Source organism: Xyrauchen texanus, chromosome 29 (genome assembly GCF_025860055.1).
Source record: "Xyrauchen texanus isolate HMW12.3.18 chromosome 29, RBS_HiC_50CHRs, whole genome shotgun sequence".
Taxonomy (NCBI): Eukaryota; Metazoa; Chordata; class Actinopteri; order Cypriniformes; family Catostomidae; genus Xyrauchen; species Xyrauchen texanus.
In genome coordinates this window covers 28,196,502-28,268,590 of record NC_068304.1, presented here as the reverse complement: position 1 = coordinate 28,268,590, position 72,089 = coordinate 28,196,502, and the positions used below count along the sequence as shown (strand labels likewise).

Below are 72,089 nucleotides of genomic sequence, written 5' to 3'. Positions count from 1 at the left end.
TGAGGATATCTTTCTTGCATGATACGACATATCTCCTCATGAAAGGAGTTTTTTTCTGGAAAACATGATGTGCTGAAGGAGCAAAGACTTGCGAGCTCTGTGACCTGGCAGAGCATGGGGAGGATACATCTCTGTCGAGTGTCAGGTGTTGCTTATCACTACATACACCTTCCTTCTCTGTGATTCATTACATTACACACACTGACTCTCCATTGGCTCGGACTCCTTTTAAATTCATCACAAGTTGTGGGCAACTTCTGTATTTATTTTTTCACTCTTGTGAGCCTACATGAACCCTTTATTGCAGGGGTTGACAATTATAATTTTATTCTGCAGGTCCATTTGAGCCACTAGTATAGATTTTTGCTTTTCCTATGAACATTTTATATATTTTTTATACATAAAAAAAAATACATTATTTGAGTATTCTGGAAATTGCATTGCTTATATGAAAGATACATCACAATGTCTTAAACACACTTAAGATGAAAACCTAAATGTTTACATTTGCCAGGCAACAGATATAACATTTTGTGACAATGCAGAAATGGTTTGATTGGGACAGTGACAGTTCCATCAACTTGTCCAAATCATTCTCATACTGGCCCTGGTCTATCAATCCTTTCTTAATGTTGAGCCATTAATGTATATCAATTCTCTCTTTGTCTCTCAATGAGAGTTGTCAGGACTCTTTGTGGCATGGCAGGAGGGTGAATATGATGTGACAGCGGGAGAGCTGTGCTATCTGTCAGGAACACTCTGGCTCTGACAGATGTGTGTGTGATGGCTTGCCTGTGGACTCTTCCTGCCATTTGTGCTAATGTACTTTGGTAGGTTGATAAACCCACAGGTCTGTTCCTCTCTTGTCTGTAAAAACACAGTTAGATGGAAGTGTATGAAGTATTAATGGTAATGAATAATCAATGATCGATTGTTTGTTGTTAATAGTTTGATTGATTAAGCTTATCGATTGCTGATTAATCAATTTCAGCACAATTGTATTCCGTAATTTTGCCAGCAGATGGAGAGGAGACTGTCTACACAGTCATCCACCACTAGAAGGTACATAGCCATGTCAGCAACAAAATGAGAAACACAGTTTGTAAAGATGAAGCGGGTGACAATGTTATTATGGAACATATCTCTATAGATGCATTACATTTACTGCATAAAGCGTGATAGTGTGATAAAGTACAACATGACAACAAGCATTGTAGATTAGCAGGTCTCCCTGTATCATTCACACGACAATCATGTCAGTTCTCGTCGAGAGAGCATCTACATTCACCTGAAATCTCCAGCCTGATCTCATGAATTTTACGTGACTATGGCAACCTGTAGTTTCCCAGTGAACTGTCCAGCAGGGGGTGCCAAAAGCAATTGAAATGGTAATCAGATGAGGTTATAAGGTGAACTTTAGATGGATGTTTTAATTATTAAAACTCTTAAAAAATTATAAAACATTTATATAGTCACATTTTTACTATGAGACCAGGTTGCAGCTCTCACCGTCACCAGTGCAGAGGTATGTTTTTAACTATTTCACACAGCAGATTATTATTTGACTAAAATTTTAATAAAAAAAAGGTCTATTATATTATATATGTCGATCCACGATCGACAATGTGAAGTTTAATTAGCTTGAATCTATACAATTTATTATAAACAGTAATACATTAACAATAAATTAAACAATTTAAAAATGTATCCATTCATTTATTAAAAACGGGTGGAAAGAGTATTGAAAAATCATACTCAAGTAGAAGTACTGTTACTTCCCAAAAAATGTAGTGTGAGTAGAGTAAAAGTAGCTGTCCAAATAAACTACTCAAGTAAGAGTAAAAGAGTAGCTAATTTAAAAGTACTCATGAGTAGTGAGTATTGACCTTGAGTTGCAAAACCTATGCCCCATTATAATGAACACTGTATGCCAAATTTAAAAATACATCACCTATCTATGATAAATACTACATGAATCTGATTCCAAAAAATAAAATGGAGACATGATAACAGAAATGAAAAAATTAAAACGTTATTTTAAAAACACTGATCACCATTTTAAATCATAATGTATGAAACTATTACATTAAAATCAGTTTCTGTGTAGGGTCTAAATTTCCCTTAATGTTGACAGAGTGTTATTGTTGTGCATAACACATGTTAAAAACAATGCAAGGAATGCAAACAAATGCTAAATAAGCAGGATCACATGGTATGTCATGTCCTGCACAATAGAGGAGGTAGAGCAGCCATGGGAAAAGTTGTTTGGTACAGGGGCTACATTTTGCTTAAAATGGAATAATTCACCCACATATGAAAATGTTCTCATCATTTACTCCTCATGACATCCTGGATGTGTATGACTTTTTTCTTCTGCAGAACACAAATTAAGTTTTTAAAAGAATATAAAAGTAGTTTAATCCACGTGCCTCCAGTGGTTTAATCCATGTCTTCAGAAGCGATTTGAAAATGTGGTGAGAAACAAATCAAAATTTAATTAATTTTTACTATTAATTCTCCTCCCTGCTCAGTCAATCTCCACTTTAAATTTCATATTGTTCTTCTGGTGATTTTGGTGATTCACATTCTTCATGCATATTGCCACCTACTGGGCAGAGAGAGAAAATATTAAATAAATATTGATTGACTTAAATATTGATGTATTTCTTACACACACCTGTCATATCAATTCTGAAGTCATGGATTAAACCACTGGAGTTGTATGTATAACTTTTATGTGTTTTTTGGAGCGTCACAATTTTGGCACCCCTTCACTTACATTGTATGGACCTACAGAGCTGACATTTTCATCTAAAAACCTTAATTTGTGTTCTTCTGAAGAAAGAAAGTCATACACATCTGGGATGTATGAGGGTGAGTAAATGATGAGAGAATTTTCATTTTTGTATGAATTATTTCTTGAAGTAGCACATTGTACTCCTTTTGAGATACAATGTTCAACAATGATTTAGTTCTTGTATCTTTTAAGCCCTGAAATAGTTGTGTTCTCATTCTAATGCATGATGCACAATTTTCTGAAGTTTGTGACTGGTGGAATGTTGTGCTGAAGTATTGCTCTACAAATGTTGATACTTTTCTATCTTTATAAAGGCTAAGCTTAATTATGAATTATTTTATCATCTACTTTCCTGGTAATTTATTATACCAATTAACACACATCAGGGGTTGGTATTATTAAAAAAATTAACAATATTTAAAAGAAATATTATTATTAAAAATGTCACTGTTTTATTCTATTACATTAATAATTTTAAAGCTACTCAAGTTATCCGGCCAAAAGTAGTGAGTGGTTTTCTCATTTCCTTGTTAATGTTGTTTGATAATAGCCTTTATATGACATAGCATGCTAGACATTGCTCAAGTCCCACTGTTTAAATTCACTGCGTTTACATTAGCGCTCAAACTTTCAATTAGCACTTTCAACTGTCAATCAAACAGCGTGCACCTACAGATGTCAGAAAATAAAAAGTAAATCTTTTATATTTCATCTAAATCAATTAACCAGTGGTATCGAGATCATTGTAATTAACACCCCTGTTCTAGATGTAGAACATAGGCTAAATATAGAAAATTACTTTATCACTGTGAAAAATCCCTTTCATGTGCAGCTGTGATTTTTAGGTTTAAACTGTGCTTGAGGCATTCTCCACAGTTGGCACCAGATCTACAGCTGCCGTTCAAGATTTTACATGTGATTTGATTCGATGGGACTCATGAGAATCTCCCTAGCCAATCATATTGATGTATAAAAATAAAATCAGGACAGGGATGTAGCGAACACAGGCGGTGGGAAAATAGCGCAGTAAAAGTACAGTTACAGCACTTAAAATGTACTCAAGTAAAAGTATAAACATTTTTATAACACTGTTAAGGATGGGCAAGGAGGAGGCGAGAACCGGCTTGTCAACATAAATCATAATTTAATGAAAACTGAACTCAAACCAAAAGCACAAACATAAACACACATGACGGACATGTCCGTAAACGATCTCTCTCTCCCACACGATCCTCTGCAGTCGACCTTAAACCCTCACGGAGGCATAATTAGCCTAATACGGGACCGGCCCCGCCCTCCGCCTTGCCACAATTTTAAACTAATTAAAAAGTACCATTCCTGTTAAAAACTACTTAATTACAGTAACATGAGTATTTGTAATTCATTACTTTACACCCCTGATTGAAAATATACTGAACTGAAAATACTGTATATTAAGAGGTAAATACCAATACTTGCATTTTTTTAAGTGTATTTATTTTAATGGTATTTAAACTGTAGGCTACATGCACATACTTACTTTGATGGATGTTTCATGTTTCCACATTTCCATCTACAGTAAGGACATTTTCTCCAAAGTTTTCAATTTTGCATTGGAATGGTTGGTCAGACAAAAATTAAACTTTGTATAAATAAAGCTTTGATTGAAAAAACACAATTCTGCATCTTATTTATAAATTTTTTGACCACTAGTGGTTGGCATTTCGATGGGAGGGTTTCTGATTTCATGACAGCATACAGTATTTCAGTCATGGCATCAATGTATTACTGCATTATAATAAAGCGCAAAAAAGTAAAATTAGAAGGTTAAAAAAAACAGATGCGTGTTTGCACTACAATACCTTACAACAAGTCACATGCATTTTTGTCCACTTTTGGTTTCAAGTTGTTCACCACATACAGCTTATAATAGTTATTGTTAATAATTAATAGATTTGTATTCATTAACATTAACAATTCGAAAATTATGTATTTAAATTTCCGTCCCTAGGAGAGTACACTGATTAAAACAATTAATTACCTAAGCACCTCAATATGTGTGTGCTGCATTCAAGATCTAACAAGGGGTTGCACAGACTTGTTGTATATAAGTTGTATATTAGTTTTGCCACTAGTTGAAGTGGGTCGACCAGTCATAGATTACATGACTTAAAGTGATAGATGAAATCACCCCCATGTTGTTCCAAATCCAAATTACTTTCTTCTGTGAAACACAAAACTGGATCTAAGTGAGAATGAAAGTCTCAGTCACCATATACTGTTTTTTGATACAATTAATGTGAATACAGTGAATTTGATACAGTGAAAGTTGACTGAGGCTGTCAGTCCCTAACATTCTGCCTAATATATTTTGTGTTTCATGGTAGAAAGTAAGTCACACAGGTTTGAATCAAAATTAAAGTAAATGAATAATGATATAATTGTAACTTTTGTGGGAACTAACCCTTTAAGCTGTGCTGTAACTGTGTGTTACTACTTTTGTATGGAAGTATTAGAGTGAACACAGAACACTTTTGAGCCTTTTATGACAATCCAAGCACTATGAATCTGACAGTGGAGAATGAATGCTTAGGGTTAACCTAACCCTAACCAAAAAGAGCAAAGACAGCTGCATAGCTTATTATTGAGTAATTTACATAGAGTAAACATTGACCTGCTGACCAATCCACTTCTCAACTACTTTTCTGGAAAAGAGTACAAATGAGTATCTTGCAATCCCTAGATCTAGTCTTATTTGAATGCCCAAATGCCCCTTGAGGAATGCAGAAATAAAATTATACAAGCACACCAGCCAAGAATAAAGTATAAATTATTCAACATTCTTAGTAGAGATGCTCCTACAACTTTTTTTCCCCCCATGGGAGCACTTTAAACCTTTTGTATTTTATTGCACTCAGCTTCCCTGAAATCACATGTTGTGTGAGGGTGTGTATGCCAAAGCTTTGATATATAAATATCATGGAAGAGCAGTGTTTGTATGCAGAGGGTGTTCCCATAAAAACTACATGACCTCTAACCCTACATCAGAAACTTATCACACATCTGCTGCATTGCCGAGCGTCTTTGTTTCCATGGTTACGCTGATACAATTTAAAATACACATGGGGAGACAGACCACCAATGTGTTTAGCCTGTGGGGAGAGGGAGTGGGAAGAGCAAGAGTGAGAGATGTAGAGAGATAAAGAGCTAAAGAGAACAAAAACTTTTGTAAATGAGCTATATCTCAGCCCAATGATTAAATGATATGAGATACACAGTATTGAGCTTAGAGAGACGCAAAACACTATCCTTCCTAACTGCCTTTGTCTTGCATTATGCACAGTGGCCCAAAAAGTACTTGGACACATTTGGACACTGAAGCCACACTTAAAAAATGTGAATTTCATTGCATTAGATAACAAAATATCAAACCAAGTGGCATCTGCAAACAAATGATGCTAGAGCTTTTCACTTTTCCTTGCCACGTTGACTGTTACTTCTAACCTTTTTTTTACTTTTAACTTGCGTCAATGTGTTTCTATTAGATCCATGAAGTCATAACATTATCTATGGCCATATTTCACAAAGTCTGACAAGCAGAGAGTGTCCTAGTACTTTTATACATTTTGTACAGTAGATCCTTTGTTTAAGCATTTCAAACATAAACTTCTTTTTGTGCCACTTTGTTTAATATTTTGTAATCTAATGCAATGACATTTATGCATTAAGTGTGGCTTATGTGTCCAAATACTTTTTGGGGCCACTTTATGGCACCTCATGTCCACTCAGTTCCCTGAAGCTCAGATTTCCCACCCCATCAATTTGCATAGTGCTAAACACAGTAGAAAAATGTGACACCAGGGGACGGTTGCATAAACATGGCCATTAAGACTTTGTCTAGCAATTCGTCTGACTAGCTAAAGATGCAATAGAAATCCTGTTGCATAAAACAAGCTCACAGTTGTCTTTAGTAAGACGGTCTAATTCACATTGTATTGTGAGAAATGTAAGACACTGAACAGCTTAAAAACATGGCCGACTGTGAGCACACATTCGCTAAAAACGGTTGCTTATTAGAGAAATAAAATGCTTCAAAATTAGTTATAATTAACAAATTTAGTGATTTTAACCCAGATAATAAAAAACACATGACATTTTGTTACCATTGTAGAAGTCAAAGGTTTCTACAAAGTCTCAACTGAAGACCTTCAAGTGAAGCCCCCACTGCATCAGCTGACAGTCATTTTCCATGGCAACATTGAATTTAAACAGAAGTTAGTCTAGGGGTGTGCTGTCTTACATTATAGTCTTAAATTAGACTAATCTAAGTTTTTAATGCAACTGAATTAAAAAGTTAAGACCAAAATTTTAGGCGACTAAGTAGTAAGACTGGTCTAAAACGTTTTATGCAACTGGCCCCAGGTTTTATCTTATCTCCCTCCAATAGTAGGAACAAATGCCCTTCAGGCCTACAGTGCCCCTGTTGATGATCAGAGAAATAAACTCTCTATTTTTTTAAATGTTATGAGGAAAAGGTGAATGGTGCTTGCCCGTGCAAAAGTTGTCTTCATGATGTTTGAGTGTTGTGGGTGGTTGCTATGCTGTTGAAGGGTGTTGATAAGTGATTACTATGTTAAGGTGGTTGCTTGGTGGTTACTTATTGGCCCAAGTCAAAATTTCTTCTTCGTTCTTTGCTCAGAACCAAAAAGAAGTTGGAAAGAGTTGAGTAACTAAAGTATTCTGTACTATTTGCAAACATTCAGACGCCGGCCACGCTGTTGTCGGATGTGTAAAATATCAACTAATATGACATTAAAATGTGTTATCAGTGACTATATGCCTCATTCTATAGAAATAATTCACATGAGATCAGTAAAATATGCTGTTTAAACTACACAATGATAATTTAAGTAATATATAGATGCAATATATTATGTGTAATTTGTCATGTTTAAATCCTGCATTCATGGCACAAATGTGCTAAAATGATATGCGCGACCAGAATACGCGCCCCCTGTTATTGTATTTTATAATGACTTTGATACTACTGCAAAGAAAAGTGTATAACAGGGTGTCAGACAGGTGTAAATGAGCACAATACAGACAAAAGAATCATGATTATTTAGAGACACATTATTAATGTGAATGTGTGACTGGCTTTCAACTGCTGCAAATCAAACAATAAAGTGAAAGGGGCACTTAAGAGTATTTGAGTAGATTTGGTTACTTTTGTAGACTAATTAAAAGAAAACAATCACATGACATGGTCTTCGAAAATGCCTCTACAGAAATGATCGTACAGATGTAGGTATGTTTTCACCAGCTTCTGCACACCGGTATGGTGTGTTCATGTTGACTGATCTTAATGACAGAAAAACGGAAGTAGGTGGAGCTCCAGGTCACCAATTATATGGACTAATGGCACTAAGAATGTGTTTATCAGCCGGGACAAAGTTTTCCTGAAAGTTTGCGCTAACAAGCTGTTACAAACCCCGAAACAAACTCAAAAACACTTTAGTGTTGGCCAGTTTTTGTTCAAAATGACATAACACCCATTGGTTCTTTGATTTCTTATTAAGTATTCCAGGGCCTTTAGTCTCTATATTCTGGCCCCTAGAAATGGCTTGGATCCTTCCTTCAAAGTCTTTTTTTATATGTTTTATCAACTGCCTGATCACTTATGTATAAACTTAGGTATAAACATCCAAACTGTTTTGAGATTTGTCCACCATAAGTGGACAAAAACGCATGTGACCACACAGGAATTGTACCTGGTGTAAACAAGGAACAGTACAGATAATTCATTTATTTCCAGTCTGATTCATTCTTTGGCATAAGCTAGAGGTCTGGTGATAATTTTAGATTTACAGACTGAGCTCTTGTTTTCAGGTCTACCTGACCTGACAGCCATCAGGGTGCTGCATGTTTTCATCCCAGTGGAAACACCCATCTTTAACATGTAAATCCTGCAATCTCTCTCCCTTTTCCTCTCCTCCTCACTGTTATCTCTTGTGTCACAGGGATCCAGAGGAAATAAAAGGTTATCTTAACCAGCTGTCAGATAGTAATGTGTCACAGTGTACAGCAAAACAGCCAGGCAAGCATAATAAACAGAGAAAGAAAGTCAAACCTTCATCGGACTCATCAAACCTCTAAACCACCTTTGCGTTCGACAGATAACCATGGGCCATTTTGCTTAAGTTACAACTTATGCCTAGTTGTTGTGTTAATGTGCACTAAATTACACTACTAAATATTTGTGAGTTGCACCATTAAACATGATGAAACGTAACCCCCATATTTGAGCACATATTTTGCGTGACAGACCATAATCAAATATAATGATGTTGACATTTATACTTGTTTTTTACACATTTATTGTCATCATATATAATTATTTACATATTTAAGTACTATTCATCATATTTCAGTATAATTTATGTGTCTTGTTTCCAGTTCTCAATGGAATAACAACATAATAACATAACAAAATAAAACTGAAATCCACATATTGTCAACACTATTTCTTTTACCAAATTTGAAGGTAAACATTGTTTTACGCAATTACTAGGTCTGGATTAAAAAATTTTTTTTTCTAATTAATCACAATCTTAATGTGCTTTATTTTTTACTTTAAAGTTTGCTTCCATTTTGTTTGTGTTGAATATTATATCTGTTAAATTGAACAGCATAGTTTGGGCCCTGTTGTTCATTTTTAAAATTAACATTTTCATAATGTACCACGTTAGAAGGTTTCCTCTGTAATTTACAGCTGAGAAAAACATTATTTCATATAATGCAAGCAAAATGTACATTATTGCTGAAATATACCCAAATTAATATGAATCTAATCAAATTGTTCTTTAATCAGAATTGAGAGTTTGTGAATCGGAGTCGAATCTAATCGGGAGATATACAGAATACCAGTGGCGGTCCGTACATTTAAGTGTAGGCCTTCAGTGTGATTCATGCCATTAGAAAACACAGTTTCACAATGAATAAGACATTACGTGGCAGTCAACTAATAATACTAACTGACATTTTAAAAACACGTCCACGCACAAAGCCAGAACCAAGAAGGTCTAATACCAAGAAAAAGCTCTCTAATAATATTTGCGATTTAAATTTTGCTTGCAATAAATTTTGTTTCGTCAGGGCACACGGTTACTTTTCAAAACTTTCTCTGATGCTGAATGCTCAAGCAGCCTAATTTACACTTAGAAAACTCTTGATGTTGCTATAAAAATGCAAAAAGCAATGCAATTTCCTGTATAATTTATCAATCGCACGATCAAGCAGAACAGCTTAGGTTTTTAAATCCATTAGGATCTCTTTCTCAACTGTGATTACAGCCGACTCGTCAGAAAGATCTCGCACTCCTCACTTTCAAATTACATACATCACTTGAAGTGTGATTGTGTCTCTCAAGGTCAGCTAGATGTCCTGGACTGGGAGATCACACCCACCAAGAACACAATCTGATTGGCTGATGATTCTGACACTCAAAATTTAGGTGCCTGTTCACTGCAGTGTTGAGGGATTCTGCAGAAATTCTGAAGGCCTGACGGGGTGGAGCTCCGACTCATGCGCTGCTTTGGCTAAGGAACATGGCTTCGGGCATTCGATTTGTGAAAAGTTGTCACACTTTGCTTGTAAGCATCGAGGAATAAACTCTGATTGGATAAACTTTTGTTTTTTGATGTTCATTTGTAGATTAATTAGGAGTGGACAGCAATTGAAAATACATATGCAAAAATGGCAATGAGAATGAATGGATGAAACAATATTTATTTATTAGGCATGTTACACCAGCAGAGAAGGGTTTGCCCTGAGAAATCGCCACTGCAGAATACTCATTACTTTATGGAGAGCTGACAACCTACTAAGTCTTGCTTTAATCAAGAACAAATGGTCCAACCAAATTAAGTTCAGAGATTGTTACAAACTAACTAGTAGTTACTTGTAGATCCTGGTGCAGCTGGCCACAACTCAGCTGTGAGACAACTTTCCTTCACCTATGACTAGTGCAATGGAAGCTGATGGGGAGTGTTGGCGTGAGAGGGTGAAAAATATTTCTGGGTGTGTGGGGTTGGCGTACGGGGGGGATGTAGAGTGCTTTACAGTTGATAGCAATACCCGTAGGGAATCTATACTCAACTGACCTTGAGAGAGAATTAGAGAAACAAGAGAGTCAGGGAATGTGTGTGTGTGTGTGTGTGTGAGAGAGAGAGAGAGAGAGAGAGAGAGAGAGAGAGAGAGAGAGAGAGAGAGAGAGAGAGATTGTTATTCAGCTTAACAATGCAGGGATTTCACTGTTATGATTGTTAGGCCCCAAGAGCCTTGGCTGGTATTGATGTTTTGAGAAGGGCAAGAAAAGGAGTAGCGAGAGAAGAGGAGAGGAGACCCTACTGGAAAATATAGTTTAAAGGCATGGATCATGCAAAAATCTAAATTCTGTCATCATTTACTCTCCCTTGTGTTGTTCAAAACCTGCATGACTTTCATACTTCCGCAGAACAAACAATGAGACACTAGGCAGAATTTTAGCCTCAGTCAACATTCACTTTTACTGTATCATTTTTCCATACAATTAAAAAGAATGGTGACTGAGTTCCCAGAGAGGAATGAAAGTCATCCTTGTCTGAACAGTTCTGTGTGTGAAGGGAGCTTATCTGGGATTGGAATATGTGTGTGTGTGTGTGTGTACTCGTGCAGCAAATATTTAGATTGCATGTTGCATGACACAGTTGCTCATCTGATTTAAATTATCGCACAGAATTTGAGCTTTTCATGGTGAATTAATAAATGAAAACACTGTTGTGATGTTAACGGAGTGATTAAATCACTGCAAACACTCGCTGGCACACATTACATGAAAGCATGCTCATACACACACAAAGACACACATTAGCAGACATTGAATAGCCAGACTTTCGACTTATGGCATAAAGTCTGGTCCAGTTTTGAGCCAAGTCTGACCAAGACCTGCCCATTTAGACAGGAGGAGACATCTGACCAACATAGAAAACAACTGACCACAGATAATTCTGTTAAGCTTTCATGCTTACATTCATCCACTTGGCATCTTGTGTTTTATTAGACCCCCATATCCCTACTTGTCACGTTTGTGCTAACTGAGCTAACTGAGTTTCACATTATTAATAAAACTACAGATCAATGTCACAAAAAAACATAACACTTAACAGTTGAATGTCATATTGTGTTTCCATCTCTTTTCACCTGCTTTCTTTTTCATTCATGGAGATTTCAACACCCATTATACTGTTAATGGTACCTGCTCACATCACACATGGATGCCCTGGGCTCTACAGTTTTTTTTCAACGTATTGTTGAGCTGCTCATGCTGAGTTGTGGTGTTAGAAATAGATCCCAGAGGGACATGATTGGGAGACTTTTTGGGGAGGGGGATTTTTTTCAGTGTCTTTGCCGAGTTCACAGGCAATAGAGAAGGGATGGAATAGATGCGAGCCATCGCTGCGTTTAATAAAAACATATTGCTGTTGTCTTTCAGGACAATGTCTGCGGAGATGGAGGAACTGCGAGGGTCGTGGAGCCAACAGAGTGCCGAACAGAAGGCCACCATTCAGAGGTACACCTGTAGGAAAGAATATATAATAAAATAATATAATATTTGTTTCTCTTAAACAGTTATGAGATAAAATTTAGATTTTTTTTAGTTTTCAAGGTGACAGTAATTTTCATGCCATTGGCAGCACCAAAAAGCATTGCAAAATAATGTCTTTATAATGAGAAAATAATCAGTATTTTCCATCCTGCACCCTGTCTGCCAAGGTTTGGACAAATAGGCTGTCCCAAACTAAGAGAATTATTTGAGCCAGAAGTTAATTATGTTGGGCCACTCACAAAAAGAACAATTTCAGGAAATTATCCTAAGAACAGCTTTCTTACAGGAGAAAGTATTTAAACATCTAAACATTACACACAAATACAAAAAGTCAAGCATTCTCAAGCTCAAGCATTTCTCACAGTACCACCGCTCCCTATAAGCAGACTATGCAGTCTGTATAGGGCACCACCTCCCTAGGGCGCCACAATCTTACCATAGGAGGCCACCAGAAAGTCCACTGGCTGACCTTACTTGCACGTTATACGTTATTCAAGGACCTGAAAGCAGTGGAACACAGATGATCGCTTCACGCTCATATCATGCGAACACCCCCTCCCCAACCCCCCCCCACACACACACACGATCACGTAGTGCTTATATCAGGCGAACCCTGATTTCTCATTAAATTCCTCCACAACCAAATTATTTCAGCTATGATAGTTCTGAAATCCACATAAAGCTTTTAGCTCAATACACTTTCTGTATGTCAACAATTGTCTCACTTGTGTCTAATTTTATTTCTCCTAATTTCAATTTTAGAGGAAACATCTGAGACAAAGTTGATACATTAAATGAAACATAACTTAGTCCATTAAGTCTCCTGAACAATGAAAAAGCAACCTCTGAGCAATAAAAATCTTCCTTTGGGAAGACAGAAACAATTATTTTTTAGATAGACACACATACCGAACTCACGTGGACCTGGTTGCTATAAATAGAGGCATGGCAAGCCTCTTTGGTCACATTTAGTCTGTTTTGATTTATGTCATGATCAATTAAACTGTGCAGAGCCATGAACTATCGTGCACTTGTTTGACTACACTGTAAAAAACAAAAAAAAAACTAAAACAAACGTAAAATAATGGCAGCTCAGGGTGCCAAATGATTACCGTAAACTGAAATAACAGTTTTAGACCATGAAGTGAATTAACATGTTTAGAAATAACACGTTTAAATAGTAATTTCAAATATTGTGTTGACACTGTAAGTGTCGACTTATCATAATCCTTCTTTTTTTATATATATATATTCATCTGACCTTTTTCCCTAGGTCTGTTTCTCAGCCATATGTCCTCCTTGGAGTTTAGAAAGTTTGCATCAGCTAGATTTGTGCAAAAAGACTCCTTTCTGAATCCCCGACTTTGAAACACCCACAGAGATGTCCATGTGCTTCCCATATTGTTTCATTTCATTTTCAACTTTATATCAAACATATGTTAGGTTTCAACATTTCATTTATTGTTTAGGCAATCCAAAAGCAGCCAGTGTGTACTTTGGCAAAGTACTTATCTATGACATTTACACATTCATAAAACACTTCAAACATATCTTATGCAATATTGCTTCTCAAATAAATGTTTCTTGTTTTAAGGATGTTTAGATATTTTACTGGATAAAGTGACAAAATTACTTTTAAGAAAATTATTTTAGCAGTGCATACAACCCTCTTTAGATCAAGTGGTGTACATTTTGTTTTCTCACAGCTGGTTCCTCAAAGAGGGAGCTAAATATATCTTCTGCTGAGCTGCCTTATGGAGGAAACTGTCTGATCTTTAAATGATAATAACCAGTGTGACATTATAACACCTTTTCCTGAAATGTCTTCCTCAATAAGGGGAGGATTGAGGCTAATGGATAAGATCATCTGTGTTTGGGAATTTCCTACTTGTTTTTCCTGGAGGGAAAAGATAGAGAGAGGGAGGAGTGCGTGTGTGTGTGCGCACGTGCGTGCGTGTGTGCGTGCACGTGTGTGCGTGACGTGTCTCCAGGAAGTCCTTGTTCAGGGGATAGAGGAAGTTTTTGTGGACACCTGATGTAACTGTGATAAGTGTGAAGGAGAGAGCTTGCGTATTTGTGTAAGATGACGCTGTTTTCCTCTTCCTCATCTCATTTTCTACTATATGTAGCCATCCATGATGTGGTAAGTCCTACCTAAGGTGGTTAGCTGGTCTCTTAGCCTGGCAAAGCTGATTAGCAGGTCCGTTTTGCTGGATTTAAAGGTTGGGTAACCGGCTAAACCAGCTTAAACCACCTAAGATCAGAAAACCTTTAGACTGGCTAAAGCTCTTTTTTTCAGCATGAAAACCTAGTGAGTTGCCTACCTAGACAAAATGTTTAGGCATCATTAATGCAGCCCTGTTGTGGAGACTGTTCTAAAAAGTTAACTGCAAAATACCTTGGATACCTTGTTTTGGACAAATTCAAAAGCAGCTTTGCATATATACAGTGTAGCAGAGTAGAGCAAATAATCTGAAATGCTAAACAAATGTATAATTTCTTAAAAAAAGTGTCAATAAAAATAGTTTCACCTAATTAAAATGGACTGTTCCACACAATGTGTACATAATGGAATTGCTGTGAATTAATTGTGTTTCTGATCAGGTTACATTTGGGTAAGAATACTGCCTTCAAGGCTGTTTCTTAATTGTTGGTTTATGTACACATGTGCCAGATGATTCTCAGATCTTGCACCATGAGCAGTATAGTTTTTTTTTATTTTTAAGACCAGTTCTACTTTTCACATGCAACTCAACAGATCAATGTTACTTTTAAATCAGTGAACCAATCAGATGAATCAGGGGGTGGTATAAAAATCTTCTGAGGGCGTATGGAAATGAATGCACCAATAAATGTGACATCTGTTCAATCCTAATCCATTCCATCTAGTTGTTTTTAACACAAAAATGTGTCCTGTGTGAATACACCTTAGAAAGTTGTTGCCTGTATAGGCAGCACACAACAAGGCTGCTAGATTCTTGAACATAGCTGTTGTGTATGCATGCAGAGTGCAGATGTGTGCAGATATCCAGCTTTCATATAGGTGTTAATGGTTGCATGTGTCGTGAGTGTGTTTACGCTTTCCCCTGAAGGCTGTCCCAAGACCAGAGGGAGAAGGAGGAGAGTTGGTTGTCATGTCAACAGCGATGCGAGTCACTGCAGGAGCAGCTGTTGGCATGGCAACAGAAAGACGAGGAGGTGACCCGGAGAATGGAACGAGCAGAGGATGAGATGAAGGACCTGAGAGCAGCCCGAACCACTTTGCAGTAAGAGAGGTCTGACACACACAAACACACAGAAAACCAGTCACACTCCATTGCCTTTCACACTGTCACACAAATAAATTAGTATTCAGCCATGCTACTGTTGTCAAGCTTTCTCCCTCTCTTTTAAGTCTGTCCATCCCACCTGCTCATCTTAATAATTCGTCAGCAAGTCAGGACCTGTAGAATATAAGTCACTGTTTATGAACCTGTTTCCTCCCTAATCTGTCTTCATTTATAATAGTAAAAGAAACCACTGGAAGCTTTTACATAGAAGCTTTGCAGCATGTTATTGTTTGTCCTGTCAAAGAAGCATTGAGTTCTAGCTAAAGCAATTAGCCACTCAAGCCCATACCTTACAGTGATAGTAAAGTAGTAAAGGGTAATTGTTTTAAAAAGAAAATTTTACATTACGCTGGTCATTATGGCATTCGTCTTGGACTAATACTGACACCTACTGGCATAAATATAGGTTAATGCAAATGTTGTCTGCCAGAAATTGTACTACTTCCTTTCATTTTTACTTTGTGTAAAACTTTTTAATGGGAGAAAATTACTACACCTTTGCATTTATGATTAATTATAATCAGAATGAACAATTATTTGACCAAGTAATATAGTTAATTAGTCTAATTGTAGGCTGTTTACAGTAGACACGTGACATAGCAACTTGGTGCATTATTATAGAATGTGCGGTCACAGGTGTGCATTTATCTGCATTTTACAATTACTTCAAATATCGCTCATCCCATCAGAATTTTCAGTTTGAACATTTTGTTTGTAATAATTTTCCATCCGTATGTGCCTTGAATTATAGTATATGACCAAACAACAAAAACATGGATTCTTCAAAATCAAGCCTAATATTTTGTTTGTAGAGTGTCTTTCTGTAATACCTGTCAGAACGTGTCTAGATTACCATCAGTCTGTATTTCCAAAAATGTCTTTGTCTGTCTCTGTTATGTCATTATCCTACCAGTTTCTAAGGTTCAGCTGATTGGCTCAGTCCAGATCAAGACCTGCTTACGGCACTTGTTTGAGTACCTGTGTCACAATTACGTGCATGAAACGTCTTTTCATCCGCCTGCCCTCGACTTCTCAAACCTGTTTTCTATTTGATCTTCTATTGTTCTTTTCCACCTGTTCGGTGGGGTAACTGCTACTCAATTCATGTTTTTCCTCTGCTTTATTATGGCGTAATTGTTCAGTATCAATTCCCAACTGTGTCTTGAGTTTCTGTTTGTGTGTGTTTTTCTCTTTCCATCAGTGAGCTTTTGTTACATCCCAGCTGTTGTATGTTTAGATGTCTGATGTTGTTTGTATACACGCCTCCGTTCCTGAGGTCTACCTGGCCGTTTGCAACCAACAGCAGTGAGGCTTTTCTTCTCTGTCTGGCTACAATAACACAGCAGCAGAATAATGTTGTCAGTCCCGTTTTAGACTGCTAAACACAGTTGAGTGACACCCACATTCTATAATTGAAATGACTCCCTAAAATGTTCAGCTCTCGCACCTGCATTTTGAGAGTGAATTTGGTAAACCTGTACTGCATGTTTTTCATGTAGGATAGAGACTAGAGCTACACAATTCATTGAAAAATAATCAGCTGTTGTGAAAAAAACAGACAACTACAGCCCAAGTTTTTCCAACATGTTTTTGCAGTGGAGGAACTATCCCTTTAAATAAGTCTATAGTCCTACAATATCAGTAATGAAAACTGATCCTAATATGCAAATTTTAATGCACAAGTCTGATGCAGATGTTGCTTTGTTTCACATCTGTTCATGGTGACATGTGAAAATGAGTGCTGAAGAAACATCACCTGATGTTAATAATCAACAATTTTGTCATAATCATGCAACCCCAGAGACAAAGATATGAGCTGTGTTATCTGAAGGTTTTAGATGCATTCCCTATCAGTTCCATCAGAAATATATGATATGATATAGCACCGACCCAATGTTGGGTTATTTTAACCCAATGCATTGGGTAGCAAGTTTTACCCAATAAATTGGGTTATAAAATAACTAGTTTGTTGGGTTTTATTTTTTGGGGGGGCCAAAATGTTGCTTTAACCATCCTAGTATTATTGGTACTATTATTATTGTTGACATTATTATTATTATTATTATTATTGCTGTGTAAATAAATTATAATGCACAAGTTACAAATATCTTGAAAATGCTTTATTTCCATTAAATTAAAAGTTGCAAACATTTTCATTATTTAAGTAAATGGTTGCAATTGTGTTATCAATATTTTTATCATTAAGTTACTTACTATCATGTTTCAATTTACAAGAACCACCACAAATAAATAAGTAATAAATAAGTAGGCAATGGTGTAACGTTGCTGGCAAGGATGAAGACAATGACGATGGAGAGACGAACACAAGTGCAGTTTATTAAACAAAAGTGAGATACAAAAACCCTAACTAGAAACATGAAACATAAATATGAACATGACTAAACTAGACTTGACACAAACAAAACATGACTTGACTAAATTTTGACTTTGCTTGGCTTGGCTTGACTTGACTTGACTTAAGCAAAACAACAACAAAGTTACATTAACAATACTCCACATAGGACAATGGCAAACATGAGGGCTAAAATACATTGACATGGGTAACAAGTTAACAAGACCACTGATGAAAATACAAGACTGAAAACAATATAACAAGACAATGAAACAGGAACCAATAACAAGACAAGACTAATAAAAAAAAGAAAAAGAAAAAAACACATTAAACATGGCGGGAACAGAATAATCACATGACTAGACAAGGAAGTGAACAAATTTCAAAATGAGGCACCTGAAGTCATGAACAGGACTAACTTTTAAAAATAGAACACATGAAAAACAGGAACCAACAGAATAAACATGACATATCCCCTCCTCTAAGGGGTGGCTCCCGACGCCCCAACACATGAACAAAAACAGAATAAACATGACATAAGTCCAGTGTTCTGTAGGGAGCTGGGGGGGCGGGTGTCTTGGGGGGTGGAGCGTGGCGAGATAGGGCGTGGGGGCATGAGAGGCTTGAGGGGTGGAGTCGTAGGGATGGAGGCGGGCATGGACCGGTGAGCAGAGGCGGGCATGGAGAGGTTTGCTTGTGACATGTAGCAGTCTGGGGTTCGACTGAAACATAGCATGGAGCAGACTGAAGCTTGTCTGTAACATGGAGCAGTCAGGGGTTTGGCTGAGAAATGGCATGGAGCAGACTGCGGTTCGGCTGTGACATGGCATGGAGCATTCTGGAGCTTGGATGAGACATGGCATGGAGAAGACTGTGTTTCGGCTGTGACATGGCATGGAGCAGTCTGGGGCGTGGTTGTGACATGGCATGGAGCAGGCTGAGGCATGTCTGTGACATGGCATAATGCAGGCTGAGGCGTGTCTGTGACATGGCATAATGCAGGCTGAGGCATTGCTGTGACATGGCATGGAGCAGGCTGAGGCGTGGCTGTGACATGGCATGGAGCAGGCTGAGGCGTGGCTGTGTCGTGGCATGGAGCAGGCTAAGGCATGGCTGTGTCGTGGCATGGAGTAGGCTGAGGCGTGGCTGTAACATGGCCTGGATCTGACTCTGGCGTGGCTTTGACATGGCCTGGAGCTGACTCTGGTGTAGTCAGGCACCTTCCTGCAATGGCAAAAAAACACCATCAAAATGTTGCTGCTTTTTGGCATTAAAAAGTCACAATAAAAGTGATAAATGTCACGACGTGAAAAAGTCATAACTGTCGTGAATTCAGGGGAGCAGAACTATCTGAAAAGTGGCTTCTGATTAGGCTATCACCCAATGTCATGTAGATGCTGGCTATTGTGTAATACAGGGGTCGGCAACCTATGGCACGCGTGCCAGCATTGGCAAGTGGAGGGGTAATCATCGGCATGCCAGCAACGGCGAGAGAGGAGTAGACTATATTTATATAAATTCCGCACCTGCGTTCCAATCTACATCTTGATGTAAATCCTTCGTCATGATTACGCAGCGTGTTTTCATCAGCTGAATGGGAAGCTAAACACTATTAAAGTGTGATGAGACTGGCGCTGTGCGTGCAAGCCATTCTCGAATCACGAGGCAGCAGCACTTCTCTTTCGATTAATCACGGGAGTAAATGCACCCGCTTTTCTGTCAGACTACGCGGATGACAGCTACATTCCGTGTTTCATTTGTTTCTATTTGCTTTCAGAACAACACGTGATGTAATAAAGATAACACCACTATTATTCCTTCATCGGCACAGCCATTGACTAGGAAAATAAAAAATGGCACTCCATGTCAAAAAGGTTGTCGATCCTTTGGAGTAATATCTTGTTGAGTCCAATTTGTGTATTATATAATTTAGTGCCTTGCAGATATAACTTTCTAGATAAAAAGTTTCATACTTCCGCTTTGAAGTATTTTAATGTTACACTATAAATATGACAATAAGCTTTTCTTTCAGTTGATGAAAAACTGCCATGTCTGCAACACCGGATTATGAGTCTTAAAGCCGAGGCGTCGTACAATTTCTTCGCGCGTCGGCCAAATATATGAAATTTGAAAAAGTGTCGGGACAAACACAGAAAGTGAGGTGGAGCATCCCAATTAATAGTTTCTATGCCACAATTTAAAATAGGCTGGCTTTATAGCACTTGTTATGTCGGTAGCCAAGTGAGCAGCAATACAGCAGACCCAAAATTAATGGGAAATTATTTAATTATTTATACAACTGGGTGCGTTATTATAGAAACCACCCAATTAATGTTAGGAATAACCCAACAGAATGACCCGATATGTACACTCACCTAAAGGATTATTAGGAACACCTGTTCAATTTCTCATTAATGCAATTATCTAATCAACCAATCACATGGCAGTTGCTTCAATGCATTTAGGGGTGTGGTCCTGGTCAAGACAATCTCCTGAACTCCAAACTGAATGTCAGAATGGGAAAGAAAGGTGATTTAAGCAATTTTGAGCGTGGCATGGTTGTTGGTGCCAGGCGGGCGGTCTGAGTATTTCACAATCTGCTCAGTTACTGGGATTTTCACGCACAACCATTTCTAGGGTTTACAAGAATGGTGTGAAAAGGAAAAACATCCAGTACTGCGGCAGTCCTGTGGCGAAAATGCCTTGTTGATGCTAGAGGTCAGAGGAGAATGGGCTGACTGATTCAAGCTGATAGAAGAGCAACTTTGCCTGAAATAACCACTCGTTACAACCGAGGTATGCAGCAAAGCATTTGTGAAGCCACAACACGCACAACCTTGAGGCGGATGGGCTACAACAGCAGAAGACCCCACGGGTACCACTCATCTCCACTACAAATAGGAAAAAAGAGGCTACAATTTGCAAGAGCTCACCAAAATTGGACAGTTGAAGACTGGAAAAATGTTGCCTGGTCTGATGAGTCTCGATTTCTGTTGAGACATTCAGATGGTAGAGTCAGAATTTGGCGTAAACAGAATGAGAACATGGATCCATCATGCCTTGTTACCACTGTGCAGGCTGGTGGTGGTGGTGTAATGGTGTGGGGGATGTTTTCTTGGCACACTTTAGGCCCGTTAGTGCTAATTGGGTATCTTTTAAATGCCACGGCCTACCTGAGCATTGTTTCTGACCATGTCCATCCCTTTATGGCCACCATGTACCCATCCTCTGATGGCTACTTCCAGCAGGTTAATGCACCATGTCACAAAGCTTGAATCATTTCAAATTGGTTTCTTGAACATGACAATGATTTCACTGTACTAAAATGGCCCCCACAGTCACCAGATCTCAACCCAATAGAGCATCTTTGGGATGTGCTGGAACGGGAGCTCTCTCTCTCTCTCTCTCTCTCTCTCTCTCTCTCAAACAGACACACACACATGAAATAACAGGGGTCCTGCAAGAACCACACTTTGCCAGTTATCACTGTCCTGGCGTAAGTGCTCTTGTTTTTCAGTCGACTAATGCAGGACAGATTCTGACCCCTGTTCTGCCTTACACAAGACATTTTGTCCCATCACTCGCTGTATGCCTGCCCACCAAACGGCTGCTGCTTCAGCTTTTGTGTAACCACTGAATAATAAGAACAAACCCTTCTTTCATGCATCCAATCGAATCATAACGACACTGTTGATGTTTTTGTGCAGAGAGAGGGAGAGAGAGTGTAACACTTCACTGAGGGAGCACTTCTTATATTCTTTGGTGTGGGGTACACACAGCTCGGGGTCATAAAGCAACAATCACAGAACCCTTGACATCCTCCTTCACACCAGCTAACAAAAACTAGTTCAAAAACAGAGAGGGAGAAAGGTAGATAGGGTGCAACAACACTTGACTTATATGCAGTTTTAAAGGGATCCTTCTTACTGTTGAAAAATATACCTTTGGGTTGGACATACAGAACTACTATAGAGCAAATATTAAAATGAATATAGAAATGGTATAGAATAACAATGGTAACTGTTCAGCCTAACAGAAATAAAACTCTGGATGGAACCATGCAACCAAACTAAGTGTAAAAGTGAAATTGTATGCAGTTGCAGGCCAGACTCATGCCTGCACCATCAACATTATCACCACAGCTTTAGCATGTCTACAGCATGTGCACCTATGGCTAAGGCACATATACTATCTAAATGATCTGCCTTTGAACCCATGTTTGAATACAACCTTATATAGCCAGCTAGCAAGTTTAGTACTTTGTATCTTTATGTGAGCGAATGTTTACAAGTTTGTTGGCATTTGTCATGGAAACAGTGAGACAATATACCACATCCATTAAAATGGCATCATACGCACAAACAGACAGCTCTATGCCGTGAATCACACCTAATCAAAAATAAATCACATACATATGTCAGCCAAATGCTCAATTATTTGTGTGTCATTATTCTCCTATCAATAGATGCATACTAATTTCCACCTGAATGTGACTGCTATTGACGGGCCTCAATAGCCAGACTGTTTATTGTCTCCAGGGATCAGCTGTCAGTAATTAGCAAAGATATTAATGCCATTAACAAGTAACTTGCTTTGACTGACAGAATTATTATTATTTGGAAATCTGTTATCAAAATAGAATAATATGAGGCAAAATGACATAGAGAAGGAGAGGGAGGTAGGAAGAGATGATGGTGAAAATGGATTGAGTTTAGGGAAGAAACTCTCTGAGGGTGAAATGGAGCACTTGTTCTCAACTGGTTTTGCTTCAGGGCCCATCATTTACATTGTACCTCAATTGGCAAACCAGCACAATACTAAAATTGCTTATCGTACTTAAGTAAACAAAAATACTTGATCAAATATGAAATATATTACTGTTTTTTGTTTTGTTTTGTTTAAAGGGATAGTTCACCATAAAATGAAAATTATCTTATCATTTACTCACCCCCATGATCTCCTAGGTATGTAAGACGACATTTGAAGAAACATTTGAAGAAAAAATAGAAAAATATCTCAGCTCAGTAGATCCTTAAAATGCAAGTGGGTGGCAATCAGACCTTTTGAAGCTCCAAAAATCACAGACAGTCAGCATAAACATCATCCATAAAACTCCAGCAGTTAAATGAATGTCTTCTAAAATGATACGATCTTCTGAAAAACATACTTTTTCGAGCTCATCCTAGGCCGTTTGTCCAATTTCTATTTCTTGTTGAGCATTTCTATATGGCTGTGTCTGAAAACTTTAAAATGCTGCCTTAAAACCAGCCCAAAAGTGCCCCATAGGCATACTAGTGCCCCATAGGCTCTTGCCCATGAAAACAATTGTTTCCTACTATGACAAGACAATTAATTTTGTGGGATCATATCTCCCAATCAGAATGTCGTAGAGCCATAGGTGCAGGCTGATTTCACCAACCAGTCTTTAGGTATCATCTTGGAAATGGCATAGCCACCCCCTAGCATCCATTGATGACACCCTAGCAACAACCCCTTAGACTTCCATTCAAAATGGCTCAGAATGGTATCTTCAGAACAGAATTTGTTAGACACTTGGCGATTGGATCTTTTGAGTCAGGTTAGTAATCAGCCAATAACAATCTCTCTGGTCACTGGCTTGCCACGCCCTAGCAACCATTTAGAGCACCCTAGCAAACAGCCTCTTGATTGCCATTAAAAATGGCTGAGAGTGATGTCTTTGGATCAGAACGTCCTAGAGAAATGACAATTGGCTTGTTTTACTTGGGTGAGCAATCAGACTTCAGGTGTCATCATAGAAACTACTTATCCATGCCCTAGCAACCATTTAGAGCACCCTAACAAGCAAACCCCATTGACTTCCATTCAAAAAGGCTGAGAGTGATATATTTGGGTCAGAATATTCTAGAGAATTGACAGTTGGCTTGTTTTACTTAGGTGAGCAATCATTCTTCAAGTATCATCATGTACCTCTGGTAGGGTATATGTGTGAGCTATTTTGGCAAGTCAGGACCAGAGTTGGATCAACAGAAGTTGTTACTCCAAAGATGAGGTAGAATGCTGACTGCTGGAAGGGCAGCTTTCCAGTGAGCATACTGGCAACTGACTAGAACTGCTTGCGGAATTGCTGCTGTGGTTGGGTGAAAATTAATGTTTGAGTTAGAATATGTGTAACAAAATTATTTCTCTGTGTTCATGCTTGACTGTAATCATAATCCAAAAAGTGATGCTTAAAAACATTTTGACAAACAAAGAAAAATAAATATGATAATGTCTAAATATACATCCAACTTAATAAAATTAAATAACTATGCCTGAAAACACTTTAATCAGCAAGGTTTGCACAAATCTGTTTATATTTTTATAGAGCTTTACGATGGCACTAATCTGCCTTCATTTATTGGATTTTAAAATATTTTTTACTTAAATACAGCATAAATAAAAAAATAATATCAAATGTGTTTTCCTAATATTTATTAAATAAACATTATGCAAAACAAATATACTATATTCCCAAACCGACTCATACAGACACATACTTATTTACACACATACTGTACACAGACAATGAAAACATAGGTTGAGTTTGAGATTGAAAGGCTGGAGTGGCCGCACATTTTAAGTCTGACTTTATCCTGTTTCAGGATCGTTAAACACAAGACATCAGTCCTATTTGACACCAGTTTGCAAAATCAGCAACTTACAAAGTACATATACAAAAACATACCTTTTTTGCATACGTTGAAAGTTTTTAAAAGGCTTGAACCCCGACAATTGCTGATTGCAGCTGTATTTAAAATTGATACTCATAATGAAAAAATAGCACTCAAAGTAAAATAGCGCTGAACTTTATTACAAAAATAAACTACTGACTGAACCATGAAAATGTATTGTACTTTTTTAAATGAAATAAATTTTAATAAGAATATATATTAACTAATATTCAAATTTTAAATAAAAAATTTAAATTCAGCTGATTTTTTTAATTTATGTTGTTTCCTTAGTCCACAAGAGGGCGCAATAAATACATAAACCATTCAGCACTGTTAGATTATTGTATAGAACATTCCTGGCTTTTTAAAAAAAGAGCATTTCATTTTCAGCTAATGTGCATGAAATAAATACAAGTTTTAGTCTCTCCATATTCTCAAATGTTAAGTAAAAATTAAAACGCTTCAATAGAGATTTCACTACTCCAGACTCAAGCTGTATAATAATAATTGATCTATTGTCACACATTATACATACATTTCTGCATATACGGTGAAATAATTTTTTTCACATATTCCAGTTAAGCTGGGGTCAGAGTGCAGGGTCAGCCATGATGTGGCGCCCCTGGAGCACATAGGGTCAAGGGCCTTGCTCAAGGACCCAACAGTGGTGTCTTGGCAGTGATGGGGCTTGAACCCCCAGAGCCTTAACCGCTGAGCCACCATTGTGGCAATAACAGCCACATTATTTTTTATTCTGTACAGTTGTATGTAGATAAGCAATATTCACAGATAACAGTGGTATTCGGCTGAACTCAGTGAACTCTCATACTATAGAATCAAAGAATACCCTTCCCTGCCGCTCCAGCACCGGACGCAATAGGGAAAAACTATCGGTTTGGATTTTTGCAGATGATCGATAGTTCCAGAAATATGCCAACTAAATGGCAAAACTGACATATATCGGTCAACCTCTAAAAACTACCACTGTTTGTACATTGCTAGCATTTTGCCTGTTTTAGCCATCTTTTCTTTATTTTTTGAGCTGTATCAAAGAGAATACGAATATAATTTTAATTTCTTTTCATCACTGATGTATCTGTAAAATGACTGTCAGCTGGCTAGCAAAAAGAAAAACACAATTATTTACTGATCTCAAGTTGTCCCTAATTGGGGGACAACCCCCCATTCGCAATATACCGTAAAAGTAGTCCATTTAAAATAAAGCTGTTGTATGGTCCCAAAAAGCTTGTAAAATAATGCATGAGTCATATGCACTACTGTTGTGATGTCTTTATACGGAACCTTTAATAGTGCTTTATAGCATTTGTCCTTTCTGAAGCTTGACAGCTCCTGCTCACTATAAACTGTTATTTTATGGAATAGAGCTGCTTAAAATTTTGAACAAAAGGGTGAGTAAAAGTACATTTTAATTTTTAAGTGAACTACTTTAACTGGTGGCTCATTCTCTTTTAAAAGCAGAATCTTAGAAGAGGCTGTACAAAAAAAACTAATATATATATATATATTGGGGCTGTCGATTTAACACGTTAATTCAGTGCGATTAATTTTATTAAAAATAACGTGTTAAAAATATTTACGCAATGCCCCCGGATTGTAATATGGAAGATTCCTGAGAAATGCAAGCTTGTAGTACCACCTGTTTACTCCAGAGGGCAGTAATTGAAATTTCAGTTGTGTGGCAGCACGCAGTTTATACAGTGAAGAAAACATCCAGAGAGCACAAAACAGAAGTTTTTTTACGTTCTTGTGTTCGAAACATTTGATAGAGCGCAAATTCAAACTAAGGGATCTCAAGATGTGTTCTAAGTATTAAACTATATTTAATTTGTCACAGTGACCTAAACATTTTATGTTTATGACTCAATACACCCGAGATGCTACTCAAGCATGTCTGAAGCTTGTTGAAATTGACGTGTCCTTAAATAAGCCCTCATAATAAATCTCAAACTGATTGACAAATTCACTAGTGAAATGGATTGCTGTGAACTGTATGCCAATGATTGGCTTATGTTCAATTATATGGTAGTAAACAATACATTGTATTATAAAGCAGTATTTTATATTGTTTTATCAATGATTAACTCTTCTGCCACAAGAATGTAATGCATTTTAATTATCTGAATATATATATAAATACATTATATACACTCACCTAAAGGATTATTAGGAACACCATACTAATACTGTGTTTGACCCCCTTTCACCTTCAGAACTGCCTTAATTCTACGTGGCATTGATTCAACAAGGTGCTGAAAGCATTCTTTAGAAATGTTGGCCCATATTGATAGGATAGGATCTTGCAGTTGATGGAGATTTGTGGGATGCACATCCAGGGCACGAAGCTCCCGTTCCACCACATCCCAAAGATGCTCTATTGGGTTGAGATCTGGTGACTGTGGGGGCCATTTTAGTACAGTGAACTCATTGTCATGTTCAAGAAACCAATTTGAAATGATTCAAGCTTTGTGACATGGTGCATTAACCTGCTGGAAGTAGCCATCAGAGGATGGGTACATGGTGGCCATAAAGGGATGGACATGGTCAGAAACAATGCTCAGGTAGGCCGTGGCATTTAAACGATGCCCAATTGGCACTAAGGGGCCTAAAGTGTGCCAAGAAAACATTCCCCACACCATTACACCACCACCACCAGCCTGCGCAGTGGTAACAAGGCATGATGGATCCATGTTCTCATTCTGTTTACACCAAATTCTGACTCTACCATCTGAATGTCTCAACAGAAATCGAAACTCATCAGACCAGGCAACATTTTTCCAGTCTTCAACTGTCCAATTTTGGTGAGCTCTTGCAAATTGTAGCCTCTTTCCTATTTGTAGTGGAGATGAGTGGTACCCGGTGGGGTCTTCTGCTGTTGTAGCCCATCCGCCTCAAGGTTGTGCGTGTTGTGGCTTCACAAATGCTTTGCTGCATACCTCGGTTGTAACGAGTGGTTATTTCAGGCAAAGTTGCTCTTCTATCAGCTTGAATCAGTCGGCCCATTCTCCTCTGACCTCTAGCATCAACAAGGCATTTTCGCCCACAGGACTGCCGCATATTGGATGTTTTTCTCTTTTCACACCATTCTTTGTAAACCCTAGAAATGGTTGTGCGTGAAAATCCAGTAACTGAGCAGATTGTGAAATACTCAGACCGGCCCGTCTGGCACCAACAACCATGCCACGCTCAAAATTGCTTAAATCACCTTTCTTTCCCATTCTGACATTCAGTTTGGATTTCAGGAGATTGTCTTGACCAGGACCACACCCCTAAATGCATTGAAACAACTGCCATGTGATTGGTTGATTAGATAATTGCATTAATGAGAAATTGAACAGGTGTTCCTAATAATCCTTTAGGTGAGTGTGTGTGTGTGTGTGTGTGTATGTGTATATATATATATATATATATATATATATATATACATACATACATACATACATACATTATATATATTTTTTATATTTAACGATAACTAAGTATAATTATTTCATCATTATATGTTGAATTACTGTTATACGAGGGGCTTGCTCAGCAAATATTTGTATATGTGATTAAATGCGATTAATCGCGATTAATTAATAGGGACATCATGTAATTAATTAGATTAAAAAATTGTATTGATTGACTGCCCTAATATATATATTTATTTATCACAAGAACTTCTTATTTTGGAAAACCAACACTTTAAAGGGGTCATGACATGAGAAACCAAATTTGCCTTGATCTTTTGGTATATAAGAGGTCTTTGTATCATTAAAACGTCCTGCAAGTTTAATATTTTAAGACGTCCTCCCCATTCTAAACGAATCAATTATTTAATCAAGCTCAAAATACAGCTCGTTCTGGATTCATGGTTAGAAGTGACGTGTCGGTTAGAAGTGACGTACCAGCGTTTGCATATGACCGCCTCCAGCGCAAAGACAACTACGCTCATTTCAGTATCGCCGTGCGCCTCACAAGTGTTCAGTCGATGGACAGCGAGCTCTGACAGAGACTACTTGTGCACAGGAAAATTACGATGCCACACAGATGTGCTGTTCCTGGCTGTGGTCAAACAAAACCTCTGAATAAGCTGCCGAAAGATCCAGACGTCAGGGAAAAATGGATGCAGTTTATTTTTTGGACGTCCAGTCACGCAGTGTTAACTTAAGCGTTTGTTCTGTACATTTTAAGGATGACTGTTTTGAGAACAAATCTCAATATGATGCTGGCTTTGCCAGAAAACTGTTGCTCAAAGATAAGTCCGTGCCGACTATTCTGGGAACAACGACGACGCAAACTGTAAGTAATCTATTTTAAACTTTAAACTACTTTTTAAAGCGCAATTTCATTCATTATGAATAATCACAGTGTTTTTACTTAGTTTACTTGCATATTGTTCTGGCTGGAGGCGTCAATAATTGATACATAGGCACTGACGTTAGCCAATCATAACAGTGGGCGTTAACACTGAAGTCTTAAATGGAAAACGCCCCCAAAACAGACTGTTTGAATCAGAGGATGAGAAACAGGGTGGGAAAAGGTCATAAATCACTAGATTTAAAAAGTTTTTCTTAAAAAAAAATATATTAATACTATAATTGCACCTAAGGGAACATAATAATACAATAAAAAAAACCATGTCATGACCCCTTTAAAATTGCCTAAATGTTGCTAGAACCCAGGAATGAGCCAGAAGTATTTGTGAGAAATACACACATTTTCTGAAATATTGAATTACAGAGTTGTAAATTAAACTCTAAAGCAATATTAAGGTCATTTTTTTTCTTTCCGTTTCAACTTGTCTCTATAGTTTTTCAAATGAGTTATCAGGCAACACATTTTTGACTGGTTTGTGAAGTCATTGAAGGGGCTTCTCTGTGTTCCCCGCAAATATCCAACTAATCAATAATGAAATTACTTGTCGATGATTTTCATTATCGATAATCGATTTTATCAATTAGATGTTGCAGCCCTACTTAAGGGTGTGAGCGATTGCACATTTAGTATCAGTGCTTGACCTCAAAGCTGTATTGAAAATCCTTGTTATGGGATTAAACTTCTCTCAGAACTTTTTGTCATGTGTTTTCTCTCCTCCCCCACAACTTCTTCCATTTTCTCAGCATTTGGATTCTATCTGCCACTTCAATGTGTTGCTATTGATTTGATTACACAAGTGCAGTGTAGTGTGAGCATTTTAGATCAGGCCTATTTAACTCTTGTGTCTCCGAGAGCCACTTTCTCCAGCCATCCCTATTATAGGACAGCTCTCCCAAGACCCACCGCACTACTTCTGTCAGGGAGCTGCATGTCTGTCCATACCCAACCTATCTAACATTAATAGTATGCTGCCTCATGGCACGTAAGCCCTGGAACAGCAAGAGACACTCTATTCTCTCTCTGGGTAAAACAAAACAATATGCATGGAATTTTTTGCTCGCTCACGCTATATTCCTCTCTATGTTTATCAGTTTTTCCTCCCCTGCTCTCTCTGTAACTTGCCTTTTTTCTCTGGGGAATTACGGCAATCTCCATTACCTCATACTAGAGTATATTTAAATGATAATTTTTAGTGTATCTAACATATTTACAGCGGAAGTGTGAATTAAATATCTAAAACAAGCACCAAATATCTTGATTATCAATGTATTAAAGACAGACATAGCTTGAGGTTAGGTAAGGATATGTGGTCATTGGAATCTTGGTATATGGTGATCTGATTCAGTCAGTCTGTTTAGATTTTGATGCTGTCAAAGCTCTGATCACACTGCGGGCAGCATGTCACTAGACTTTGCGATCCGTGTCGCTGGTGGGCATCATTACTACTGCCACCGCTCGAATGTTGTTAGTGGACTGCGCAACTGGCCATAGTAGTGTTTGAAATGCAGAAATGTTTACAGATGATACTGCCAATAATAGATTTAGCTTTTATCTAAAGATTTAGATCTTAGTTTTGCCAATTAAACTAATTTTACTAATTTAACCAATTAAACTAATTTCCCTCACATTCTGCAGGGGAGAGAGTTTTATATCTAGTGGTGGTGGTGTAGTGGTCTAATGCACATAACTGGTAAACTGGTAATCAGAAGGTTGGTGGTTCGAATCCCACAGCCAGCTCCGGGGGGGATTGTCCCTGTAATAAGTGCACTGTAAGTCGCTTTGGATAAAAGCGTCTGCCAAATGCATAAATGTAAATGTAAATTATATGACCTGTAGCAGTGCTTAATGCATCATATCATACAAGACGAATGCTATATCTATATATGAATCAAACTCACTCAGAATGCAGACACGTTTTTCCACGCATCATTTTATTAGGCCACACACTATGTATGTGGTTACAGACAAATTATATAGAACAGTGAAATCGCTCACAGAAACATTGAACTTCTCCTCCGTCTTGCCTGCACTCGACTCGACTCCAGTATCTCACACTCATCCTGCCTGGAGATGGATGATACAAGCTCTTCCATCTTCACTTCCATTGGTAGTCACTTGCGAATGTCACTCGTCATTTGCATATAGTTGACATTTTCTCAACTTGTCTTGTTGCTCCCCATGGCGATCTCTGTCGCCAACGATTGTGAAAGCTTGTGTCGCCGGATGTCACTGTGCTCTCATTGAAAATGAATGGGATGATGTTGCTGTCTTGTGCAACGTCGCTAGCGGTGTAAACGGGGCTTGAGCTGTTTGTTTGTTTTTGTCTGCATGTCTCAATCTTCACCAATCCAAGATGGAAGTAGTCTGTCTACAGTGTTATTGTCACAGTTTAAACAATAAGGTAATGGCAGGAATATTTGAGCCACAGAGGAATGTGCTGTAAAACTTTTATTTCTGCCAAGCTGTCGGTCTAATCACCAGCGTTCTTCACATACATACTTTCTGTCTCTGCGAACAGAAGAGATTTTGAAAGACTTTTTAATCCTTGACAAGATCCATAAATATGTTCTAATGAGTCAAATGGTAATCATAATTTAAAAGTGACCACAAAGCAAGAAAGGGAGATGTTCTGGGGCTTCATGTTAAACTTTGCATTGATATTATCCTGATAATATAGTGTAAACCCTAAAGTTTTCATTATATGAAATGTCAAGTTGTCTTAAATAAGTATGAGTTGATGTCAAGGTTTGGGCTCATAACTCAAATATATAAGTTCACTGAAATTATTTATTAAAAATATCCATAGACTTAAGATTTTAGCAGTTAATAACACTATTTTGAGTACAAAATTGAGGCTATGGGAAATACCCACAATCCCTTGCACTTAAATTATTTAACCATGTTTCCTTGGTCAAAGGGAACATATGGGGGCATTTAAATAGTTGTTATTTAGAATTCATAGAGGTTTTAGATCTTTTGTAGAAATATTTGTTGTTTTGTTGCAAATAGTTGTTTTGTGTGATGTCACCATTAGGTTGATCAGTGTCCCATTTGGTCAAGTTGGACCCTGTTACATTTATTATAATTCTCCTTGTATATATGCAGCTAAAATACAGGTATATGCACTGCTGTGGAAAATTATTTAATAACTGACATAGAATCAGTTATCATCTTTAATTGAGCTGATCTCTTATTTGATCTAAAATTGAATCAATTCAATTAAAATTATTAATAACAGTGTTATCGATGTTTAAATAACAATTCTGAGTGGGTGGTGGTCTTGTTAGAACGCAATGGAAAGGTCTTACAAAAGCAGAACATCCATTACTAATCTTTTGTTTTTTTTATAGATATTTTAATGTCTTTTTAAAAGATAAATTTACAGAGCACATGAAATTATGCTTTTTAAAAGTGCTTGTGATGCAGGAGGTTAGAATGTATGAAAGATTAAATGCATGAAAAACAGAGGTGTAGTCTTTCCACAGGTTTACAAGGAAACAGGATTCTTTTCCACAGATACACACCCATAGTTGTCTGTCTCACCTGTTTTATCATGAAAACACTTGTGCAGACTGAATGGTGGAATTATTGTGAATATCTGCAGCTATAGTTAGCGGTTGTTGTGAATTACTCATTGTCGTGTCTGACTTGGTTGTTAGGGCCCATTTCTCCATTTTCTTTTGTAATACAGTTTCTTTCAGCCCTGAGGAGTTTTATATAGGATTTCATGGCAGGTGACAATTAATAAAAATAACAATTACATCTCCATTACAACTGGAGCAAACACAGGAAAATATTCTTGCTTGTAAATGTGTCAGTAAATGTGTCACAGTTGCTGTTTGAAGTCTTTGTGTATGTGTTTATGTAAGTGAGAGTGTGTGTGCTTGTGTCCCATGGCCTAATATCGCTCTACTCTCTTACCTCTTGTATTAAAGATATTGCTCATGTGTTGCAGTTTTAAAATGCTTATAACAGTATATATTTGCAAATTTGAGTCAGAATAAGGGGTGCTCATCTAATTATTTTCTCAGTGACATTAAACCATATTCTCTTTTCTAGTCTATTATTGCTTTTTAAACTGCATGATATCCATTATGTTGCATTGTTTGAGGATGTTTCTGTTGGTGTATTCACTGTAGACTGTCTTTCCAGGGAGGATGTGGGAGAACTGGAGAGATTGGAGGATACCTTCAGAATAAGGCTAAAGACTGCACAGGAGCAGAGGTCAAAGGTGATGTTACAAATGAAATGCCTTTTTTAGTTGATATGAAATAATTTTTTTGGTCTCTCTTATATGGTTAGAGTTGACTTTGAATTGATAAGCTAATCCGATGTCAGTCCAATAATATACCAAAAGGAAGATATAGCCCTTTTGGTGGGGAATATTCAACAACCCCAAGAAGTATTTGGACATATAAGCCACATTTAATAATCTATGAATTTCACTGCAATAGATTAAATAAATAAATAAATACATACATAAATACAAATTAATCCAGGGGATCTCTGCAAACAAATATTTTTTTCCTTTTTCTAAGAAATAGCTTCCCTTGCCTTAGCCCTTAATGCAATTACTGGTACCATTTAAGGTTCAATTTGTTAATATTAATACTAACAAAATTAGTTAACATGAACTAACAATAACTAATACATTTACAACAATTTATTAATCTTGGTTAATGTTAATTTCAACAAATACTTATAATTGTTTTAAATGTAAAGTTGTATTTGTTAACATAAGTTAATGCACTATTACTGTAACTAACATGAACTAACAATGAACAATTATATTTGTATTTACTAACATTACATTTATGAATATTAATGAATGCTTTAAAAAATATTCTGTTAGTTGTTTATGATACCTTATGAACGAACTAATGTTAACGAATGCAACCTTATTGCAAAGTGTTACCCAATTACTTTACCTAACTCGTTCCAATGTGATTTTAATTAGATGCATGAAGTAATTTCCCCTCAAGTTCAAACAGGTGTCCTAGCAGATTGACATATTCCACTCAGTTTTACTGAACAGTATTAGCTCTAGAGCAGTATTTAGTATTTAAACATATTTTTATACATGCAATTTTAAACTTAACAAGCATCTTTTTGTGAAATATTTTGCTTGAAAAGTGTCCTCATGCACCCTTGGTTTAATTCTTGATCTCTTTTTGGGCCTACTACATATCTAAACTTATTGGAAATATTCAAGTTGAACACCATAGAGGTGTATATATATAGAAGTTAGCATTTCGTTTCTGTGTATAGTTTCATGATTGTAAAAAAACCTACCTAGACATTTTCTCTCCTAAAGTTCAGTTTAGTTCTCTATTTTATTAATTGAATTTCATTCATCTGTATTTTTGTGGGCTGAGGTTTGCCCTTAGCACACTAGTATTAAAAATGACATTTAAGACAAGTTTGTTCCCTACAGTTAACACAGACATACATCCAACCAAGTCTAGTTCAAAGTGGTTTGTTACTGTCAAGCACACACGGACATAAAGTCTCTCTCCATCAAACATACTAAAAGATGCCGGCTCTCTCTCTCTCTCTCTCTCACACACACACACACTCACACATGTAGTGTTTCCATGTTTTATGGGGACTTTCCATAGACATAATGGTTTTTATACTGTACAAACTTTATATTCTATCCCCTAAACCTAACCCTACCCCTAAACCTAACCCTCACAGAAAACTTTCTGCATTTTTACATTTTCAAAAAACATAATTTAGTATGATTTATAAGCTGTTTTCCTCATGGGGACCGACAAAATGTCCCCACAAGGTCAAAAATTTCGGGTTTTACTATCCTTATGGGGACATTTGGTCCCCACAATGTGATAAATACACGCTCACACACACACACACACACACACACAGATCCTGTTGTGTTCTTTCACACGCAGTCTGTCTGCACCCTGTGCTCTATGAAAAATACTGTGGCCTTGGTCATGCCCCAGTAAAAATACATAGCATGCCACCACCCCCCTCTTTGTTCTTTGGAATTGCTGTAACCATTTTATTCAGCTACTGACAATTCAGTATTTCAAAACCCAATGTTTGTGAGAAATTCAATTCTTTGATATGACTTGTGGTAATTGAAGGACTGCACAAACAGCTTTATTTGCTTTTTATCTCCACCACATGATGCCTAAATTAACCATAGTGTAGAAAAGCCATGATTATATCTCAGAGCCATTCTGCCCTGTCAGCTGCTTTTTGTGTAATCGTTCAATGACAAAAAAACATTGTGTTATGCAAGTGTTCACTCAACATGTAAATATGGCCAAGTGTGTTGTAAGTGTGCAGGTGTTTGGTGGATTTGCAATGGGCTTCCTGTTTGGTTAGGTGTTGTGCTGCCAGTTTAAAATTTTTACTGTTTTTCTTTTTTGTCTCACTTTGCTAGTGTGGTTTTATGTTAATGTTTGTCTTTGTTTTCTGAGCATTTATAGTTTGTTTTATGGCTGAAATTGATTACAATTGGTGTGTGATGAGGAGGAGGAGGGCGGGTTCCGGGCTGTGAGTGCACACAGCCGGCCTCCAATCAATTTTAACCTTGTTACGTTGGTTCTGAAACCCAGGAAGGAGGAGGAATACGCTGTTGTAGAGATCTCGCCACTGATATCCGCTAAAAGGAGCCACAGCCATCTGCTGGGAGATGTCGAGTCGCTGCTGATACAAACATTTATTTGACTTCAGCCCTTATGTAACCTGTATTCGTTTGTGTGTTTATGTGTGTGTGTGTGTAGTTGGAGGCCTGTCTCCAGCAGCAACAGACTGAACAGGAGAATCAGCTGATACTGAAAGAGATTGAGTTAAGGAGAGAAATAGATATAGAATTGGACATTCAAAGGCAGAAAAACCAGGAGCTGCTTGACAGTCCCCTATTTGTAAGAACTTGGCACATCCATTTTAACTTAGATTCTCCTGCTTTGTCTCATAGACTCTATACCTACATTTGCTACAAACAGATTTGTATGTGGCGCATAGTATGCTTCACAGACATTTTCTCTGTGAAATAAACACAAGAGGCTCTAAAACAACAATAACCTTTATTCCCATGCTCACAAATCACGAGTCAAAGGGCAGATTATCGTGTATATATCACAAACATTTACTTTGCATACACGGTCTGATTGAACATACTTATAGGTGCACTCATTAATTCTGATCTAAATTCACTTTTTGTCAGATTCTGCAAATATCTCCTCACAGTCTGCTATCTGTCCATTCTGTGGTTGGGCTGAAAAATAATCTAGTATTTGTACACCGTTCTGGTTCTGTGAATGGGACAAAAAAACAAAGTGGATCGGACAATCCACAAAACACTACTCCAGCCAATCAGCAACAGGGGGTGGTTCTTTTGTTCGGCAAATGGAACTGTTACTGTCGTTCCCATGGCAATGCACGTGTAGCTTCCAAATGAGCACAGTGCGGTTAAGTATTTGTTTAGAGTATGTTTCGGCCTTAAGGTTGTAAGCCCGTTTATCGGTCCAATGGTGGTCTCCAATAATACGGGTGAAGGTCTCTGCGTGTTACTGTCTTTCTTGTTACGCAACACAACAAGATTAAATGACATACATTTTCTCTTATGTATTACCTCATTATTTCATCAGACTCATAAATGAAAAAGGTTTTAATGATACCTGAGCATCAATAAATGTGAGCGAATGTTTGATTATTCTTTTAACTCCTTTAATTATATTTTACCCGTTCAGATTAGGAAACTATGTCGCTTTGAGGTCCTCGCGTGTTTTTCTCTACACTGCGTGTCTCACGATCACAAGCGGCCAGTATTGGATCATCAAACAGAGGTAATTGCTATATACCTAAGATCTGTAACATTCATGTTTACACAATTAAAGATACTTCAGTATAGCCCCATGGAATTGCAAACGTTTTCTTCAGTAGAGGTCACGACCACTATTACAGATGTAAGTTGACCAACATAACATCTCTTGTAATAGCTTTGGATTGGTCATGCGTGGTTTCCCGCGTACACTTATCTGGAGAAACATCAAATTAAAACAGAGGTAAGACACACCCGAATTTAGATTGTTCAAGCAGCATTTTCTGTTCTAAACGGATATTCCCTTTTTGTCTTTGCAAACCAAGTACACTTGAATTGATGCCAAATATTAGTCGTCACTAATCTGACGCAGACTTGCGGTAACATACGAAACGTTTAATCTGTTTGGGAAAACAATTTCAGAGTCAGTCAGAATAAAATCAAATCTTTACAATTTATTGACCAGGTAACATAATAAATTTATCAATTCCAATTAGACAGTGAGAAGTCAAATTTAGACGTTTTATCGAAACCTAAGAAATTCAAATTGCCATTACTTGATATAAACTACACACAGTAAACTGTGTCGGATCGTCTGACAACAGAGAACCATGAACAATGTGTCACATCTCCTTAAATACCCAAACCATGAACAAAGGGAATTTTGGGAGTGGTTAGGTTTGGAAGTCCTGGGGACATACCTCATTAACATACAAGCAGGGATGGGGACAGACTTCCAGAATTATAAAGCAATTGGCAAAGACCTTATAACTTTGTTGTCATTTAAGTTTTACAAACCTGGGAATAAGAGCACTATACCAGACGCACTGAGACATTTTAAATGATACCAAACATGTTACACTAGTTACATTATTTGTATACATCAGATACAGACTTTAGTTACATACAGATCTTAGGTGAGTTTGAGGTGATTCTGAGCTGAAGGGGAATGGATGAGGAGGAGAGAGGAGAGAATGGGACAGATGTGGAAGGGCAACAATGAGGTGTGAATTTGCAATCTTTGCTCAGTGGGGTGTGGTGCCTCAGGAAGAGTTGCTAATTGTGAGAAAGTTATATTGATTTTCTCAAAGATCATACATTTGCTCTTTGCCTTTGAACGCAAACACATGCCTTACAAGTTGATGCATTTTAATGTTTGCATTACATACTGTATCTAACTACATTTACAAGCTTCTTTGGGTGTGATCAAATTATGCAGTAGCTCAATTGATAGTGTTGTACATGAGTTGAAAAGGCCCCGTGTATGAGTCATGATGATCAAGTCTATTCGTGAGCCGTAAGTGTCATAGAATCACCACAAAATGAGCTTGCGGTTGCTTTTTCATGTCACATTTACTTTTTTATAACACTATCAGTTAAGTTTTGGTTTAAGGGTTAGAGAAGAGAGGTAGGTTTGCTGATTTAAAACTCGATAAAGCATTTAACTTAATCTCTTGCTAAAAATGTATCTCGCTTTTAGTGCCACTCAGTGTACATTTCACCTCAGTATGGCCAAGGACACTATTATCATTTTGCAAAAATGTCACAACCGATACAACATTTTCAGGAAACCAAGCTCAGTATCATCAACTCTGCTTAGAAGGACACTTCTGGATGTGGCTTCAATTTTCTTAAACTTGTCAAACTTTTATTGTTGACAGTACATTGTATTTTATTTTAATTTAAAGTGTTTATTTAATTTTGCTATAGCATTATTTTTTTACGCTACTCCCTGCGAATATATCAGAACAGACCTGTTAGTTGTGGTCTGTTCTGACCTGTCTGTTCTGTTCTCTATGTTTAATTTCAAGCCTCCTGGGTCTCCTCTCCCTCCTTTCTCTGAGCTTTTTGGTTTTTGGCTCACACCTCTCCTTAGTTCATGGCCATAAATTATGTCTGATTACTGTCTGTTCAGTGGAGCCTGATACCCAATGAGTGTGTATGTGTGAGTGTTTGTGTTTGGTCAGAGGAAGATTGGTGGAGGCAGATCAACTGGTCCAGAAGTGATGTTGAGAGGTTTTGTCTGCATGCATGCCAGAGATGAAGGGTTGCTGTGCACAACTGACATGGGGAGGGGATTTAGGGGTTGGGTTGCAGGACAGAAGAGGTTTTGAAGTTCGCATGATGCCAAAATGCCTTTTGAGGAGCTTAATTTTTTGTACAGTGAGGTCCAAAAATCTGACACCACAAGTGAAAATTTATCTATTTTGCTCTTTGCTAATTTTGTAAAAAATAATTATGATATCCACATAGAATTTTTAATTAAAGGTTTAATAAATTAAAGTAAATCAAAAAGTTTTTGTAATAGTATTTGCTACAGTATGTCCCCCTTTTGCTTTTTTACTACAGTTTGTACCAACTTGTTTAATCTTCCAGCATGATTTAAAAATGTTCCAAAGAGCATCTTGAGTTACAGTAAGTTCACTTAGTTAATGATTTATTAGTGACCTTAAAATTAGTGGTAGACCCATATATCACTGTGGCCATATTGGGCGATATTTGGAACTTTTAATCTATCGGCATTGACGATAAATTTTCTTGCTTACTTTTAGTTCATTTTTAGTTTAGCAAGCCGCGACAGCACTGAGAATCACCCGTTTTTGCGGTCTAAGGCCTGTAAATAGCCAATCCCGATTTATTTTTATTGTTATGTGCCTTCATGTTACTACAATAATACTCAAAATTGGCATTTAACTTGGTCTCATTTAAACAGTTCTGCGCTCAAGAGATGCACACAAGCAAAACGGGAACAAAAACAACAATTGAAAGCGGAATAGCTACAGTGCAGCTACTGTTATATTAATGTTCATTTGTCTAGATCAGAATTGAACAACAGCATTATTGAACAGTAAGTTTAACTCAATGTCTCTGTGTTGATTGTTTTGATGCAGTGTAAGTCTCCTCAATGCATGCTAAGCCATAAAATTGTCAAAAGAGTGAAGACGTGTGTTCATCTTGGTTTTATAGGAATATTTTTTTTTTTTTTACTTTTAGAGTTAAGCAAATGTTGATTACACTTCCTGAGCTTCAAAGACAGCTAAACTGTGAGTTTGGTATGAAGTGAAGTAATGGTTGGAGTGTTGATTACTGGCCCTATTTTAAGAGCGCTATGCTGTCATATGTGCTAAGTCAGTGGTTTTCATATTTTTGCAAAACCACGTGCTAAGTTTAGTGGCAAGTGGTTTGGCTAATTGCATGCAAAGCGCTCATGGGCTGGGTTAATTCTGAGGTTTTTCTCAGGTTATTGCACTGTGTGTTCTATTATATATTTAATTCTCTGTCAAGCAACGTCGATATGAATGAAGCCTATTTTAATTAATCTGGAAGTGTAAATGGGCTGTATGTAATGCAGTTGAATCATAGAAATATGGATAATTTGTCTCTTACATTCTTTTGTACCATTACTATGTTCTTGTTGTGAACTCTCTCCCGTTTTATCTGCTATCATTCCAGTGCTATATTGTTTAGTGGTGAAATAATACAGATACTTTTTGTGTTTCCACCTGCCACCTGTTTAATGCTTTGTTTAATTTCTGTTGAAATGTCTTGAGCTGTAGAAAGGTGCTATACAAAATAAACTATTGTTATTATTATTATTGATCTACTGTCACACAAATCATGTTTTTAAAAATTATTGATAACTCTTTAATTTATTCTAATGGTGGAATCCCCAAACTGCAAATGTAGAAACTGAGTTTAGACTTTGCATCGAGATTAGAAGTGCATCTTAGGTGTCTTAGCACACTGACCTATTTCTTAGGAAAATAGCAATTTGCGCTTTGTGCCACTTCATTAACATACAATGCACTCACAGTTTGCACTCATACACCCACAATTAGCACAAACACTCCCATCCACGCCCACTTGCGCCTTGCGCTGGCACGAAAATTATGCTTAGAATTAGTGTTCTCTTCATTGCACATTGCTCCGTGCCTAGTGCGGTCACAAAAATAGATCCCTGCATGTCAAAAATGTAAGGGAGGTTTAAGCCTTTTTAAATCAGTCTTAAACTGCCAACCTGCTATACATCATGCATCCCCTAAAGCGTTAATAGTTTATCCTTAAACCTAGCCGCATTTTTCACTCTCTGCATTTTAGATTGGCCTTTAATGTTAAATGTATTACATTAAAAACTTATTTTACTTACAAATATCACACATTTCAATTGATTGCCATGAATTGAATTGCCATCCATTTTTGGTCTCTTAATTGATCTAAAAGGAGAACATTTCAACTCTCAGTGAATACAGTATTATAAATCATGCCAATATGGAGAACAATCAAATGTACTGCTAGGCATGAGAATGATGAGATGCTTAGCTCTAAAAAGGTCTGTCCATGCATCAATAATTGTATAACTGAGCAAATAACTATTACATTTATGGTGGTAAAAACACTTATTTTTGGTAGTGATTAGTGGCCCCCTGGTCATTTTTTTTTAATCTTAAACACACCTCTCTCTCTCTCTCTCTCTCTCTCTCTCTCTGACTAGATTCCTGCTCTGGTGCGTTCAGCCACACATGAGCTTCATGAGGAGTTGGCAGAGCTGCAGAAGTGCATTAAACAGCAGAACAAGGAAACACAGAATATCCGCGAGAGCGCCTCCCAGAGGGAGCAGCAGTTACTGCATGATTGGAGTACAGGAGAGGCACAGCTCCAGTCTGCCCTGCAGGATCTGCAGCAGAGGACACAGGAGCTGAACCAGGCTCAGAGAAACATGCAGCTGCTCAGAAAACAGAGACACACACTAGAAGAAAAGGTGAGGCACACAGTCTGGGTTCATCTCTCCATCTGGTCACTTACTGACCTCAAACAGAGTGGAAGTTTGGATAGGGTTTATGGACTGACATGGGCCAGCTGTTCTAATGAGCTCTGCCATAGCCTGTCAATCCACTAATAGATTTAACAGACAGTATATCATGTTAGTTAATGAAAGTCTTAGTTTCAGATGGAATGCCCACTATTTTATGCATACTGAACACAAAATGGCATGAGTTATCTAAAAATGCCTGTTCCAAACTGATCCTATTTAAATCCCAGAGAATGCATTCTTTGACCGAATGTATACTTTGAAAAAAGCACTATAAAAGTGCTTGCAAAACATATATATTTAAGTAAGTTCTCATGACTGCAACAATAAGCATTTATGAGGAAGAACTAAGCTCACACAGCAGAAGATTATTAAGTTAGGTAAATAATTACAGAGTAGCAAACCACTGAATAGACAAACTAACAAAATAAAAATGGGCAGGAAATAGATGTGCTAATGCTGCCACAGGAATTAATTCAACTACAGCAGTTCTGAGAAGAGAGACACACACACACACAAAGGAAAAAGCAATAAGCAGCAGACAGACATTCATACAGACAGGTTACAGGCTCACTACTAAAGTATGCAGACATGAGACTGTGGTGAAATACAGAAAGAATGGCACAGACAGACAAACAGCAGCCAACGTAAGGATACATACTTGCAACTAGAATAACTGGGAAGTGCAGACAGACACTGGCTCAGTACAAGAGATCGCTCATACCCAGGCCTTTACACTGTTAGCTATAGCTCAATGTGATGCATAAAGCAGTGTAACAGTTTAATTGGTCTGGTTGTTTTAGAAGTAAGCAGTAGCTGGACAACTAAATAAAGTGAATATAGAGTTAACGTAATAAAATGTACCATCTCAAACCACTTCCACTTTCTTCTGTTTGAACCACTCCGGCTGTTGTGGTACTTGATGGTTCTGTAGTCATTTAAAAAAAAAATACAAAACTTTTCCCTACACTGTTGGTTGTTCCGGTGGTTGCCGTGTGTGGCCAAAAGCTGAGACAGTTCCTGAAAGGCTTTTTAGTTTCGAGTCGTTTCATTCATCACTAATGAGAGGAACATCTGCACCTCATTTATTGACCACGGCGTGGTTTTGAGCACAGCCATTTATTTTTACAATTCAAAAGCCGCGTGAACAAATTATACTGTTGCTAACTTTAAAACTAGCGGGTTGATGTCCCGTGTCGCAAATCCAGTGACACCGGAAGTGACGATTCTCTCTGACCAATCAGTGATCTGCAGGGTTGTAACGTCACATTTAGGATCGACTCGGCTCGCTTGGAACCTCGACCGAGGTGGTACTAAAAAAGGTACCAGGTACTATCCACAGTGGAAAACCCCCACAAAGTGAGCAGAGTCGAGTCGAGTTGAGTCGAGCTGTACTGTGCAGTGGAAAAGCCCCATAAGATGCCTTATTTTGGACAAATTATAAGGCAGGATCACACATATTCATTTATCCATTCAATACCTAAAAGTGAGTTTGTGTACATGCACTCAAATATGCCAACTGCCAAAATCATTGTATTTTTATAACCCGTTTTACAGGTTTACAGGCAAACCAATAAACCAGCAACACAATAAAGCAGTGTTTAAATGAGATTTGGAATATTCTCCAAATCCACAGGGTTATTATCTGCTTTTGATGTCAAAACTGTGAAGAATTGGAAGTGAGAACCCAAACTCAGATGAGAATTAATGGGCTTTCATTAACAATAAATCAAAACAAAAACACTCTCGATGGAGACAAGAATGACCAAAATGAGTAGCAAACATGAAAACCAGAAGACAGACCAAGGCTAGACTGGAACTGGAGACATGAACAGTGTTGGGCAAGCTACTCAAAACATGTAGCTAGCTAAGCTACCAACTACTCAACAGAAAATGTAGTTAAGCCAAGCTAAAATCTACACTTCAGAGAAAGTAGCAAGTTACACAACAAGCTACATGCCAAAAGTAGCTTTCTGCATTTAAGCTACTTAAAGTTTTTTCAACCACAAATGTACAGAGCATACTGACAAAGCACCTAAAATACTTTTTCACATGATGTTTATCAAAAGCCATGGTACGGTATATTACAGTTTAGAGCAATACAGTATACAAGTATACAGTGGTTGCAATATGTATGTGCACGTAAAAAAAGAAAAACATGTAAATCAAACATTTGAGAGCGGAGAGAGAGAGAGAGAGAGAAGGATCTTGGGGCTCGCCAGCTCCCGAATAAGTAGCCATGTGGTCTTCTGCCATCTGGATGGCCATTTGGAGTGATTGTGGCACTGGACCCACTCCGCTGTCCCTCTCAGAAGTTGAGCGATAAACTGCTCCAGTACCCCCAGATCGATGACAGCTCTGACATTGTTAAGCGCATGCGTCCCGGAGCTGTTGTGTGTAGGCAAACGGGCGGCTGTGCTCCCCAATTGTCATCGACCGAAAGCATTGCCATTGCTGCTCGGGTGTCCTGCCGACACATTGCAGGATGACTTTTCTCAAGTTAGCATACACCAGGAGGTTCTCCACTGGTAACTGCTGCGCCGTGAGTTGGGCTTCCCTGGACAACAGTGGGTTTAACCGGAAAGCACAATGAGATTGCTCGGCCATCTGCATGCTCTCGCCGTCCACTCAAAGAGCTCCAGGAAGGCCTCCGGATCACTTTGGGGGCCCATCTTGACTAGTGGAACCTGGAGGTCAGGGCGGTCGTGGGGTAAAATTTTACAATTATGAATAGTGAGTAGAATATACCATGTTTTGTACACCTGTTTCTGCAGGAATTTGTTAAACAAGCTTTAAAATCATGCAACATAAGTTATAATTTATCAACATTATAAAAGTGAATGCTTATTTCTTTTTGCATATCTCCCTGAGTGCTGAAATGTTTGTGTGATGTCACGCAGCTGCATCTCTTCGAAATCAGAGTTAAAAATTTTCGCACAAGTTTGCCAGTGGGAATTCTGACTTCAAGTGCTTTTCCATTGCACTTTTCCTAGTAGTAAGTTGGAAAATCTGACTTCCCGAATTGAATGGAACACAGCATAATGCCAACACACAAACACACCACAGAAAAAGTGGCCCATTGTACAAAGGTACCTCTGTTTGTTCCTGGCAGGCAGCAGATGCCCTAACCGTGCCCCCAACCTATTCATAACCATATGGAGCCTTTAAGTCTGAGTACCTTGCCACGAACAACCTAAGGCACCTTTTGTCCCATTGCGGAGAAGAGCAGACCTGAGGCCTCTTTTACAAGCTAGTTGAAGAAACTCCGAGTTTCAGCCTAATCTCACAGTGAAATCAGAAAGAGTAGGTCAACTTTTCTTTAGCAAAAATCAGTATATGCTTACCGAAATTTAAATTATTGCCCTGCCCCCAGTGGCCAAAGCGGTAAGTGTTGTAGGGCATATAGGCACATGTGAGCTCCATTTATGTCCAGGAGAGGTCACCAAAAGCTAGTTGTAAAGCGATTTCCTTTCAACTCTAAAGTGTAATACATATTCATGGATTCTACCCCGCAACCTAAACCTTACCATTAGTGGAGTAAAATTTAAATGTTGGGGGGAAAGTGCAACCTCCGAATCACACTCGTCACTGATCGTCACTGCTAACAGGATTACTTCCTGGTTTCAATGTGGATACGAACCCAGGTTTCTCACACTACTGATGCAATGTGCTGCCGGTCGAGCCACATGTGAAAACAATGCAAAAATGTCTCGTGGGTTATGTTGCATGTCAGTGTGTCGGCATACTGTCGCCAGTCTTAGGGTATTGGAACTTTCAGTGTGATCATGTTGTGACAAAATCAGATAGCGTCAAATATTGGTTTACCGGTTTATATTGGGTTCAGCGATCTTAATAAGCTCACTATAATTGTTCTGTCAACTCAGTGTTTGATCCTGAGGCTATGATTAACCCTAAAGCACATGCACATTAATGTGCGACGTTTGCCAGAACAGCTATTTTAAAGCATAAAATCTAGACAATTATTTAAAAAGTAAAGCTTTTTAAAAGCCTTATATAATTTAATGCAGTGCATACCATGTAACTTTGTGTGATAGTCTACAAAATAATTTTAACCAGTAAATTATATCAGGTGGACTCTTTAAACAATAAATTTGTCTTTTGAGATTTACCATATGAACAATTCTGCAAACAGTAGTTTTTTCAAAGGTTTCACGCACTGCATAAAATACAGTATGTAAAGAGATGCAAAGAAACTTAGCATAAAAATATATATCTAAAATATTAAATCTTAAAATATACATCTAAAATTAATTAAATATATACATTTCCATGTGATGCACGCTTTAATTTGGAGCGACAGATCTAGGGGGAAGTGTCATAATTGTGTCAGAGATGTCACTTTACTCACAGCTGATTGCAGAATCTGTTTGCTATCTGTATCCAGAATAAAAACAGCTCCGGAGAAGGTTTGCCGTGTAACGTAAATTGTTATAGTGATGAACACCAGTAAAAATGGACCAGTTGACCAGTGTTTGCTCAAATAAATCTCAAACTTACCTAGGTTGCCACAGAATAGGCATGTGCACAACATTGCGCATATTAGATAAACCGGTTAGAATGTTAACATGCAACGCAAAACCGGTGTAATGGCCAAAAATCTACCTGTGTCAAAAGGTTCATCCATAAGCCATTTATGACCTTACAACAATAAAGGAAAGCTGTTTATAGACCCATTGTGTATTTTGGAATAAACTTAAAATGTATGGTTTCTACTGTATACATATTCTAAACCACTTTAAATCAATTTAGAATTTTCCATCATTTTAATTTTATTACATCTTTGACCATTGTGCAGCGTTTCTTTTTTTTTTTTCTCAGAATAAAAACTATATTAACATTTAAAAATGCCTCAAAACACCTGCATTCTGTTATATTTGTGGCACTGTGTCTAGCTTTTTTAAGAGCAAGGATATGTTCAGTGTGAACAGCCCCTTGGAATGTAGCCTATCTAGGCAGTAGAGAGCAAGATCTATTAATTATATATTAATGGATAAAAATATGAGAATTGACTACTCTCACTGTTTGCCGGGTGTAATAAATACTCTTGCTCCAGCAATTGTGGGTTTACAAACGGCATTCATGTGTGGTAACATATCAGACCAGTTATTGTTGAGCAAAAAAAAAAAAAGTCTCAAAAGTTGTCGCTAAAGCACATTCATGTACATTTTAAAAAGATCAAGAATTAGAGGGATCAATAAATTATGAACTTTGACAAAAACCAGATTACATATAATCCATTACTACTAGCATTGTTTAGCCCCTCAGTACAATGCTGATTTACTTCAACAATATTCTGCTATCTTTTTTCTCTTTGATCATCAAATCAGTTACTCCTCTCTGTTCCTCTTTCCATTTGAAAACCAAAGGTGATCGGGCGTTTGTGGTTGTGGCCCCCAGGTTGTGTGAATGCACTCCCATTTGTTGTTAGGTCTTCTTCATCATTGCCTGTATTTAAATCTAGATTGCAGACACATTTTGTTCTCTTTAGCCTATAAAGTTGTTTGAGAATTATAGGAGTTTTATGTGTAGGCTTTACAGTGTTTTATTAATTTGTTCTTTTGAACATTTTAGAAGTTCTATTTAATTCTGTTATTAATGTTTGTAAAAAAAATTGTACAGCACATTGGTTCTATATTGCTCTTAAAATAACCCTCTTTTATCCATCTAAAGTCACAGTTGAAATCTGTGTACATCGAAGGCTCTTCCTTTTAAGTTTTATTTTGTACTTTTAATCTTTTGTAATATCTTACATTCTAATTATATTTGTGTTTGTGTAGTAAGACATTTTGTCATTCAATTGACAAAATAAACCACAGTTTTCTGGTTCTCTCACTGTCTCTCACACATACAGGTGAAACTCGAAAAATTAGAATATCGTGCAAAAGTTCATTAATTTCAGTAATTCAACTTAAAAGGTGAAACTAATATATTATATAGACTCATTACAAGCAAAGTAAGATATTTCAAGCCTTTATTTGATATAATTTTTATGATTATGGCTTACAGCTTATGAAAACCCCAAATTCAGAATCTCAGAAAATTTGAATATTGTGAAAAGGTTCAGTATTGCAGGCTCAAAGTGTCACACTCTAATCAGCTAATTAATCCAAAACACCTGCAAAGGGTTCCTGAGCCTTTAAATGGTCTCAGTCTGGTTCAGTTGAATTCACAATCATGGGGAAGACTGCTGACCTGACAGTTGTGCAGAAAACCATCATTGACACCCTCCACAAGGAGGGAAAGCCTCAAAAGGTATTTGCAAAAGAAGTTGGATGTTCTCAAAGTGCTGTATCAAAGCACATTAATAGAAAGTTAAGTGGAAGGGAAAAGTGTGGAAGAAAAAGGTGCACAATCAGCAGGGATGACCGTAGCCTGGAGAGGATTGTCAGGAAAAGGCCATTCAAATGTGTGGGGGAGCTTCACAAGGAGTGGACTGAGGCTTCAAATGTCGTATTCCTCTTGTCAAGCCGCTCCTGAACAACAAACAACGTCAGAAGCGTCTTACCTGGGCTAAAGAAAAAAGAACTGGTCTGTTGCTCAGTGGTCCAAAGTCCTCTTTTCTGATGAGAGCAAATTTTGCATCTCATTTGGAAACCAAGGTCCCAGAGTCTGGAGGAAGAATGGAGAGGCACACAATCCAAGATGCTTGAAGTCCAGTGTGAAGTTTCCACAGTCTGTGTTGGTTTGGGGAGCCATGTCATCGGCTGGTGTTGGTCCACTGTGCTTTATTAAGTCCAGAGTCAACGCAGCCGTCTACTGGGACATTTTAGAGAACTTCATGCTTCCTTCAGCAGACAAGCTTTATGGAGATGCTGACTTCATTTTCCAGCAGGACTTGGCACCTGCCCACACTGCCAAAAGTACCAAAACCTGGTTCAATGACCATGGTATTACTGTGCTTGATTGGCCAGCAAACTCGCCTGACCTGAACCCCATAGAGAATTTATGGGGCATTGCCAAGAGAAAGATGAGAGACATGAGACCAAACAATGCAGAAGAGCAGAAGGCCGCTATTGAAGCATCTTGGTCTTCCATAACACCTCAGCAGTGCCACAGGCTGATAGCATCCATGCCACGCCGCATTGAGGCAGTAATTAATGCAAAAGGGGCCCAAACCAAGTACTGAGTACATATGCATGATTATACTTTTCAGAGGGCCGACATTTCTGTATTTAAAATCCTTTTTTTATTGATTTCATGTAATATTCTAATTTTCTGAGATTCTGAATTTGGGGTTTTCATAAGCTGTAAGCCATAATCATAAAAATTATATCAAATAAAGGCTTGAAATATCTTACTTTGCTTGTAATGAGTCTATATAATATATTAGTTTCACCTTTTAAGTTGAATTACTGAAATTAATGAACTTTTGCACGATATTCTAATTTTTCGAGTTTCACCTGTACATGCAGATACATTGTTTCCTCTAATTTTTGTTCTTGCTGAGCAAAACCTATTTTTATTGAGGAGACCCTTTGGCCACCAAAAACATGAAAGAAGTGCACAACCGTGCAAACACCCACCTTACAGGGAACATTGCACTGGATGTACTTTGCATTTTATTGTTACGCTCAAGAGGGGTGTTCAAAAACATCAGAGACATATGATCTGTCGCACACCTGACATTTCGTTGGCTCCCATTGGCCCTCTTCTCTAAGAAGAACCATCTCAATTTCCCCACAGCAGCCTGGGGTCAGAGCGCTTTGCTCACTCAGCCTGACTGTACTCGGATGCTTCTGTGATATAAACTCTCTGGCGATCTGCAGCTTTGTGTCAGAAGGGCCGAGGAGTGAAGCAAAGGTCACTGTCTACACAGATGACCGTATAGCATTTGACCTTTACTGACACGCACACTCTGTCTCTCTGGTGCAGTTTGATAGTGTATGCCTTGTTAAACAAGCCAGTCTGTGCAGCAGTGTGTGGGTAGATGAGATGCATGCATGGATGCTGTGTTGGTATTTAGCTGCAGGGAAGAATCCGGGTGTGTGTTTATGATTAGTGCTGGTTACACGAGCTACAGTCCAAATCTGGAATTCCACCCACATTTAAAGCATTCTAGGATTATAAAAACCTTTAAAATTGCATTTTTCCAATATTTAAGTTACACAGAATTTCAGTATGTCTTAAAAGGAAACACTGCAAACAAAGCTTTATATTTACATCTTGTTTTCCAATAAAAATATCTAAACATCCTTAAAAAAATATATATTTACTTGACAAGCAAACTGACATAAGAAATTAAGTTTAGTTTTGGAAGACATTTAACAAAGTTTTGTGGACTTTATGATTGAGTTTTTGCCATTCTTTTTAATTGAGTTTTTGCCATTGGCAAATAAGTACAAACCTCATTCAATTTTGTTAGATTTCTCTGTATGCAAGGCTTGTCAAGTAAATGTGTCCTGTTTTACAGATGTTTAGATATTTTTACTGGAAAACAGGACAAATGTACTTGGGTACAGACATGTATATGATGTTTTACTGTGTAGTTCAAACACTAATGAAAATTCTGTAATTTACTGACCCTCATGTTCCAAACACTTTCGACTTTCTTCTGGGACAGCATCAGTCACTATGAGACTTATTGTGTATTTCTATTCACTTTTTATTGAATTTTTTCTATTTTGAGGCTCACTTTGGCTAACCTCTTTCTGATTCTGAAAATGTATTAGATTACTGCAGAATCTTAGTATGACCGTTGGGTGGCATTGTTTCACATAAATATTTAAGCTGGTGGAATCTTGGTTGCAGATGCCTGTCATGGCCTGAATATGCATGCCACACCTGCATCTGGAAGGGAACTAGCATAGCTTGTGTGTGCATGTGGAAATGCTGGGTATGTACATGAGGAAGCTGTTAGCTTAAACCAGGCATGTGTGTGGAATTACTAGAGTTTCCAGCTGACCAAACAGAGTCTTACCTGCGTTTGCCCAGAGTTACACACAGACACATGACATGCTCTTCTTAATGAGATCACTCAGTTGACCACTCAACTCAGTTGAAATTGTATGTCATCATATTTTTTTTTTTTTTCAAAATTGTAATATTGAACATCACATGAGATATTTAGATGATACTGTAACTGTATATTAAAACAGGCCTCAGGGCCAGATCTAGGGGGTTGCTGGAAGGGCATTGCCCACCAAATTATCCCTATGATGATGCTTAGTCCTGAGAAAGCCATTTGTGGCAGAATAATTCCCCTTGCTTATCAATGTCACTACTAGTATGCTACCTATCACAGATATTTTTGGCTTGATACTTTGACAATGATTATTTTCTTATTTAATATGTATTCATAATAAGTAAATATTGATTTGTATAAATATTTAATATTGACTTACTATTGATATAAGTATTTAGATTTAATAGATGTTTTGCTGTAAAATTAGTGTTTGTTTTGATTACGTTTTTTACAGTTAACTAAATTTTTAAAAAGTTAAAAGTGGTGACCAGCGTAGAGGTCGGCATAGAAGTGAAGGTAAATGTATTAATGCATTGTTTACATAAAGAATATTGAATTATATGATCAACTAAATTCCAACATTAAATTTGAATGTACTTCGATTTATTTGTGAAAATCATAAATATATTTGAGTTTGCTGAACTTGTTATATTAAGTTCACTGAACATACATTCCTCAAAAATGTTTTGCAACTGGCTGTTTCTAAAGTCAGTGTAAGTTTAGATTTATTGTCTAATAAATGCTTTATTTGTCAACCACGATAAGGTGAGGGAAGCCCCGAGTTGCACCAATTTAAGCAACTAAAATAACAGAGCCATAAGTGTGGCATGGCTTAATCCTTCATCTTTGTCTCTTTTACTTTGCATTTTTCACTCTATCTTGCTTTCTTTTTCACAGTCTCTTCACCATTTCTCTCTCTCTCTCTCTCTTTTTGTCATGTAGAAGTCTCTTATTGAAGAAACAGTAATGCGTGAGTGTGAGGAGAGGGAAGAACTGAACTCAGCACTGACTCTGGCCAGAGAACAGCTGCTGGAACTCAAACAGTCCACCACAAAAGCATGCAACACCCAAACCCACACCCCACTGTCCAGATCTACAGCCATGTGCCCTGACCTTTCCAACCCCAAGCTCAGTACTCACACATGCAATCGTGGCAGCCTGTCCACTCAGGGCAGCAGACATAAGTGTTTGGCTGAGTGACATTATAACAGTGTGGGAAGAAATGTGGCATTCTGGCATGGAACAGCACGGTCTGCACCCACTCTGCCCCACTATTCCTTCAGAGAACGAGTCATGCAAAAGCATCACCATGCTGATTGACATTGGTCTCTTTGTACACAAGGTCTTTCCATACTCTCTATTTCCATCTCTCCTCTGATTATGAATTAGCAGGAGAGCACGTGTGGTGTCGAAGTCATTTCCTTACTCGGCAAAGTGGCACAAATGGAAAGATTTTTACAGTCTGGCATTACCTCCTCCTTTTATCTCTTTCTTTCTTTCTTCTTTTTTCCTTCAGTGTTTTGGGAAGAAAAAAACTTATTTAATGAATTGTGTTTAATCAAATTTAGTCTTGCATTGTTTTGACTGACTTTGATCGGCAGAATTGTTTTATTTGTATTGACAATTTCTCAAACTATGACCCTGTTTCCATCTGGTATTAAAATGTGGTCAGGTGAAACACATCCTTGTTTACACCTAGTCACTTAAATGCGTCTCCTGTGACCACCTGAGATCGGATTTGGATCTGCTACATGACGACATACATCAATAACTTTGTCATGAACAAGTTTGTTCATTCTCACCTCCTGTTATTACTTCATGAATTTAGCACATGCTCCCTTTCAGATGCGCTCTTGACCCAGAGGCTTTTATCCTTGACTAAGCTGTGTGCCTACGATCTCCTTCCACACTTCCTGCCAATGTGACCCCTCCATCTCTTCCTCTGTGCTTTGAAGTGGGAAAGTCTTTCAAGTAGTGCCAAACAGAGTATCCCTTCTCTTAGTTCTTGTGTGAACTCTGCACAACAACAGCACAGAAGCCAGGAAGACATTTTTCCATGCATTGAGCCTTCATTTATGGTAGAAATAACAACTTTTCTGTCTGGCCTGGTCAGAGATGAAAAGGCTCCTTTACTGTCTCCTCATAATGAAAAAGAGTTGCTCTTTGTGTTTTTTAAGCTTAGGAAATGCTAACGCATGTGGATCTTATTAATCATCTCATCCAAATGATTCAATTGTCCAATTTGTCAAACATGTAAATTCTCATCCTTGTGGTAGCTTTACTCCCCATTTTGTAGCTTGCTAGCAAATTACTTTTTAAAAGCATACAAAGGCATAAAATGTAATGTTTGAGGTATGACAGTGAATTTTTTGTTCTAGAACAAAGTAGAAAAGGGTCTTCAAGTAATGTTAACTGCAGACCTTATTTTACGCATAAATCAGAAACTGTTGTTCTAATAACGCATAGTGAATTAGCCTTCTGGGTTGGCATACAAATTGCCTAAAGCGGCTGCAAAACAAACCAATAAGTGATTGGTGGTCAGAACTTAAAAAACAAAAAAAACAATCACTGTCATAAAAGTAATCCATATGACAGCAGTGGTTAAATCCATGTCATCAGAAGCGATAAGATATGTGTGGGTGAGGAACAGATATTGATGTCCTTTTTGGGTTTTTTAAAATAAATTTTTTAAATGGTGATTTGTATTCTTTGTTCATATCACCACCTACTGGTCAGGGCTGGCCAAAGGTAAAGATTTATAGACAGCGTAGAGGGACTCTGGTTCAGGGATGAGGTCCGGTGGCTCCAAAGCATGGATGAAGTCCGTCAGCACCGAACAAGCAGAGGGAAGGGAGGCTCCAGAGCATGAGCGGGTAGATGGTTAGGTGGCTTCAGAGTGAGGATGAGGTCCTGCAGCACCAAAAAGCAGGTTGATGCTCAGGTGGCTACAGAGCAGGCCAAAAGGTTTTTTCAACCATTACTCAACCTGCAGTCCAGGGGCAAGTTCTGCAAGACTGGTTCCTGATGGACTGGGGATAAGAATAAGCCCCATGAGAGAAAAAAAATTAAAAAGCATCTGCTGGATTCAAAAGGTTGGTTGGATCATTCTCTCAGGGTTTGAAAGAGAAGAACCCAAATGCAGACAGTAATAACACAAAAACGTTTTATTTGGAAAACGTACAAGAAAAAAAATACAAGGGTCAGGTCAAGGCAAAACAAGGGCATAAAACAACCAATGAGACGATCCAAAAACAGAGATAGGTAGATATATATAATTTTAAAAAAACAGAGGAACGAGAAATAACTGTCAGACAGAAAGCCACAAGGATTGATCCAACCCAGAACAAACACAAGGAGAACATAAAAGGAGGGAAATCGTGAAAAAAACGAGAAGGCAGGCGAGGGACATGAACTAGTAATCAGGAAGATAACAGGGCAAATGTGGGGGAGGAGTCAGAAACTAGACAGAGAGCACAGGAGGAGCAAAACAGCACACACTACTAAAACAAAGAATAGATAGAAAAAAATTAAAGTGACAGGAACCCAACACTTAATGTAAAGACAACTCTGATGAGAGTGGGGGGATCCTGAAACCAAAGCTTTCGGATGAAGCCATTCAATTCAACGAGAAACCTATTTAAATGATATCTGTCAGGTGATACCAAAACAATGCTTCAAATGAATCAATTAAACTAAATGAAACCTGTTAATAAGAACAATCTTACGTCTCCTGAGATTTGAAATAGTAACCTAGTCTGAATTAAATAAAAAAGAATTCCTCTAAGAGAAAATGATAATGAAAAGGGGAGTGTTCTTGTTTGACATTGCAGAAGTATCAACCTGAACTGTGGATACTGCATCTACTTGCAACAAAGAGCTGTGGACACAGACTCTCTGAATGCAGAGGTGGATGCAGAACATGGCCTCGCAATGCCTGGTCCTCCCACAACCCTTCTGTTATTATGCTGAGTGGGGGCTGGAAAAAAAGGGAGGCGGGCAGACACTCATCTCTCTGTTGGGTTCATAACACAACGTGCAAGCATTTCCCGTCAACGATGACGGTGCTGGATGGCAGAGGCGGGCTAAATGCATACAAATTGTGCCATTGTCGGATGTGTTTCATAAAAGATCTAGCAACTGGACAACCCTGGAATAATATTTTGATATTATTATTCATATAACGAGGTTGGGCCATACAAATTACGGGAGTTTAACGGGAGAAATAACAAAACGGGAGGGGGCGGGAGATGGGTGTCAAATACTGTAGTGTTGACGGGTATGACCACCATACTAATCAATTATGTTTCAGGGTGTACAACTCTGCATTTCTTAAAGGAATAGTTCAAAATTTAAATGATCTAATTTACTCTACTTCTATCCTAGACGTGTATGACTTTCTTTCATCTGGTGAACACAAATTAAGATTTTTAGAAGACTATTTCAGCTCAGTAGGTCCATACAATGGAAGTGAATGTTGGCCAGAACTTTGAAGGTCCAAAAAGCACATAAAGGCAGCATAAAAGTAATCCATACGACTCCAGTAGTTAAATCCATTTCTTCAGAAGTGATTTGATAGGTGTGGGTAAAAAAAAAAACATTAATATTTAAGTCCTTTAATTCTGTAAATTCTCCTCAATGCCCAGTTTGGCGATATACACAATATACAGTGTCCATTTAACATTAAAATGTAGAGAACAGTCTTTTGAATTGCAAATGTTCCTTAGTTTCTTGCAATTTCTTTGGTGGATCTCTTAATTGTTGGCATTTAAAATATGTGGTATTCTATATCTTTGCTAATGATGATTAAATGGTATTTAAAGGAGAAGTCATATTGTAAAGGTTGGATATCTATTTCTCTGCTGACATCTGCTGGTAAATTGGGATCATTACAGTCACTCCATAAAAAAATAAAGTTCAGGACTGTCAAATTCAGGACATGTTATGGCATTTGCAATCATGATGTTAAACGTTAATCATTTTAATATATTATTAAAAACATATAACTACGTCCCAGTGGATCAATTAACAATTACGATCCTCTTTACTTGTAAATGTTTATCATGTACTACAGTCTAACAGAGTCAAACTTACGGTACACTTGGTTTGACAGCTTCCCCAGCAGGCAGGTAATAATACAGTGTAAACAAACAGCAGAAGACATAGAACCATTAAAGAACACCTCTTGATGGACACGGCATGATATCTATTGATCTTAAAGTTCCTAATGATGCCATCCATAGGTCCCATGTACGAGTTTTTATATCAAAAGTTATAGATGAATGAGACATTACTTTATTGTTCATTTATATCTTATTTTAAGAGCGTCATCATAATGTAACTGATTGTTGAAACCAAACCAGTGCATACAGGTGGATCATTTTCTGTAGGTAATGCTAGAAAATCGACTACTATAGATATGAATCTACAAGCAGCAGCATTCCGGAAGCATGTCTGTAACAAACTGAGCCTGCTCCAGCAGTTGAATTGCTAATGGCAGAATGACAATCTTGTAAATATTTTGTGTAATCACGTGTGCTCTAACAAGTAGACGTTACTGTACAGATGTTAACCTCATTAACATTCTGGGAATTCAGACTGGGGCAAAGTTGAAATATTCATTTCTGACCTTGCATGTGTCTCCTTCGTATGTAGATAGTGTTCCAAGTTGTTAGAATGCAGGAGACAGCATCCAATGTGGGTGATAATCATAATTGTTTCCCCCTCCAAATATGTGTTTGCTTAGTCTGCTCTGGAAACGTTGACAAATGTGGAACATTAGTGAACAGGGTGTGTAGTCATTCCACAGAAATAAATAAAAATAAATAAATAAAATATTTAGATGGAAGTATTTATGCAGTTATGCTAAAAACCTTTGTGGGTGAATATATTTGCTTATGCCCCCAAACTTTAATGTCCTTTACTGTGGCTGTAGCATTACAGTGGCATCAGTTGAAATGGTTCTTAACTGCTTTTGCTTCAGCATCCAGATATGCTGTAGGAATTGTAGAAGTGGCAAAATTAAATTTTGTCTCTCTGTCAGTCTGGGTTTTGGTCTGATAGGACGTTGGTATTATCCACCCATGTCTATCTTTGTGTGAGTGTACGGTCTCAGTTTTATTCAATGAGGCACGCTCTTCTGTCTGTTGTGTTTCATGTCTGTAGTATGGTGTCTGGGTGCTGACATCCTGTCTAGTTCGGTTCCGGTCTGTGTTGGGACCCAGACAGTCTTGATGCTTGTCTGTCTGTTATTGACATGGATGCATTGCGCTTGTGTCATCTTGGCTGCATGCACTCGCATCAATAATCTATGTCGGTCTTTGCTTCTGTCTCTCGTGTCCACAGATGCATGTTGCTCTAGCTTTGAGCTGCACACCGGGTCGCAAGCTGTCTTCATGTTTGTGCTGAGGTCCGGTCACTTCGGTAAAGTGTCAGTGTCTGTTTGTGGCCAAACTATCACACAAGTGTCTTCTCTCGTCTTGTTTGTCAATTGGCATGAGTGTATATCATCTCATTGTCTTGGTGATGTGCACTCATGCCAATTGGATGTTTTGCCTTCTTGTGAGAGCACATGGCTTTGTTATTGTTTCTGTATCCCCACATGCTACTCTGTCTTACGTCATATCCCGCCACCTTGTTTACTCATTATTGTTTCATTAGTAACACCTGCCCTTTATTAACCTGCTTGATTTCTCTCCCTAATTTTGTCTCTTTGTGTGTGCTGTCCAGTGCCAGTTCGTCTTGTTCTCTAGTTTGTCCTGTATGTCTTTTATTGTGTTACTGTCATTCCTGATCCCCAACCTGGTTCCTGGTCAGGAACCTTCAACTGGCCTGTTTCTCACACAGATCAGAGGTCACCTTTGCCTGAACAAGGATGAGGAATGAAAACTGTGATCTACTCACCCTCATGTTGTTTCCAAACCAGAGACTATTTAGCCCAGATCACTGGTATTTAGGGATTGAATGTTCAGTGGATAAAAAAAAGCCAATCACCATTTAAATACAGACATCGCCTGTCAATCAATAGAGAATGCACATGTGCATTAGCTGAACCAGCCTTACAAATATCGTCTTTAAATGTGATCTGAGCTAAAGTAGCACAATTTTTAATACAGTTGTTGACAGATTTTACTGCTGATTTGAAATATGTTCTTTGATTGTAATCTTGACCAACCATTTTTGGAGATTTCTGTCTTTCCCCTTTCAAGTAGATAGGACCTGTACTTTTATGCCACATGTTTACATTGAAAATAGCTGCCCAGTCTGCCCAGGAGCATTCCAAAGATGGCTGCTGTGTGAAATGACTTGCCTTGAAAGGGGACTTTGTCCAAATCCATATGGCTTTCTTTCTTCCATGGAGCGCAAAAGGAGATTTTAGGAAGTACGTTTTTCTACACAATGAATCTAACAATTGAATGGTGACTGAATCTGTCATTCTGCATTAACATTTAATTTTGAGTAAGAGACTACAAAAGTCTGATCACACAAGTTTCTTTGGAACAATAGCAGTTTGTACAGTTGACTTACTGTATATTTTACTATAGTTGATAATCAAGGCTACATAAAAAAAAAAAAAAAAAAAATAGCTAAGTAACTGCTCCTGTGGGAATGCAGGTTAGAGTCTGACAGGCATCCTGTCCTGACCCTCCACCCCATCCACAGTTGTTTCCCATCACTCTTCAATGTGTGCTAATTTATGAATGTCTGGGGGAAACATTTATAGTGGCACCAAGTCCAGAATTTTCCATGACTCCTAAACCATATTCAGAAAACATTGGTTTAAATATGTTTTGCAATCACTGCCCCAAAAACATCTATCAGCTTTAATATTTACAGTCACTTTTTTTAAATTTGGTCTTATTATTTTTGGTCATACTATTAAAATAGAATGCACAATTTAAAAAATGCAAAAACATTCTATATTAGGAAAGTGCAACACATAGGGTCTGTTCCAAAAACATAGAGCGTCCTTCCGAGGCATCATAGGTGCGCTTCCAAAGTGAAGGAAGTTATCTTGTTTTGGCCAAATTCAAGGTATCATCTTATGTATCCTTCCCCGGGGTAGACGATCCAAAATGCACCGTGATGATCTTGGCAGAAAATGTAACCCAAGATGGTAGATGAAGAAAGAGAAGATATTATTATTAAAAATATACTTATAATCAATCAATACTGAAAAGTATCGACAAACAGCAGCCATGCGGTTGTGTCCACCAGAAACACTTGTGTAGTTGAATGATTTGCATGATCTTTCTGTTAAAGCTGTTTAACCCAGGTGGTATTGCATGGTAAACTTGAAGCAACATGTTCTTGCCAGTTAAACAGGTCATTGAATGTGGTTTTGCTGGTATAGAAGTTTGAGCAGGTCAAATTTCAATGTCAAATGTACCCAGCACACCAGCATCCAAAATACAATCTATGCTGCTCTTTTCAGTAGGGCTGAAAGTGTGACATGTTGCTTTGATGTTGTCATGCCATGTGTAAGAAAAATGTGTCACTTGCACGATAACTAAGAAACTGAGGAACACATTCTCACAAATGTTTAGCTTATTGTTGACAATATACTGTAAATTATGTGTTTTTCATATCATTGAGATGTTGAGGGGCACTAACTTATATGTGATTAGGAACATATTTTCCAGAAATATGTAGACTAGCATGCCTATTGTATTTAAAGTAGTCTGTCATCAGCAATTTTGAATATACTGTAGACAGTTACACCAAAATGTTTTCACATGGAATCAGTCTAGGCAGATTGTGGCAGACATTAAGATTTTCATTCTTTCCAGGGCAGTACTGAACATTCCAGAGTTTAGCACACACCCAAAGACAGACACCAAAGACACAGACATACCAGAAATAATGGAATTAAAGAATAAAACGCATTGAAAACATAAAAGGAAATTACAAGAAAATGTCCTAATTGGGAAAGTATTTTATTTAATCTAGTGTTTGTTTAGAGTTCCTGCATTTAAAGTAATTAATTCTTTGGATGTTTCATGTTCAGGATTTAATGGTCTGTAAAGATAATGTGTTTTTTTTTTTTTTAATTTTTGTTTTTTTTATATACATTCTTTGGATGTTTCCAGTGTAAGGCCTACTGCTTCTACCCACATCAAATGAAAGGGTAAATATAAACTGTCCAAAAAATGCAATACTAATATAAAAAATATTCAATGATAGCAGTGTTTCTGTAGTACCGACCACAGACTCTAGCCAGTACCAGCGTGCAGCATGACTGACACAACAACATTTTTGATAAATCATGGAATTAAAAAATAAAAAGCATGGAAAACATAGAAGAAAATGTAAAGAAAAATTCCTGATTGGCTAAGTATATTATTTTGTCTAGTGTTTGTTTAGAATTCCTGCATTTGATTAATTCTTTGGATGTTTCCAGCATGAGTAAGGCCCACTGTTTCTACCCACATCAAATGAATGAGAAAATATAAACTTTCCAAACAATTCAACTAGTGCTGTCAAAAGTACTGGTACTTAGGACCAAGTCGATACAAAAATAAAAAAGATGTAATGATAGCAGTGTTTCTGCAGTACCAGTGTTGTGTCAAAGTCTGTTCCCCCTATGTTTCCCCGGTTAGTGTTCCCCGTATCGCCATAAAACATTAAACATAGGGGGAACAGTCTGTTACATTTTAATAGTGCTGTCAAAGTCTGTTGCCTATGTTTCATCTTAGGTCACCCCCTATGTTTAATGTTGGACACTAACTGCGGAAACATAAGGGCAACAGACTTCGACACAACACCAGTAGTACCAAGCACAGACTCTACAAGACAGCTTTAAATGCTCACAGGCTTATTTTAAACACGTGCTCTGTTACTCCTTGTACACTGAAATTAATCAAATTAAAATTGCGACATGTCCTAGTGTGATTTCTTACATTTACATTTACCAGACGCTTTTATCCAAAGTGACTTACAATGCACTTATTACAGGGACAATCCCCCCGGAACAACCTGGATTTAATTGCCTTGCTCAAGGACACAATGGTGTTGGCTGTAGGGATCGAACCAGCAACATTCTGATTAACAGTTATGTGCTTTAGCCCACTACGCCAACACCACCCCAACATATGTGGAAGAGCTGCATATTTTAAATAAATCCACTAGTTTCCACAGACATTAGAAACTCCACTGACATTGAGAATTATTCATGTTAACATTAATCTATTAATCACAATAATCTACTGTAAACCACTCAGTACATTTAAAATGGATATTTAGATAATTAAAATCACAGAATTTGCACTTTAATCTCAGCTCAGCTTTATGTCGCATTTAAAACAACAGAGTTGACCAAAGTGCTTCACAGTAATACAATAAAATAATTAATAAAAAAATACCAAACATATCAAAATGATCACATACACAAACACCATTAATCTAAAATGTCTGGGTTACAATGTAACCTCCGTTCCTTGATTGAGGGAACGAGATGTTGTGTCAAAGAAGCGACACTAGGGGTCTCTCTTGAGAGCCTTTTGCATCTCTGATCTATGAGAAAAGGCCTGGCAAACTGAATTGCATAACCGAGTCGAATGGTCCTGGCTAGCCAGCGTGATGGATTGGGAAGCGAGAGCCACGCGTCCAAGATCCGTGCTAGGGGCACTAAGGGGACGATTATTTTTGACGTACCTGGCTGGGCTTTGCAGTGGGGCGGAGTAGGTAATGTGGCGTCGTGAGGCAAAAACGTGTCCCGAGGCTCTGGTGCTGAGAGAAGACTCGAAGCACTTACCTTGCTCCGCACACCCGGCGGGGGGCGGGTTAGTGACTGAGGAGGAGGTCCCGCAGAGGCGTCCTCTAGACTCGTCAGACCCGGCTGGCCGGGGGACAACAGTTGTGAGATATGGCCTCTGTCTGCTTTTTCACCGCTGAGAACTGCTGGGCGAAGTCCTCGGCGGTGTCACCAGAAAGGCCGAACTGGGAGCTAGGTGCGTCGAGGAAGCGTATCTTGTCCACTTCGCGCATCTCGACCATGTTCAGCCACAGATGACATTCCTGAACCACGAGAGTGGCCATCGCCTGCCCGAGTGACCGCAGTGACCTTCGTGGCCCTGAGGGCAAGGGCGGTCACTGAGCACAGTTCCTGCAGCACATAAGGATCAGGACTACCCAAGTGCAGATTTTAAAGAGCCTTGGCGTGGTGGACTTGCAGGAGATCATGGCATGCAGGGCGGAAGCGGCCTGTCCGGTGGCACTGTAGGCTTTGGAAGTCAGTGAAGGTGTCATCCTACAGGCCTTGGAGGGGAGCAAGGGGCGACCCCGCCAGGTGGCAGCGTTCTCGGGGCACAGATGTATCGCAACCGCTCTGTCCACCTGGGGGACCCCCGTGTAACCGTGGGCCGCTCCGCCGTCGAGGGTTCTGAGAGCAGATGAGCGAGAGGCACGGTGACGGGTGGAGAAGGGTGTCCTCCACGAGCTCATCAGCTCATCATGCACTTCCGGGAAGAAAGACATGCACTTCCAGCTGTGAGCAGTGCACAGACCCGAGGAACCAATCATCCAGCCGCGAAGACTGTAGGGAGGACGGAGGGTTCCAGTCCAACCCCATGCTGACGGCGCCCCGGGCAAGCATGTCGGACATCTGGTCGTCAGCCTCTGCCTGGGCATGCTGGCCCGAAGGCAGCAGCCCAGTTGAGTCATCCGCGTCAGACGCCGGACCACTCTCCGATGCAGCGGCGAGCTCATCCAGCTCGGGGGGCTCAAGAGGATAGGCAGGCAGACTGGCTGTGAGGCGAGCCGCTGTTCTCTCAAGCCCGGACGGAAGTCAATGGGCGTGTTGGGGGTGGGTGGTTTGCAGGGACATACCCGGCAAAACCGAGCCCGCTGCCATCCCCAAATCGCCTTCATCGCCAATCGGGTCGTCCTCAATCTGGTGGGAAGAAGGAGCGACGTGGGGGGCATAGTGTGGTTTTCCTTCTGAGGAAGGAAAGCCGCGACCGCAACGTTCCCATGGTCATGTTCTCGCAGTGAGAACATGAGCCATCCACAAACGCTGCCTCGGTGTCATGGCTGCCCAGACACACGAGATGGCGCCTGTGGCCATCAGGAGCGGAGAGCACTCTACTGCATCCAGGAACTACACAGGGGCGGAAGGGCATCTTTATAAAGACGCGTCCTGAAAAGGCTGTTCAACGCCAGCCACCCAGTATTCCCCTCCAAGGCCTGTAGGACAACATGACTGCGGATGTGCGGTCATGACAGGTCTCGCTTAACAGAGAATGGAGGCTCCACCACCAGGTGGTCCAGCTGATTTGGGGCACAGGTAGATCTATTTGCCTCCAAAGACAACTCCCACTGCCCACTCTGGTACTCCCTAACGGAGGCCCCTCTCGGTACAGACACGCTGGCACACAGCTGGCCCCGGGGGCTGCACAAGTATACATTCCCCCAGTGAGAAGACTTGCACTGGTTCTGTGCAAGGTCAGGGAGGACGGGGAACAGGTCACCTTAGTGGCTCATTACTGGCCCACTCGGATCTGGTTCTCGGATCTCATGCTCCTTGCGACTGCACCTACCTGGCAAATTCCCCTGAGGAAAGACCTCCTTTCTCAGGGACAGGGAACCCTCTGGCACCACACCCAGACCAGTGAAACCTCCATGTCGGGCCCCTGGACGGGACGCGGAAGACTTAAGTGGTCTACCACCTACAGTTGTAGACACGATCAACCGAGCCAGAGCTCCCCCATGCAGCTTTACACCCTCAAGGGGCATCTGTTCGCAAATTGGTGCTCTTCCGGATCTGAAGACCCGCAGAGATGCGCAGTTCTGTTAGTGCTTTCATTCCTGCAGGAGAGGTTGGAGGGGAGGCTGTCCCCCTCCACCTTGAAGGTGTATGTTTCTGCTATCGCAGCCCACCATTGGACGGCAAGTCCCTTTCTAAGCATGACTTGATTATCAGTTTCCTTAAGAGGTGCCCAGAGGTTGAAACCTTCCCGGCCAAGCCTGTTCCCCTCCCGGGATCTCTTAGTGGTACTCTCAGGCCTTCAGAGACTCCCTTTCGAGCCGCTTGAATCAGTTGAGCTCAAAGCCCTCTCCTTGAAGACCGCCCTCCTGATCATGCTCGCTTCCATCAAGAGGGTTTGGGACCTGCAAGCATTCTCTGTCAGCGACACTTGCCTGGATTTCGGTCCGGCAGATGCAACCGGCTATGTGCCCTAGGTTCCTACAACCCCCTTCAGGGTTTAGGTCATGAACCTGCAAGCGAAGCTGCCCCGGGAGGAGGCAGACCCAGCCTCTATGTTGCTGTGTCCGGTACGTGCTTTGCGTATCCATGTGGATCGCACGCTGGGCTCTAGATACTCTGAGCAAATCTTTGTCTACTTTGGTGGACAGCGGAAAGGGAACGCCGTCTCCAAACAGAGGTTGGCTCATTGGATTGTTGATGCTATCCCCTAACCTATCACACCCAGGCCGTGCCCCCCCCCCCCCCTTGCGAGTTCGAGCACACTAGAAGTATGGCATCCTCGTGGGCACTGGCCCATGGCACCTCCCTAGAAGACATCTGGGCAACACCCAGCACCTTTGCTAAATTCTACAAATTCAGTGTTGAGTCTGTCTCGTCCCGTGTTTTGTCAGATCCGAGCTGGTAGAACTCGGTAATACGCTTGCATCTTGCACCCTTCACCAAGCTGATCCAGTGTGCCTTCTTTCCCAGGTTAGCCACTTAGCTCTCGCTTCCTGGATGCTCTTCCTCCCTAGCCCTATGGCCGACAAATTCAGTGGAGGAATTCACCGCCAGACCCACCCCGAGTTGAGTGCTGCGTGTTGGGTTTGGGCTCCACAGGCCTAGTTCCCGCTTCAGGCATCTCCCTTTGATATTTTCCGCAATATGGTCCACCTGCTGGCAGGACCCGCATCTCCCTTGGGCAGTCCTCGCTGCCCCGGAGCTGTGTCTTACGTGCGGCCGACCCAGCTGCTTCTAGCACGCAGCAGCCTGCTTGCACCTGGCTCGGCAGTCACGTAACAGGGGTAGTGCATGGCGTTTTGAAGTGGGACCCCTTGTGTCACTACAATCAACACAATGTCGAGTGAGTGACAGAAGGGGAACGTTATGATTACTGTTGTAAACTCCGTTCTCCGATGGAAGGAATAAGACATTGTGTTCCCTTTGCCACGTCACTATCCTTACCACTGTAAGTGGTGAAAACCTGTTTGACATTCACTCCCCCGCTCCCCTTTATACCCGTTTGTCCGAGGGCGGGGCATGCAAATTCTGTCTGCCAACTTGACATTGGCCTTTTCTCAAGTTCAGAGGTACGCGAGGCTCTCAGAAGAGACCCCTTGTGTCAGTACAATCGACACAACGTCTCGTTCCTTCCATCGGGGAACGGAGATTACAACAGTAACTATGACATTAACCTATTGATACGCACCCCCTTTTTGAGTACAAACCATGAAAATGACATACCTGAACTTCAATGGTTGTATTACTGGACCCTTTGGAGTATGGACACCTTTTGAAAGAAGACACGTTGGGCTTTATTTCCCAAGTTTCAGAATTAATATATGTTGTTCATTTTTTTAAGTTAGAGAAGCTGAAATGTATAGCAAGTACAAAGACACAAGTCTAAAGAAGTTATGTTTCAAATTTGAAGATGATCTAACAAAAAATGAGGTTCCTGCAAGCTTTTTTCTCTGTAAAATCGCTGCTGGTGTACAGAGTAAAATTAAGGCTTCGCCTTTCAAGATGACACAAAATCTGACTGCACTGCTTGTTACATATTATGAATAAAACTATGCCGTATTTTTTAAAATAGACTTTGGAGACAGACTTGTTTTGTTTAGGAGACTCTAATATATAAGATATTATACAGTTTTACAATATGAATGCTGCTCAGATTGCGTAGTTTGTTGAAGAATGATGATGAAGGGTAATTCTTTCAGGCGACATCTCATGTAAACAATGGAGAATATATCAATATTTCTCAGATTTATCACTTTTATAGACAAAAAGTGCTATTGGATGTTTTTCAATGAACGCATGTCATGAACAATTGACCCAAGTGTGTTGAACTGGATTCATCAAGCGATCGCGTTTTCATAACAAATGTATGAAGTCCCGTTTTGATATTGCAAGTTTTCATTTGTACTCCTGGCACAAATAACTAAATTGCTGTTACTGGAGCATTGCTATCGTGAAACAGAGATCAGATATCAATGTTGAACCTTTAGACCTTTGAAAATATGTATAAATTGTTAACATAAATTACATATATAGATGGTAAATTATATATTAAATTTAAATAGTGACGTCACTACCGCATGCGGGGGTTTTGCTTATCAACAGGTTAATCGTCATGATTCTAACTTCGGCAGTAATATTATCTGTTTGCCCTTGTATACTGATTATGATAAATTGTGTCTGGAGCAGTGTTTAAATAAATGCAGTGGATACATTTATTGTTAGTTAACATTACTTTAGTAATTAAAGATTTGTCATCCTCCTCAACTAAATAACATTAGACGGATCTTGGAATACTCCAGTGCATATATCTGCGAGTGTGTGTGAGCAAGTGAGTTTACAGCAGCGGGTGAGCTGACTGAACTGACTTGAGCTGACTGGCGTGCGAGAGAGAGCAGAAAATGCAACCTTTTATTTGATGTTATTACGAGACTGAGAAGTGCAAAAATATTTAGGATGATAAGTGTAAAAATGTTTTCGGTTCATTATGAGACTGTGACGGGTCAAATTAGACTGTGGCGGGCCATCAGCATCCAGTTAAGTAATGGGAAACACTGGTATTCTGTTAAGTCTGTCATCCACTAGATGGTACCATGGAGCACCATAATGCTTTTCCTGTGAGTTAATTGATTCTGGTTCCTATTCTGGTAGTTGCTAAAGATAATTAATGCTAATTGTTGGTTAATTCTAATGTTAGTCACTTAAGTGTTAAAATGATATAAGACCAAATAAAGTTCTTTTTGAGAAAGAGTCTGTTATTATTACTTTTTCCAACTACTGTGTCTAGCCTGGTCCAAACTCAGAAATCCCTGCTCTGAATGTCCTGAATAAAACCTCATTAAATCATAAAACATGCGTCAATGTGCCTGAATCATCTGGCCACCTGTCAAACAAGCAGTAAATGTGTCTTGTGGAGTATCTTACTGTTGCCAGGACATGCCCTCCATCCATAACTGAGCTGATATTTCTTGAAAACCTACTTGTTTGGCAGGGTTAATTACATAAAACTGGGGTGGGGAATGGGGGGATGGGTGGTGTATTTAAAAAATATATACTTCTTTTGTACCTCAAAACATAAGTGAATGCCTCTGAACACATTGAGCAGATTAATCAAAAATAATTTCTTTATACATAAACTTATATTGTCAGTTTTGTAAAGAGTTTTGTCCCAGCACTCATTCAGTTAGCTATAAAACAGTAAGTAGATTCAGTAGCATATGAGATACAAAATTGAAACCTCCAGCCCTTTGGACTCACTGTAAAAATAGATTCTCAAAGTATCATTTGGGGTCCCTTAATAGCCAAATTGATCTCTGACCTCTGGAGATTTTTCAGGCACTCTTTTAGGTCTCTGAGGCCACATCCACATTCAGTCTATTTGATAAGTTTATGCCTCTCATCCGGAGACTTTTGAAAATGCTCTCCATAACCACATACTTTGGAAAAGTTATGTAACTGAAAACAGAGGCTTCAAACTTAAATGGATTAGTGTGGACGTAGCTTAAGAGACCTAGAAAAGGTGCCTGGTGGATATCCAAAGGTTCCAACTGAGGAACCCTAAAAAGAGTATCTTTTAATTTTTACAGTGTTTGCTTTTGCAAGTTATTGAATTCTGACTGTCATATACAGGCCTGATATTATCAATACTCACTGTTAGATTACTTACATCTGCTTGCCTTGAGCCAATGACTGTCAATGTCAGGAAGGAAGAACATTGTGACAAAATTTGAGGGTGTGTGATGAAGATACAATGAGCACAGATATGGACAGACTGAATAAGCTCTGCCTAAAGAGGGCTATTAATTTGACCACCATGAAAAGTACAATATATAATCAGTAAAATATGTTCTGCCTTTTCATGAGTCTAAATAGTTTCCATTAAGACTTAACACAACAAACTTCAATAAAAAACATTAAAATTGTATTTGGGGGTTGTAAGATATGGCATTTTTTTGGGGAAATGATTTATTACATTATGTTGTGTATATATACAGATTTTATTTATATTATTTACATCCTGAGGATGCTCTGACAGAGATCCAAATATCCTGAACATCCATGCTGAAATTCTTGTGGTTGTAGGCAGGCAAATGTTATTAATAAATAGCAGAAAGTTTGGGAACAGAGGAAGTCTTCCCTGTTGGCTTGAGTTTGCATGGCGGAATTCCACGTGGGTGTAGGAGTGGGGGAAGTGAAGTATTTGTGAAACCAGCAAAAATGAATCATCAAGCAGCCTTTTTTTAAACTGCACTTTATACTCTGGGAAAGTGAAATTATAAAGAAATTCAATGCTACAATAATTTCCTTGTCTATTGAGTGAGGACAGTGAATATTAAGTGTAGTTATGTATGAAGCACTGTCCAGAGAGAGGTCACTGCAAAACCAAGCAACTTCCTATTGGTCAACGCCATGAATTTGCGACTAATCAACTAATCATCCTTAATTATTGTGCGTCCATGAGAATATAAGTGAAGCTGTATTTCAATATAATTTCCCTCTCAATATAATTTAAGATATGTCCTTTATATTTATGTTTTATAGTTGTACAACTTTGTGCACTCATTATTATTATATTTATATTGTTTTTCTATGTTTCATTAATGTTTGTACATGTTCTTTCCTTGCTTATTTCTCATGGTTATGTAATTTTAGTGTGTAATGTGTAATTATTGATAAGTATTTCATGATTCTATTATTATAGCAATGCAAGTGTATACAGTACAGTAAAGTACATTACAGTACTTCAGTAAAATATTGAGGGAATGAAGTAAGCTTGTGTAAACTTGTACTTTAAAAACCTTCCACTGCACCACCAACAAACACGTAGCTTCTTATTTTCATTTGAAATGTACTGTAGACATGTTTGAACTCAAATCTCAAAGGTCACACTTTGATGAGCTCCGACTTTTTTGGCACGACCATTTCAACACTAGACCGCAATGCCATGCATAAGCGGCAGCCTGGAATTTGCCATAAAATGTCAAAACTCTTAGAATTTTGAGAAAATGTTAATTTACACCGGCTTTCAATTTCTGCTCCTCATCTCTTAGTTGCTTTGTGATTTATGTCTAAGGTATTTCCCTTCATGTCCAGCTACCAATCAAGGCTTTTGTGATCAAAAAAAGAAAAGAAGTTAAAAAAATAGTTTATGACAGAGGAGAGAATTGCCTATTTAAACACCTCCAAAACAACATTCACAGTGTCAATAGGTGAGTTCAATTGTTTAATAGAATGGTTAAAATTGCAAAACATCTTCATCTGGGATTTGAACATGGGACACATCACACCAAGTGGGTTAGTCATACCCCTTTTATGCTACTATTTTATGCCAGCTACTATTATCAGTTATTGTTGTTGTTTTTTATTGTGCTATTTGTATGCATCGTTGATTTTTTTTTTTTTTTGGGGGGGGGCTATAATTCATCCTTTCTTAATGTAGTATATGATAATACACAGATGCTAGCCATTTCTTATCCATCCCCAAAATCCCAAACTGTATACCCCAAGAACACCTAGACCACCTACATGTAAACCCTCCCTGTAAATCCACATTTAAGCACAATAAATAGTTGGTAATGTTGCTTATACCTCTGTGGCAGGGCGGAGGGCGGGGCCGGGTCATGGTGATAAACACCCGGTCCCTTATCAGGCTAATCAAGCCTCCGAGAGGGATTGTGCGGGAGAGAGAGATGGTTTACGGACATGTCCGTCATGTGTGTTGTTGTCTTTTAAGTTTATAATTAAAATATTGTTTACATTATCAAGCCGGTTCTCGCCTCCTCCTTTCCATTGACTTCTTTACAATCTCATTCTTCTACCACAAAGATGACAATTTAAGAATTATTTGAAAAAGCCAAACCGCACACCTTTAATTGATTGCCATAGAATATATTGCAAATAATGTATTTTGTTCAACGATACCTGTAACAATACCAAGATCTCACACTTCATAAAAACATTCCTGTCTCGAAACATAAGACTTGTACTAAGAGCATAAAAGTATATCTTGAAATCAGTCTCATTTTCTTTCAATTCCCTTTTTTTCTCCCTTCTTATTCTGGTGTCTTCTTTCTTTCTCATAGCCTTTTTTGTCTTTTCTGATCTTGCATTTTATTGCATGGTTTATAGCTAAGATTTTCTGTAGGCAAAACATTATTTTATGCAAATGAATTCCCATAGTTTTCAAGTTGTGCATAAACAACCATGTCTAGGGCAGGGCTTGTATTACTCCTCAAGTTCTCTTTGTTCCTTAAATATCACATCTATGGATATTCCCTCCCCTTTCCTCTGTTTTTTCAGACTATTTTGATAATATTTTCCATTTTCCATGAAAAGAACTGCAGAATGCAAGGCAGTCCGTAAACCACATATCCTACGCTTCAGAGATTTTATTAAGAAACACCCTTCCTATAAAGGTAAGTCTTGCAGAGTATAATTGTTGTTTATTTGTTCTTCTTCATGTCATAAAACCTTTGCATTGTGCTATTTAGCATTTCCTTAATATTAGGATTTGCCCTTAACGTTTAATGCTTAGGAGGCTTCTTTTCAAGTCAGTACTTTGTTTTTTCCTTTGTAATAACTTAAGGTATGACTTAATGAAACATTGAGTCCCCACATATATTCCCACAAGACAAGATTTTAGCAATGCAAGTGTATACAGTACAGTGCTTCAGTAAATACTGAGGGAATGAAGTAAGCTTGTGTCATATATCTTGTACTTTCAAAACCCTTCCACAACACCACCAACACATAGCTTCTCATTTTGTTTTGGACATGTACTGTAGACTTTACCCCAATTCTTCTCCGATTCTCAGGTTTGGGTCACACTTTAATGAGCTCTGACTCTTTTTAGCACACCCATTTCAACACTAGATTACAATGCCATGCCTAAGCAGCAGACTAGACAGTGCCTTAAATTGTCAAACCACTTAGAGTTTTGTTAATTTACTTCGTTAAGTCTTTCCCTTCATGTACAGCTACCAATCAAGGCTTTTGTGATAAGAAAAAAGAAAAAGAAAAGTGTTTAATTAATCAGAGAAGCAAATTGCATATTTACCTTGGCAGCATATCTTAACATTTTGTTGATTTTCAAATGTGTTGGTAGAACTTCCATTCCTGATCAAATCCACAGACCTATTGTGAAATATCTGCATGTGACACTACTATAGAGACAAAATGAACCTCGTGTACACATTCACCACTTTCCTAAACCCTATAGTTATCTGTTCTTCTACCGAAGATGTGATCTATTTACTTTGTGAAAAAGAGATAGATTCCTGTTATATATTTATTTAGACTAGGTACTGTTTTCTAGACAATGTTGGAGGGAAAAAATATCATATTTCTTATTGTCTACTGTTGAATTCCACAGACTTTCTGTCCGTACACCCTTTTAGACCTACCAATTCACCAGTGCAATATTTTCAACTCATTTGTCCAGACAACATCTTAGATGAGAAATATGTAGAAGTTTAGTGTCTATGGACTGGGTGTGTTTATGCCTCATGTTATATTTGATGATGTTTCCACTTCATACAGCACATTGCTTGCATTCCTGAGATTTCCCCGGTCTGAATCGGGTGGTTGAGGAGTGTGACGAAGATGAGGCTGTGGTTGGGCTGTCAGGACGCTTGCCCGGTGCTGAATTGGCGAGCCAGAGGCACCAGTTCAAGAGAGAGACACATGTATTTTGTTTAAGTTCATTTATGTCAATAAAGTTATGTTGACTTTTCTGCTGGTTCCAGCCTCCTACTTTTCATTAAAGCAGAGACATTTTTAACTGGAGTAGTATAGAAGCTTCTGTAGAAGAAATTATTATACACTTTCATCACCTCCCTTACATATTGTAGAGGCGTTCAGTTTCAACAACAGGTCTAGATAAGTCACTTCAGGTAAATGTTGGAAGCGAGCTAGAAAGTATGCGCTTTTAGAAATGGTCTGTCATATCAATTACAAACCCATTAACTACAGAAGTGATCTCCATTTATAGGTAACTACTTATGTGACTTCTATAAACAATTGGCTTCACAAGTGATAAAGTGTCATATTAAATGGGGTGAATGCTTATGAAATCAGGAATTTGAATATATACATTATAATGTTAAATATTTCTTAGAGTTTTTTTCA

At 38.5% G+C, this 72,089-nt stretch overlaps 1 protein-coding gene and 1 long non-coding RNA gene across 3 annotated transcripts; both read left to right on the top strand.

The window, feature by feature from the left end:
• The first annotated feature begins 14,402 nt into the window (after nt 1-14,402).
• LOC127622838 (E3 ubiquitin-protein ligase TRAIP-like) lies at nt 14,403-53,411 on the top strand. 2 transcript variants are annotated; one of them, XM_052096945.1, is made up of 5 exons: nt 14,403-14,500; nt 15,515-15,688; nt 33,329-33,407; nt 41,464-41,730; nt 51,707-53,411. In XM_052096945.1, the coding sequence occupies exons 2-5, from the start codon at nt 15,633-15,635 to the stop codon at nt 51,962-51,964; spliced, it is 660 nt and encodes a 219-aa protein (XP_051952905.1). In that variant the 5' UTR covers nt 14,403-14,500; nt 15,515-15,632; the 3' UTR covers nt 51,965-53,411. The 2 variants fall into 2 exon arrangements, with proteins under 2 accessions (XP_051952905.1, XP_051952904.1); XM_052096944.1 differs by having other exon boundaries at nt 14,439-14,565.
• An 8,593-nt stretch (nt 53,412-62,004) lies between these two features.
• Nucleotides 62,005-71,694, top strand: LOC127622840 (uncharacterized). Its single transcript, XR_007968015.1, has 2 exons — nt 62,005-70,378; nt 71,502-71,694. It is a non-coding gene; the product is annotated as an uncharacterized LOC127622840 (long non-coding RNA).
• The last annotated feature ends 395 nt before the right edge of the window (nt 71,695-72,089 follow it).

Coding starts and splice junctions, on each gene's coding strand:
- LOC127622838 (XM_052096944.1), top strand. Junction 15,689..33,328: donor GCAGCCCGAACCACTTTGCA/GTAAGAGAGGTC, acceptor CTGTCTTTCCAG/GGAGGATGTGGGAGAACTGG. Junction 33,408..41,463: donor CACAGGAGCAGAGGTCAAAG/GTGATGTTACAA, acceptor CTCTCTGACTAG/ATTCCTGCTCTGGTGCGTTC.